Genomic DNA, 72,089 nt, shown 5'->3' with positions numbered 1-72,089 from the left:
CTGACAAAAGAGCCCATATTTCCTTGTCTTCTCCTGTTTATTGAATGCTTGCAGATTCCAGCTTAGTCCAATGCACGTGCACTATTATTATTATCCACATCATTCGGTCGTGCAAGTGAAAGGCAATTATGACGATATATGATGGACTGACTGAGATGTGAAAAGCTGGTATGAACTCGACCTCTCTTGTTTTCGTAAATATGATTAGTTCATCGTTCTTGATTCAGCCTATTATGAATAAACATGTTGGCGATGACAATTAGAGATCATAGTTTCTTATGCCATGCTTAATTAGCTAGGAGCTTATAATAGTTTACCTTGCGTGCCAACATGCTATTAAAATGGTTGTGATGTGGTATGATAGGGTGGTATCTTCTTTTGAATGATTCGAGTGGCTTGACTTGGCATATGGTCACGCATGTAGTTGAAACAAAATCAACATAGCCCCTACGATATTTATGTTCATGGTGCATTATATCCTACTCATGCTTTCATTCGGTGTTGATTAATTTTAATGCATGTTCATGACTGTTGTCGCTCTCTAGCTGGTCACTTCCCGGTCTTTTTCTAGCCTTCACCGGTACTAAGCGGGAATACTGCTTGTGCATCCAATTCCATAAACCCCAAAGTTATTCCATATGAGTGCACCATACCTACCTATATATGGTATCTACCTGCCGTTACAAGTAAATTTGTATGTGCCAAACTCTAAATCTTCAAATAAACATTCGGTTTTGTATGCTCGAATAGCTCATGTATCAACTAGGGTTGTCTGTATCTTCCATGTTAGGCGGGTTATTCTTAAGAGGAGTGGACTCCGCTCCTCACTCACGAGAAAATGACTGGTCACCGAGATGCCCAGTCCCATGCTTTATGCAAATCAAATCAAAATAATTGCAAACAAAACTCCCCCTGGGACTCTTGTTAGTTGGAGGCACTCGTTATTTCGAGCAAGCCATGGATTGATGCTTGTTGGTGGAGGGGGAGCATAAACTTTACCATTCTGTTTGGGAACCGCCTATAATGTGTGTAGCATGGAAGATATCGCCATCTCTTGGTTGTTATGTTGACAATGAAAGTATACCGCTCAAAAAATTATTCACCTCTATTTCAAAACCGAGCTCTGGCACCTCTACAAATCCCTGCTTCCCTCTGCGAAGGGCCTATCTATTTACTTTCATGTTGAGTCATCATCCTCTTATTAAAAAGCACCAGTTGGAGAGTACCGCTGTCATTTGCATTCATTACTGTTAGTATACATTGAGTATGACTTGACTGGATCTCTTTTACCATGAATTACAATGTCTAGTCATTCCTTGATCTTTAAAGGTGCTCTGCATTTATGTTTTGCGGTCTCAGAAAGGGCTAGCGAGATACCATCTTGTTATATCATATTATGATTGTTTTGAGAAAGTGTTGTCGTCCGAGATTTATTATTATAGCTCGCTAGTTGCTTATGCCATTGATATGAGTAAACATGAGACCTATGCATTACTGTGAATATGGTTAGTTTATAATCTTTGCTAAAAACTTGAATGTTGGCTTTACATATTTACAACATTAAGAGCAAACAGAGTTTGTAAAAGTTTTTCTTTATCACTTTCAGTTTATCAACTGAATTGCTTGAGGACAAGCAAAGGTTTAAGCTTGGGGGAGTTGATACGTCTCCATCGTATCTACTTTTCCAAACACGTTTGCCATTGTTTCGGACTCTAACTTGCATGATTTGAATGGAACTAACCCGGACTGACGCTGTTTTCAGCAGAATTGCCATGGTGTTATTTATGTGCAGAAACAAAAGTTCTCGGAATGACCTGAAACTCCACGGAGCGTCTTTTTGGAAATAATAAAAAATACTGGCAAAAAATCAAGACTAGGGGGGCCACACCCTAGCCAAGAGGGTGGGGGTGCGCCCCCTACCTCGTGGGCCCCCTGGAGCTCCTCCGACCTCAACTCCAACTCTATATATTCACTTTCGGGGAGAAAAAATAGAGGAGAAGGATTCATCGCGTTTTACGATACGGAGCCGCCGCCAAGCCCTAAAACCTCTCAGGAGGGCTGATCTGGAGTCCGTTCGGGGCTCCGGAGAGGGGAATTCGTCGCCATCGTCATCATCAACCATCCTCCATCACCAATTTCATGATACTCACCGTCATGCGTGAGTAATTCCATTGTAGGCTTGATGGACTATGATGGGTTGGATGAGATTTATCATGTAATCGAGTTAGTTTTGTTAGGGTTTGATCCCTAGTATCCACTATGTTCTGAGATTGATGTTGTTATGACTTTGCTATGCTTAATGCTTGTCACTAGGGCCCGAGTGCCATGATTTCAGATCTGAACCTATTATGTTTTCATGAATATATGTGACTTCTTGATCCTATCTTGCAAGTCTATAGTCACCTACTATGTGTTATGATCCGGCAACCCTGAAGTGACAATAATCGGGACCACTCCCGATGATGACCGTAGTTTGAGGAGTTCATGTATTCACTATGTGTTAATGCTTTGGTCCGGTACTCTATTAAAAGGAGGCCTTAATATCCCTTAGTTTCCGCTAGGACCCCGCTGCCACGGGAAGATAGGACAAAAGATGTCATGCAAGTTCTTTTCCATAAGCACGTATGACTATATTCGGAATACATGCCTACATTACATTGATGAATTGGAGCTAATTCTGTGTCACCCTAGGTTATGACTGTTACATGATGAACCGCATCCGGCATAATTCTCTATCACCGATCCATTACCTACGAGCTTTCCATATATTGTTCTTCGCTTATTTACTTTTCCGTTGCTATTGTTACAATCACTACAAAATACCAAGAACATTACTTTTGCTACCGTTACCTTTTGCTATCGTTACCACTACTATCATATTACTTTGCTACTAAATACTTTGCTGCAGATATTAAGTTTCCAGGTGTGGTTGAATTGACAACTCAGCTGCTAATACTTGAGAATATTCTTTGGCTCCCCTTGTGTCAAATCAATAAATTTGGGTTGAATAATCTACCCTCGAAAACTTTTGCGATCCCCTATACTTGTGGGTTATCACCTCCCGCACCCCTTCTTTGCACTATAAATTCCCAAATATTTCGAAACCCTTCGGGGTTAACCTATATTAGAAGTTCCACCGCCGCGGGGATCGTAGCCACCAAAAACCAATCTAGACCCGTTCCGGCACCCTGCCGGAGGGGGAATCATCTCTGGTGGCCATATTCATCATCTCGGAGAGGGTTTGTACCAAGCTATGTGTTTAATCTCTCTCTCTCTCATGATCTATATCATGGGCTTTGTTAGCATAGATGGATCATATGATGTTTCTCCCCTCTATACTCTTGTTGTGATGAATTGAATCTTTACCTTTTGAAGTTTTGTTATGTCAGATTGAATGTTCAGATTTGAGAACACATGATGTATGTCATGCGGTATGAATGCTTGAGATGACATTGGGGTATCTTATTGATTCACTTGATATACGTTATGGCACTCAACTTGCGGATTCCTGCGGTGATATTGGGGTAATCTATGCATAGGGGTTGATGCACGTTTTTATTATCTTTTCTCCAATAGAAACTTCTGGGTCTCCTTGTAGTTCTTTGTGTGGATTGCGTATTATGATTATGAATATGCTTTGGTGTTATCCTAGTACGAAATCTAGGATAGATCGAATGGAAAAAATTAGCTTTGTGTTATTTTAGTACGAACTCTTGAATAGATCGAATGGAAAGAATAGCTTTGATGTGGTTTCGTACCCTGCAAACAATTCCTATCTTTTGTTCTCCGCTAATAGGAACTAGGGAGTGATTCTTTGTAACACTTTGAGGGATAATCATATGATCCAACTATGTTAGCATTGTTGAGAGATTGCACTAGCGAAAGTACAGACCCTAGGCCTTGTTTTTAAGCATTGCAACACCGTTTTTGTGCCCGTTAACTATTTTCTACCTTGCTATTTTTATTTATCAAGACTATAAAAATATATTTCTACCATCAGTGTTACACTTTTATTACCATCTCTTCGCCGAACTAGTGCACCTATACAATTTGCCATTGTATTGGGTGTGTTGGGGACACAAGAGATTTCTTGTATTTGGTTGCAGGGTCGTTTGAGAGAGACCATCTTCATCCTACACTTCTCACGAATTGATAAACCTTAGGTCATCTACTTGAGGGAAAATTGCTGCTGTCTGACAGAACTCTGCGCTTGGAGGCCCAACACGTGTCTACAAGAATAAAGTTGTGTAGTAGACATCAGTGCCCCGCACATCTTCCTCCTTCATAGCCTCGAGCTCGCCAGTCCCAACCATGTCAGGCTGGGGTCGCCAGCTCCTGACAAGGATCGGGGCTGCGTTGCGCTGGCGCGGCGCCCATCCTCTTCTCTTCCCACCGCAATACCTGGGATAAGAGGGATAGGGAGAGGAGTTTACGGAGCACTTATCTTTTTTCAATCTTGAACTTGTAGGCAATTGCCAAATTTTAATTCAAATGATGTAACCCTTTCACCCATGTCTGTGTTCTGTAATGCTTGCACTTGTATCTGCATGTCAATGAAAGAAATAAACCTTGCCAAGAACTCGTGCATGTATATGTCCATGCAGAGGTGGAGTGCCTCTTTACTATAATTAAACAAGTTTTCCCCGGCAGGATATCTTGCCGGCACCCTTTTTGTCTATCGGGGAATAGACTGAGGTGCCCACCCCTCGCCCACTCCCTTTTCACCAAGGGCCACTGTGACCATCCAGGTCGAAGCAGTGTTCGAGCCAAGGATGGGAGCACCCTAGTTCCAACAGAGCGGCGAGGTTTCTCTATGCACAAGTTATAGCTTACAGAACACTAATGGACAAGAGGTATACTTATCTGTCTGGCTTGCCGGGGATCACTGTGCCATGCAATCTTCTCGTCCCTTGTCGGAGTCAAGTTCACGGTAGGAACATGCAACTCCACGTAGATGAGAATGAATGCAGGATGCAATCCTATCTATATGCATATGCAAATGCTCATGAAATGCTTATGCAATGATCTGGGTGTGCTCGTGCATGCATGTGATCTCAATCGGGGCCCCCCGTAGCGCTTCTTTATTTTATCTTGCACGGGGTCATCGCCCTGGCTTTGTACAAGGGGTTACATGCAACTGAGGCAAGGCCTGTACAACTGCCCGGCAGCTTCACACCTTATGGGTAGTACTTACGGAGATGCTCAATATTCCATGAGTTTTGCAACTGTGTGCCATCCCCGGTCTCCAGATGGACTTCGCCAGGTCTGGTGACTCGTACCACCCAGTAAGGGCCTTCCCACTTTGGTGACAGCTTTTCTGTACCCTTCGTGGACTAAACACGCCTACGGACAAGGTCACCTTCCTCAAAACACCGGGCATGAACCCTGCGGCTATGATAGCAACGCAGGGCTTGCTGGTAGCGTGCAGCATGTGTAGCAGCATGCGTAGCAGCCCAGAGACGGTTCTCCTCGAGTAGCATAGTGTCGTCACGCTGGTGCTGATCTTGCATTACTTCATCGTTGGCAAGCACTCGAGGGGACCCATAAATGAGTTTTGTGGGGATAACTAGTTCTACCCCGTAGACCAGGGAGAAGGGAGTCTGCCCAGTAGCTCGGTTAGGTGTCGTTCTAAGGGACCAGAGAACTACCAGCAGCTCCTCATTCCACCGCCTGTCGTGCTTCTGCAGCGTACCGAAAGTTCTTGTCTTGAGTCCACAAAGCAATTCAGCGTTCTCCCTCTTAGCTTGTCCATTGCTCCGGGGGTGTGCCACAAAAGCGAATGGGATTTTGCATCCAAGGGTGTGCATGTATTGCATGAAGGCGTGGCACGTGAATTGGGTGTCGTTGTCAATGATGATCATTGCTGGAACTCTGAAACGACACACCGATTCTTTCAAGAACTTGATAGCTAACTGAGCAGTCGCCTTTCTCATGGCAGTCACTTCTGGCCACTTTGTAAACTTGTCGATGGCAATGAACAAGAATTCAAAGCCCCCGATTGCTCGGGGAATGGGCTGAGGATATTGAGCCCCCAGACCGAAAATGGCCATGATAGAGGGATTGTCTAAAGGGCTTGGGCAGGCATGCGTGTTCTCTTGGAATGGAATTGACAGGCTTCATATTTCGTGACGAGCTCAACTGCATCTTGGAGGGCTGTGGGCCAATAGAATCCTTGCCAGAATGCTTTCCCAACTATTGCCCTTGATCCAATGTGTGAGCCGCACATTCCTCTGTGAATCTCAGCCAATAGTTCTTTTCCATCCTCCCGGCAAACACACTCCAATTTCACAATGTTGGGCCTCCTTCTGTATAGAGTGTCATCAACAAACTGATACATACTGGCCCTCCGGGCTACTCTTTTAGCTTCATCCTGATTGCCAGGGAGTTCTCCGGTTTGGAGGAAGTGGACAATGTGCCTTGCCCAAGTTAGAGCCTGGGGCTCGGCAACAAGGACTAGCGGCACCTCCTCTGCTATGGGAGCACCAACCTCGTTCGCGGGGTTCATAGGCCTGGCTGGAGGGGGTGGTCCGGCAGGCTGTGAGGAGTTTTTTCCGGCAGGGTCTCTGCCGGGAGCGGATAGCTCTGCTGGGAGAGGCTTATCGTAGTCCAACTTTCTCCTCTTCCGGGCCATTGTGGCTGCTGATATGGAGGGTTGAGAGAGATGGAGAACAAAATTTCCTGGTTCCACAGGAAGCTTCTGCATAGCACACTTTGACAGGTGGTCAGCTATGATGTTTTCTGCATGGGGTACGTGCTCTGTTTGCAACCTGTCAAAGTGATCCTCCAATCTCCTTACTTCCTCGACGTATGCATCCATCAATGGGCTTTGGTAATCCTTGTTGACTTGTCTCACCACGAGCTGTGAATCTCCTCGAATGATCAGCTTCTTAATTCCCAATTCTACTGTAATCCTGAGCCCCGCAAGGAGCCCTTCATACTCTGATGTATTGTTGGTGGCTTCTTCCCGGACAAAGTGCATATGGACGATGTACTTCAAGTGCTCCCCAAAGGGGGCAACAAGAAGAACGCCAGCCCCTACACCTTGTAGGGGAAAAGCACCATCAAAATGCATAATCCATTCTTGGGGTGATTCCTTGCCGGGGACGACTGTCTTTGTCCTTTCCTCATCAGGGGTTGGCGTCCATTCTACAATAAACTCTGCCAATACCCTGATCTGAATAGTTGAAGTGATCTCAAACTTCAAACCAAAGCTGGATAACTCTAAAGCCCATTCCACTATTCTGCCAGTTGCCTTCACTACAAAAAAAGACACATCCGTGACATTTTGGGCCGAACGAAATTTTTTCTGTCATACTTATGACACTTCTATGACGATAATTGTGACAAAACCCGATATCATCATAGATGTGGTGGGCTCCTACTTCTATGACAAAAAATCATGACAGAAAATGGGCGTTTCTTCCTGGGCGGGCCGGAGATGCAGCTGCATGACATTCTTTGGGCCGTCCATGACGGAAAAAACCATGGTAGAAGCGAGGGCGAGGAAAATATCAGGGTGTTCCCGGTTACGGTGGGTGATCGGGGCCGAGCGATGCATGGAGGTTAGCGTGTTTCTCTCGTGCATGCACGCGCGTGGGTGCGAGGCGTTCGCCGACTGAACCCGAGTGATTGCACTGCAGGCTATGCATTACTGAACCCGAGCGATCGACCGATGGCTGTTAACTAAACCCGATCGAGCGATATAGCCCATTTTTACAAATCGCAAAATTATAGATGTGGCAGAGAACATATAGCCCATTTGCGATTTGTAAGAATGTACAACCCATTTTTTTAATTCTAATGGAATTTACTACAGCCCATTTACAATTTGTTAAAAGTACATCACATTTTCTATCTAGGACAATGATTAATAATTTCAACCATTCCTCAAAAAAGATTAATAATTTCAACCAACCGCTCAAAACAGAATTCAAAAAAATTCCCACATTTTTATGGGATCCGAAATATTTTTATCCGAAATTTCTAGTCAGATTAAATATAATTTCGAAATAAAGTTGTATTACGTTAAAATCCAACAAAATATTGCGCGCGCAACAAGTAATGAAATTAAAATTTTCAAATTCCAAAAATAATATATTTTTTAAACTAATTACGCGTTTGGTGCATTTTTTATGGTTACTGCCCAATTATTATAATTACATCCCATTTATTATTTCTTAAAGTCCATTTTCTTGTTAAACCTAATGCATACCTCCTAGGAAAGTTTGCAGCCCAGCGGGGCGGAGAATAACAAGTTGACCCGGATATTGTGTACAACTGTCGGCCCAGTTACATTGCTGAAGTTGAAAAAAAGGCCTATGTAGTACAGTACAACCTAACATGGCTACTCATCCCACATTCAGCGACGCCGGAAAGGCCCAAACAAGGCTTCTGTACAACTTTTTGAAGTCACTGAGCTCAATTAATAACTTAAGAAAAAAGTTAGATTACAGTGGAACCTAATTAAAAGTTGTCACGAGCAAAGAAATAATTCAACGGGTCCCACTTGTGCGTGTGTGTGTGAGAGAGAGAGAGAGGGAGACCCATCGGTCGATGCTCGTAAATACATTTTCCAGCCATATGCATTGCTGATGCTCAGTAAAAACTTATATAGTTGACACAATCATATAGAACATCATAGCACACTGAACTTGCATACAAAAATTTCACGCAGGCGGCACAATCAGGATGGAAGCTGTGGATCACTACGGGTAGGGCTATGTTGAAACCAATGAACTCGTACATAACGGTTCATCGTCTTTATCAATGACGGGGAAATATCTTGAATGTTGTGCAAAGAAAACAGACAGACAACACAATAAGTTCTACTAGCACATTAAGTTGACGTACAACCCTTTCTAAAAAAAGTTTAGGTACAAAATTAGAACAGGCCACAATCAAATGTACTGGCACATCAGTGCTTCACACCCATAGCTCGTATTTAACTAGTATCTGGCAAGATTCAGTTGTTACCTCAAATTAGAGCACATCTAGGCAGCCAGCCCTGCCTCTTCTCCCAAATAAGCAGTGGCCTCTGCCACGCGGTGGAGTAGGCTCCGTGCCATCCATCATTCTGAGCAACACGGGGAAAGTCTAATGTTGACTCCTGTAATGGATGTCGTCGACGGACCCTGGCACCAGCGGTGGAGGCAGGACTTCGATTGATGGATTAACCACTTCTTCGACATGCACGAACACTTGATACAGGTACATCCCTAACGTGGTCCGCGGTGGCCTTGGTGGCGACGAATAGTCCAACCCCGGTTCTTGCACCGGTATCTACACACCAATCACCTTCGGTATGGTGAACGGCTTCTTCATCCATGCCATAACCGTCAGAGCCCAGCTGTCTGGAGGAACAAACATACTTACGAGCTCACCTCCAAGGTCGTTGATAAGCTCATTCGTGGACTCGCTGTTCCAAGCACGTCGAGGCATGCCGTTGAAGGTTAGCTTTGTTAAAAAATCAAGCTCAGAGGGCACCGAGCCCCATCCTGGGTGCCACCGATCAAAGCTCACCAGCGCGCCATCATAGAACAAACGCCGGGAAGATTCGAACACACGACTGCAGTCGAAAGTTGTCCGGAACCTGATGAAGAAATCAGCCGGTGGCAGACAGACTTCGACGAGCAAGTCACTTATTTGGATGCCATGCGCAATGCCAAGAGATTTGACAAGGTCATCCGACGAGACGGGAGGCCGGTCGCCGTTGATGGTTACCATCAGCACTTTGCCGGCAAACTGGTCGTCAAGCGCCGCCATGCCACTGTTGAACGACAGCACACAGTGACCGAAGGCAAGACGGACCTCAGGATCTCCGGCTCGGAGATCCGCGTTGACCAGTGACATGATAGTGCGCTTGAGTACAGGGAGTACAGGAGGGGATTTGGGGGAACTGGAGTAAGAATCGAGATTCCAGAGGTGGGGGAGAGGCGGGAGATTGGGGATGAAAAGGTAGCATGAATTTCGAACACGCGCCAATATGCTCTCAGCGCGCAAGCGCACGAAAACACCGGTGGCGCCCACATGTCGGCTTAAGAGTCCTTATTCTTTCTTTTTTGGAGAGCCCGGCCTGAGAGTCATAATTGACCAGTTTGGCATTGCGTTACTACTCTGCCCATATTCAACGACACCTCACTGGCCCAAACAAGTGTACATCATCGAAAAGACACTGAGCTCAAATTATATAACTTGAAAAAAGGAGATACACTCTGAACACTGGAGAGTGGTGATGCCCTCATTTAGCCCACCAGTAGTTCGAGACAATAAACAGTTCGAAACAACGATATATACAACATTCAAACACTGACTAGTGACTACTAATGACATAAACATCAAGACATGATAGTTCATAAGAAGTCTTGCTACACCACCAAAACGCACCCATCTGCAGCACTCAAACTCTCATGATCCAGACGAGAATGACATTCTAAACAGAGGCAGCTATTACATAGTAAGAGTAACACAGATGAGGATGACCAAATGACAAGGAATATGCATAACAAAAGAAAGAACTACCCATCCAAAACAAGCAGCAAAGACAACAAAGTCATTCGAAGAGATGATCCAATACCATCATAATTTGCAGCCCCGCTTCAGCGACCAATGATCCGGAGACACCAGTACTCCACCCTTTCGATGCAGCAGCCCAATTACCTATCAACCTGAAGGCTTGAACCACATCACTGCCTGTCATAATTGAGACATCCAAGGATCAAAGTTAATCTGGATGCCTTTGTCGTTCTCACCTTCTTTTGGCTGCAGGCTGTATCGTTGACAATCAGGGGAGTTTGCTCCCGAACTCCTAGGGCTCGCCATGTAGACACAGTTTTCCACAGCAAACAGAGCCTCTCTACCATCAAGGTCCTTGCCAACGGTGATCTCCTGGTTAATCGGATAATTGAGTCCGAGAAACAGAGAGTGTGAACAAAGGTTGTTTACCCGCCTCCAACTAAAAAATCCCGAAGGCCCCAACAAGCTAGTATCCTGCTCATAGATGTAACAGCCACTGTCCGGATACTCACGTATTTCACGGTGCTTGTATATAGTGGGGGGTTTTGCAATATAACTTTTCCGACTCATGTGTCCGAATGATCATCAGTCTTTTGTCATCGTCCGATCGAGCGAGGAACCGCTTGTGCTTCCCTATTTTTGGCAAAGGTGGTGTGATTACAAAGGGCAGTAACTGTAGGGACACTGCATCATATCAAAAAGGACAGTCATTGTTAACGTAAGATCAGCATTGCTCAGAGTATGAATAGGATAATGCAAGAAACAACATTGATATGTCCCTGTTGGAACAGGGAGGAAAATACAGGGAAATGTATACTAGGTTCGAAAATATAGAAGTGCCATGCATGGTTATACTCAGGTTATCTCGCAATCGATTCTTCACAGGAAACTACAATGCCATGCATGTTATGTAATCATGTTCTGTCCTCACAAACAAATCCTTCAAGGTAACTAATAGACCCTGCATTGTTATATACTCGTGTGCTGTGGGCAAAAATTTTGTAAGGATATTATTCTAGCCATTGATTGCTGAAGGGCGAATATAGGTATGTACACATGGTAAGCATTAAAGGATTTCACTACTTCCAAATATAGAGTTCTCCATATGCACATTTACTTCCCTAATGTATGCTAATGTGCTGTACAGCAGCGGTGACAGACTGCACAGTGCATAGGGTGAGGCTGACTTTGGTAACCCGAACACGCCGCCTGGACTAGTGTCAGACGCAGGGTGTTGTCACTTCACTGTGAGGACCGGATGGATAATATTTTGACCATCAAGTGTACCATAGTTGTACTACTACTAGTAGTAGGAACATGAGTACTCCAGTACTGTATAGCGGAAATAGGTCTCACGTGCTAGCATGCCTGTTCACTTCATCCTACAGGCATCATCCATATTGCGAGCAGAACCAAATTCTCGTGCATGCGGAAGCGCAAAGATGGGCCTTTTCTTTTTTGATGAGGATAACCGTGTATTCCTTAACCAGAGAATGTTGTGTCTCCCACGCACGCGCCAATATCCATCTGAACCAGCTACAACACATTTTTTATCTGTTTGCATAGGTCCCACCTATCAGGAAGGATGGGCACGTACACGAACAGGTACGACTCCTCAGTCTACCCGCATAGCCTTTTCGTTTAGTCTACCTAGCCGTCTAATCAACAGCCTGCACGCCACTTCTCCCATTTACTTCTCCATCGGGAACCGATTTTCCTCGGCTTCTTCACCTCCCCTTCGTCTTCATTTGCATCCAAACCCCACTGCGTTCACATTGTTTTAACCTCTTTAAATAATCATCTACTACTTTAGTTAGACTAGCCATCTAATCCTAATTCTCCAAACCATAGCCCTCCGTTCCAGCGGTTCCAAATGGCGAAAGAGATCGAGATGCAGGTTTTTAGCGTCCAACATGTCCTCGTCGAAGGCTCATTGAGCATAGTTTCCACCGTCACCGTCCACCCAAGGGTTGTTCGGAAGTGGATCAACAATGTATCCAACTCCCTCAAAAAGGTAGAGATGAGGGTCATCGGTCTCGATGCAAAGTGCAAGGAGCGTGCCACTGGGAAGATCCAATGCGCCGCCGTCCTTCAGCTGTGCCTCGAAGATGATGTTTTGGTGTACCACATCATACACACGCCCTCCATACCAGGTGAGCTTCATGATTTCTTGTCTCTGGAGGACATATACTTCTGTGGGGTAGCCATCGAAGGGGACAAATAGAAGCTGGAGTCGTACAACCTTGATTTGAAAAGCATCGCTGACCAGCAAACCAGAATCAAAATTCCTGTAGAAGATTGTGATAAACAAACACCATCCCTATTCGACGTAGAAAATTTTGTGCTCGGTACGAATCTTCAGAAGGGTGACGAGATGGTGGCATTAAGGTCGTCTGGATGGGAGAATTATCCCTTGACGTACGAGCGGATAAAATATGCTTCTCTCGATGCCCGTGTGAGTTTCGAGATAGATGCAAGGTCCAAAGAGCTTGTTGCGAAGCCGTCTCCCACAGAAAATGAGAAGAAGATGAAGAAGAAGAAGAAGAAGAAGAAGAAGAAGAAGAAGAAGAAGAAGAAGAAGAAGAAGAAGAAGATAATGTTGCACCACCAGCAGGGCATTATGGATGGATGAACTATTTCCTCTCTTGTACAAAAAAATTATTCCCTTTCGGTGTATATTGATATAGATGGACTATTTCGATGGTGTGCATGTCTTTGGAACAAGTAGTAGCGTGGGTCCGCTTGACTATAAGGAACTATTTATCCGCCTAGCTTTCTCTACTACTCCCTCCAGTGATCGGTATGCAATGCATGTGTCCGTAGACATGACAACTTGTCCATGGAAGTTCAACTACGGCGACCATCATGTTTCATCCACTGCCACTCGCGATTCCCATGACGCCACTCCAGCCCACGGCATCACGTCCCCTGACGTGCGCCTCACCCCTCTCGGCTGCACCGCCCCTCTGCCTTTGTGTGCATGACATGTGGGCCACCTTAAATGCGGTGAGCATCAAGTTTCTACCATAGCCACATGTGATTCCCATGATGCCACACAAACCCATGACACCACACATCCCCCGACCTGCAGCTCACCCCTCTCAGCCCCTCTGCCTTCGGGAGCATTACATGTGGACCAGCCCCCTATCGGGTCCACATGTTATTGACTTAAAGGCATGTGTAGTAAGGCACTGAAGCTCAGTCCTGAGGGCCCTGAGAGGGAAATGTAACTCCTGTGCCAGGCTAGTGCTACCGCTGCATGAACTCATGCCAAACTCGAGATTTGTTTCTTTACTATACATGCACGCAACAATTTAATGGACATTGTAATCTCAACATATGACGGGGAGCTCTAAATTTGAATTTGAAACTTACAAAACGAAAAGATTCAAAACAAATAAACTGGGAGAGAGGGAGTATATCGTAGGATGTGTCCCATACAAAACAAGTCCCCTGGTTTGTCACCGCGAAGATGCGGTTAGAAAGGAGCATAGCGTCTTCGTACTCGTACGGCAACAAATCGGCCACAGACAGCATGGTCCACCTTTCACCGCCATGTGCAAGGTTCATGCTATCTTATTCAATCTCACCATGGTTCCATCGTACCAATTCATGCGGTGGCCCATTGCATGGCTGATCTCAATGTTGGACAAAGGTTCTACGGGAACGGTGTCACTGTTGTAAATGTTGTGCAAATTGATGTTGGTACCCTCCCGTACATATGCAAGCCAATCTCCACTCGCACCGAGCCTAACCTGTGAAACAGTGGGCAGGGTGAGAATTAGGAAATGGACACGGAAGTAGTCTTTAGAATGCATTTACTACGTGATCAAACTCATCTTACCTGCTCATCGGAGGAAATTCGAGTGCCCCTCAACGTCGGCATCTCAAGGGGCGTCAACTTGCAACTACGGCCACACCGCGCTGGAGAGACCCCCAAGGAAACATCCTCCTGCGTTCCGCAGAACATTAAGATGCATTTGTATGAGTAGTTTATCTTGTGAGAGAAAAGGATGAATGAGGGAAGGCCTCTAGAGATAGAGATAGACGCTACTACTACCAATGTGCTGGCATGTGCGTTGCAATGGATCCAAAGTAGTAGAATAATACTTGTTCACGTGCTTGAAATATAAACACTCTAGTTTTGATATACATGTGTCAGTAGATATGATAGCTTGTCCATGGAAGTTGAACCACGTCGACCATCACCTTTCTTGTTTCTACCGCTGCCACACCCACACGTGATTCCCACGACGCCTCTCCAACCCTACCTGTAAGCATGACGTCCCCCGACGTGGACATGGATCCTCTGATGTAGCTATCACCGCCTTACCCTGCCTTTCCTTCGCTGATAGGTGGGACCCACACTCGGGGGTCCCACATGTCAGTGAAAGAATGGTAGGATTGTTCACGTCAGGGGATCCTCATCCCCCCGACGTGCGCCTCATCCCTCTCGGCCCCACCGCTCCTCTGCCTTTGTGTGCATGACATGCTGGCAAGCTGAACTGTGACGACCATCAACTTTCTACCACAGCCACACCCGATTGGACGCAGTTTGCCTGCTCCGCTGTTGTGCTCCAATCCGTACTCCCGCACCATCAAATTTTCATCCAGCGATTGTGACACATTTTGTCCCGGACATCAATCCTCAGCTGGAGTACTTATGTACTACAAGTAGTACCCGCCGGTGTGGCCATCTACGCCTCGTAATGCCCCGACGCCCAGCTGTGGCACCCTCGCCACAGCCATGCCACCACCGGCCGGTTCATCTCGAACGAGTGAGTCACAAACCACACCACCACCATGAGAATGACATGTGGGCCAACCGCATTTAAGGTCCGCATGTCATTGACTCATAGGCCGGGCACTAAGCCACTGAAGTTCGGTCCCGTGGGCCCCGATAAGGAAATGTAACTCCTGCGACAGGCCTTGTGGTGCTCCCGCAGTACGAGCTCGTGCCAAACCCGAAATTTGTTTCTTACTACTACTCCCAACTACTAGTAAGGTACACCTGCATTGCACGCATGGGATTCTGGTGGTTTGTGCATTATGCTTCTACATGTGGAGTCTTCTAGATTCTACATGTGGCAAAATATGGTGGAATGTAGATGATATCCAACGGCCAGTAGTGCTCGGATTTGCCATCTTTGTACCGTCGGATTGGCTTCATCCAATGACCAACTTTCAAAGTTATTCACACACTATATAGGGGTATAGATGTTTGGTTTGCAGCCTAAGGTTGCCACGCCTAAGCTTAGGCATGCCACAAGTGTGTTTGGTTGCGTTCTCGTCTCAGCATAGTTGGTCCCTCTTCATGCATGCTCAACTCAACACCCCTCTTCATGTATGCTCTCTTCATGCATGCTTCTAGTGTATTTGTGATAAGCTAGTGTGGACTCATGCACCCTAAATACACTCTACCAAACACCCAAAAGTGGGTCGAGAAGGGAACTCTTGGGATCATGCACCCTTCATACACCCTACCAAACACACCAGGCATGTGTTTGGTTCATTTCTACACTTGTGGCTTGCCACACTTTTCTAGCTACATGGTCCACATGTCATAGACTCAACTTCTTTCCAAATCTTGCCACACTTGTGGTGGCCATTTTGTTAGCCACACTTTTTGTGGCAGACACACTTTGCCTAAGCTTAGTTCTGGCAAAGTTAGTCATGAATGAAGTTCAACCATGGGGTCTTCTAGATTCTACATGTGGCAGAATCTGGTGGAATGTAGATCATATCCAACGGCCAGTAGTGCTCGGATTTGCCATCTTTGTACCGTCGGATTGGCTTCATCCAACGACCAACTTTCAAAGTTATTCACACACTATATAGGGGATATAGATATAGATGTGCCGGCTCGTTGCAATGGATCCAAAGTATATCTATTTAGTGGAGTGCACTCTAAACACATTATCTATTTATTGTTCTCTAACCTTTCGTAGTCATGCAACCAAGCCACATAAGCTTCATGGGTGCCCCCCATCATATTATTCATACTACATTGACTGAAAAAAAAAGATAAATCACCCAAAACAAGATCTTCCCGTATTTTTGTTCCTATGATGTTGTGTCGTGCACGTACCTACTAGTTGTATAGTGGTAGTACTAGTTGTATAGTACAAACTTGGTACTAGTAGGAGTAGAGTAGTACAGAATGCTCCTACTCTATCAACGAGCCCCATCTGACACCAAATTTATTGGCTTCCATGCTACAACTAGATCTTCCCCATGTTTCTGTTTTCCAACCCCGCGCGGGCAGGGTGCGGTTTGCCAATTGTCGGTTTGCTCAACGGCGGTCCCACATGAAAGTGAAAATGCTAGGCAACACGCCTTCCCTAAGCTATGTGTCGTGCCGAACGGGCCATGGAGTACTCCCGATTCCCGGGCGTGTGGGGGGGGGGAGTGCGACGCGAACATGGCAGGCCTTTTCCTTTTACTAGCAATGTGCCAGTGTGTTGCGACGGATCCAAAGTAGTAGAATAGTAGTACTTGTTCACAAACTTGAAAGAAATCACTCTTGTTTTGATATACCCCTAATATATTACTCCCTCTGTTCCTAAATATTTGTCTTTTTAGGGATTTCAAATGGACTATCACATACAGATTATATAGACATATTTTGAAGTGTAGATTCACTCATTTTGCTCTGTATGTAGTCACTTATTGAAATCTCTAGAAAGACAAATATTTAGGAATGGAGGGAGTACTTTTCACTTAAAATATATTTCTCAGGCTGTTTTGATGAGGTGAGGGAGGGATGTGGTTGCTTTCAACATAGTAAGGGGTTTTCTCCAAATTCAAGCAGAGAAGTGGGCTATTGTTGCAAAAAATCCACAACTTACCTCACAGCCGTTAGATGCAGATCTAATGGTCAGAAACGACGGACGACAGACACACCACCATCACCAACTGAGTCTTTTATAGGAGTAGGAGTAGTGAAACATGTATAAATTGTAACATTTTGGTTCTGCTCCTTGGCATGATCGATAGATAGAAATAACGATTGGAAACAGTAGGGCGGGGCTATTTCCGCCAGATAAGGAGGGTACGTAGTAGCTAGGTTGGCGCATCGTCGATTTGGTCACACGCGGTCCGACATGTTCTAGTTTTTCTAGCAAGATGCACGCGCGTTGCACGAAGTTGATGGAAAAGGTAAGCATAACTTATAAATTGACGGATGGAGTACTAATTACAGTAATGCATATAATTAAGCAAAGGGATCGCACATGTCGGTATTGACTGGAACGAGAATGCAACAGCACAATAAGAATTAAGGCCACGATGATGATGCGGTCGCATTGGTGGTTACAGAAGGCAAGAAGAGAGATGCATCCATCAACGTACGACCTCCTCCTCCTCAACTTAGTGCGTCGGGCCACCGACCGATGGATAAGGAGCAGCGACCCTTGTGGCGAGGTCGAGGTGCTTCTCAGCAAAGTCATCCTAGGCTTCCAGCCGGTTGAGGAAGGCCAACATCATAGCGTCCTCATTGGCCTTGTAGATACCTATGTACATGATTTGCTCGTACATGTCGATGTGTAGGTCGATGAATTCTTGCAAGGCAAGGCGCCTCTCGGCGAGCGCGAACTCCAGGTGGACATTCTTCGTGGCGTCGGCGGGCAGTCGCAGGGCCACCAGTGCTTGAAAGAGGTTCCGGCCATGGAGGCCGATTATGGTGGCAGGCAATGAGGAGCCCGGGCGCGCGGGCTGGAGGAGTACGACGATGTCGTCCGCGAGCTTCTTGAGGATGGTGAACTTGTTGGTGGTGGCAACGATCATCTGGTCCAACTGAGAGTCGTAGTTGGCGTCGACGGCGGCCATCCACCAGCCGGTCTCCAACGCCATCTGGAGACGATCCTCGGCGCCATGCCGCAGGCTGACGTCGTGGACCATCTGGCACAACCGCTGGCCGCTCGCGCGCATCGCCGCCATGGGTCTGTAGTGAGCTCTTTTGCGCTTAGTGTAGGTGCTTAGGAAAATGCTTAGGTGCGTACGATGTGGTAGATGCATTGGAATGGAGGGGCGCCTTTATATGAGGGCAAACTGCATTGCATTCACATCGTGCAGCCTCTTTTCCTGGTCCTCCTCCCATTACTTCCCTCATGCATTAATTGAAGGAGGATGCATTGGCCGTTCAACATTTTGGGAACCGCTACTCCCTCCCTCGTCTGCATTAAAGCCGTATCAGGAACTACACCGCCCACTGTCAAATCGAATAGTACTACGCCGCCCACTGCATGCCCGGCTGAACACGCCTCCTCGCCTCCATTAAACCCACATGCAAACCAAGAAACCTACTCCGGACACACGTTTGTTCATGAGCGGGTCGGAATTAAACGCAACACCGGTCGAGCTCCTACCGTCCGCCCTCAGTTTAAATGAGGCCAGACGCCGGCCAAGCTCCTACTACCCGCCCTCTATTTACATGAGGCCAGACAGATAGCGGGCAAGAATCGCACCCTCCGTCGCTCCCCCATCTCCTCCTTCACCATTTTCTCCACTCTTCCGATGGCTTCCGAGGAGCCGTTCTCCGGCATATTACCCGGCTAGGTAGCCCGCCAAGCCCTCCGGATACGGGCGAGGCCGCTTGGTGCTTCACCAACCTTGCTTGGCCTGACGGAGCCAGTTGCCGCCCCAAGCAGGCGCGTGGTTCAGCAACTTGCCGCTCCAGTTCAGCTCGATGAGGAGTGGCGAGTTGTTCCATGCCGGCACGGCAGCGAGCACACCAGTACGGGCGTCATCGTTACCGCTTCGTGCCGCGCCACCAGTGTCTGTGGGCGCGCCTCCCGTGCCTGCGGCAGCACCATGCAGGCAGAGACAGAAGCCGGGTGCATGGAGAGTGATGAGTCAGTGGCCAGCTTCTCCGTGTCCGCCGCCAACATCGAGGAGAAGTAGAACATGGGAGGCCGCTGCCACTTGGGTCCCATGAAGGCCACCGCCGAGGCGACGACTGCGCATTCAGGTGGTTTCTTTGCTGCTTCGTCTCTTCCGAGGACCTTCGTCGACCCCGCAAGTGTCTTCCGGACATGAGGAAGACAAAGGGATCTGCGGGCGGCCATTTAGATTATGTACTCCCTCTCCAGCTGGCGGGAAATATTTGTTCTAAGAATGGATAAATTGTATGAATCTATAACAAAAATAAGTCTAGATACATCCATTTCTAGGACAAGTATTTCCGGACGAAGGGGGTATTAATTATACCAAGAGAGCCGGATTGGCACCGCTTAGTTCATGTAAATGTAATGAAATCCATCATGTTTATATGAAGATCTGGCTTTTTTATACGAAATACTTCGTGCTTATATGAAATCAGTCTGTGTTTGCACGAATTTCATCTGGTTGGTTAGAGTTGTGAAAATGTATGCCGCTGGCGTTTGATGTCGTCCTCCGTGGAAGGAAGCAGGAGGAAATTTGCCGGCTGCCATTGGAGATGCTCTTATGCTAGAAATAATAGAGTAACATCCAATCCATTTGAGTTAATTGTGTGTATGATTGTCCCTCTATAAAAAGTTAATCGCATGTACAAGGTACACGTGACTTGCAGGGTGGCTACAGCTTCGTACAGAAAGTTAAAAAGAAACAAGTCCATTCGTAATCTTGTATTCTAAGTACTCTGTGGGTTCCACTGTCAGTACAGTAGCAAAAGAAGTATATATTAAATAAGTAATATATAATATAAAAATCTAAAGTTAAAGACAGAATTCGAACTCATGTCATCGCTTTGCGAGCATCCGACGCTAACCAGTCCAGCACATTTTTGTTGTAGACCATGCTGGAGATATATCTCCATGTCCACTCTTATACTCCATCCGTTCCTAAATACTCACTCTGTTCCCAAATATAAGACCTTTTAGGGATTCCACTATAGACTATATACGGAGCAAAATGAGTGAATCTACACTCTAAAGTATGTCTGTATACATCCGTATGTAGTTTATAGTAGAATCTCTAAATGGTCTTATATTTAGGAACGGAGGGAGTATTTGTCTTTCTCAGATTTCAAATGGACTACCACATACGGATGTGTATGTAGACATATTTTAGAGTGTAGATTCACTCGTTTTGCTCCATATGTAGTCATTTGTTGAGATCTCTAAAATGACAGATAATTAGGAACGGAGGGAGTAGAAAACAGAGTTGGTGATGATGGTGTGCGTGCCATCCTGCAATATAGGCCGTCGGATTTATATCTAACGGATAGGAAGGAAACTATGGCAATTTTGCAAAAATATACCCACACCCCTCTCCATGTTCGCAAATACGGCCTTCCCTCATTCATCCTTTTCTCTCACAAGATAAACTACTCATACAAATGCATCTTGATGTTCCATGCAACGCACGGGCATCTAGCTAGTTTCTTTTAGAATAGTTACTGTGATAATTGGGTTGAAGTGATATATTTTATGTCTGCCCCGAATGATTTCAGATTCACTAGTAGTAACAAAGGAAAGGTTGCCTTGTTAATTAACAGAAAACCGGGTGAAAACTATCACATGAGGCCGGTAAAAACGAGGCACACTGGGTTCGGCGTCATCGTCACTCCAGTTGTGTGCGTGCGAGAAGTCTACATATCGAGGGGGCTACTGAGCAAGGCACAGAGATACAATGTTCGAGAGAGACACCAATTGACATATTATGATCAGATCGAGTTGTCACCCTTCTGCTGTCATTGTTGGGGTGGGGGAGGGGGAGGGAGAGAAAGACGTATCGAGAGTGTGCGCGGTAGGCACAGAGGCACAACTAGCGAGTGTGTGTGTGTGTTTGAAAGAGGAGTAGATAGATTACTATCAAGATCAAGGTGCCACCCTACTCCTTTGGTGTCGGGTAGTGTGTGTGTGTGTGTGTGTGTGTGTGTGTGTTTGAGATAGAAGCTAGTCGATAGATTAGTATCAAGGTCGAGGTGTCACCCTACTCCTTCGGTGTTGGGAAGTGTGTGTGTGGGTGTGTGGGTGTGGGTGTGTGTGCCGGGGGGGCAGTGACACTTACATATCTCTACTCTTATAGAAACAAAGTTGGTGATGATGGTGTTCCTGCCATCCTGTAATATAGGCCATCCGATTTATATCCGACGGATATGAAGGAAACTATGGCAATTTTGCAAAAAGATACCCACGCCCCTCTCCGCATTTGCAAATAAGGCATTCCCTCATTCATCCTTTTCTCCCACAAGATAAACTACTCATATAGATGCATATTGATGTTCTGTGCAATGCATGGGCATCTTGCTAGTAGGGAGAAGGAGTTTGTGTGACACATATCTAGCTATATTAAGGGATAGGTAGATAGCATTTGTGCGAGGCATACTTAAAGCATCACGAAGATAAACAAAACGGTGTGCATGAAAATGCAAGCGTGTGTGTGTGTGTGTGAGAGAGAGAGAGAGAGACAGACAGACAGACAGACAGACAGACAGACAGACACACACACAGAGAGAGAGAGCGAAATCTCAAAACAAAAGGTGCTCTGTTGGAATCCCATTGTATGTATTCATATGGTTCCGAAACTCGAGTTAACCTTAGTCATATGTGTGAGAGACATTATTATACTTTGAGACATTAGTGGCTGTGGGTGGGCGGAATTAAAGGGGTGGGCGTGTTTGACAGAGAGAGCGTCTGTGTTTCTGTGTGAGAGACTTGTAGGACGGGGTAGAAAGATGAATTCTAACCTTAATAGAGGGAGATAAATACGTGAAGTGCACGTGTGTGATTCCGATGCCCACAGGGAAATGAGATATGTATGCGTGTGAGAGAGATTGCACAATTCATTCACGTATCATTATCTAGCGATCGTGGACGTGCATCGCTTGAACATAAATCAATATCTACTTTGTATCGTGGCCAAAGGTACAATATAGATTCAATGCTATAAATATTGGACACTCATGTGTCACATTTTTTTCTATTTGAATAAACCTTTTCAGTTGTGCATGCCAAAGTTACAGTGATGTTTCTTCAAACAACCAATGTAGCTATCATGTACACGCACCATTGTTACTCTTGCATTCAAAATCATTAGTCTTGGATGATTTAAGGTTCTATTATAAGTAATATATGTAATATTCATATATGAATTCAACGGGTATGCAATTTATGAAATGGAGGCTATGTAATCATATGAGGTAACACTTTTAAGTAGCGGACTACAATATCCATTTCTTTTTGTGCGCCTCTACACTAACACGTCAATGCATTATGTTTAAAGTAAATAACCAATTGCACTAAATTATGTATTTACACGAGAAATACATAGGCTGAGCGTTTGATCCTTTTTTTGTGAACGCGCCACTACACCCGTACGATTGGCCACACCCGTGTGAACGTCCAAGTTGTTGGCGCATCATCCCGAGTAATTGTCTTTTTTCTGGGGTGGACTTCACACCAGTTATTAACTGCTGATGTGTGCCCCGTGTACACAGTCTCGCATGACCTTCCCACTAGCATGGTCCAAAATTAGTTGAAACTGGATTCAAACGATCCCGCGGGCGGCAAAATCTCCCGCCACCTTCTAAAATTTCCGCCGCCTTAGTCTTTGGCATGTGAAATTCCCCTTTTGTCCTTGGTGCACAAAGACCAATAGTTACAATACCGCCCTCATCTACATAATAGGTCGGGGCTGCTTTGGTAACTTCTGGTTTCCCCCACTACACGGCACCCCCATTTCCTCTCCCCCTCCCGCAAAAACGACTAACTCCACATCACCAGAGCATCTTACATCACGCCATCTGTACTTCATCAGCCTTTCTCCCCTCCCCTCTCAAAACCCTAGACTGCTCATCCACTGGCGTACCAGAGCCAATTCTCTACCAGTGGCGTCCACCTCGCCAGATCTACTTCTGCGGCCGCATCTACCCCTCCCACCTCCCCTAGAAACAAGTAGACTACTCATCCACCATTGTTCCACAGCCCATTATGTGTCGGCCTTGTCCACGGCGCCGGATCTGCTTCGCCGGTACTCTCGTCAACCGCAACACATCTGCAGCGGCTCATTCGTACTCCCCACCGGAGACGCTTCATCCACACCCCCCGGAGCTGCCCCACTGATGCCCCCGTCGACGGCCTCTGATCCTCTTCAACGACACCTTCCTCAACCCTACCGGAGCTGCTTCGCCGACATCATCGTCAACCCCACCGGAGTAGCTTTGCTCTACCATTCTCAACCCTACCGGGGCCACCTTGCCAACTCACAAGTCCACGGCCTCAGATCCGCTTCCTCGCACCCTCATCCAACTTACTGGAGCAGCTTCTGACGCCCCATCCACGGACGCAGATCCGCATCGTCGACACCATCCTTAACCCAACCACCGGAGCAGCTTCACCTATGCCCTCGTCCACGGCCACAGATCCGCTTCGCCCACACCGTAGTCCACCCTACCAGAGCCGCTCCACAAACACCCTACTCGACGGTTCTAGATCTCCTTACCGGACCCCGACAGCCAGCGCAGCGTCATCACCCTTGACGTTTCTAACCTGATTCCCACCGTCTGGCAAGATGCCAAGCACCCTCCATGGCCTAGGTACTTGTCACCTTTAAACCCGTCCAGCATCACCTGCCCGATGTACTTCAAATATACTAACAGGTCGATGTTACCTGTTATGCAGCTGGCAAAAACTACAAGGACGATGTTTCTTCTAGATCTAACAGCTTGGCCAACCAAGATCCTAGACTGAGGCATTGCTATGATCTTGTAAGTGCGTCTCTGTCTCTCTCGCTTGTATTGTTCTGTGCCTGCCAGCGTGCTTTGCTAGGATTTTCGACCAGTAATCCCTTTGTGCAGACAATGATTTCTACTACTGGCTGCTAAATTAGATATGTAGATGTCATACATGATACTACCTCGTACCTCTGTTCCTGAATATAAGTCTTTCTAGAGATTCCACTATAGGCTACATACGAAGCAAAATGAGTGAATCTACACTCAAAAATGCATCTATATACATCTGTATGTGGTCCATACTGGAATCTCTACAAAGACATATATTTAGGAACAGAGGCAGTACATTACACAAAATCGTAGGTGGCATGTAGGAATTCCAGTGCACTACATTAGGCTCCCTTAGAGTGCCTGCTAGTCCAGCACACAGAGTCATGGCTAGTTTATGCTACGCACACAATCATTAATTGGTGGTTTAAATATGCGCAAGGGATATGCAATGTATTATCATGTAGAGATGTCTAAAATTAGCCGTGTCAACTTGCAGATAGGGTTACACAATGAGAAAGTACAAGATGTATGTGGCAATTTCATGGAACATCGCAAAAAAAGGAGAGGCATCGGTGATCCTATACGGTGTGTTATGGTATGTCACTCCTCCATTGCAATCATCGTCACATGTTATTTGTATGTCAGTTCTATTGGCCAAGTTTCTTAGGGACAGTTATTACGAGTTATCCTAAGAACATAAGCACCTATGAATATAAGCTCCATGTAATAAGCCAACCAGTTCTTTTCATTGCGTTTTCAGCTTATCTTTGGTATGATCAGTGAAAAGTCTAGATTGCATTATATTTTTTCATTTTGCTGCCCATATGAAAATTAATTTGACTTGCAAACATCACAAATTGAACCCGATGTAGTAATTAATATGATAGGAAAATAGACCATCACTATTTGCTCAAAATGCAAATACCAAGATACCATCTACTTGGCACAATCTACTTTGTTCAATGTTTTCCATAGAGATCCCATTGCCTAATTTAAACGAAGAATGCATGACCCACATTTAAATGAAAAACAATTATTTATTGAAATTCGATGGTCCCAGTGGCTGGTTATTATCATATGGCAGCACCACCTGAAACCATCATATAGCAACAGCTCATAGCAACGCATCATACAGCAACAGCAGCAGTATGCAATTCATCATATACCAGCAGCAGCTCATAGCAATTCATCATATAGCAGTAGCAGGAGCAACTCATAACAATTCATCATATAGCAGCAGCAGGAGCAGCTCATAGCAATTCATCATATAGCAGGAGTAGGAGCATCTCATGGCAATTCATCATATAGCATCAGCAGGAGCAGCTCATAGCAATTCATCATACAGCAGCAGGAGCATCTTATAGCAACTCATCATATAGCAGCAGCACCTCATAGCAATTCATCATATAGCAGCAGCAGCTCATAGAAATTCATCATATAGCAGCAACAGCTCATAGAAATTCATCATATAGCAGCAGCAGGAGCAGCTCATAGCAATGCATCATATAGCAGCAGCAGGAGCAGCTCATAGCAATTCATCGTATAGTGGATCAGGATGAAAATTTGGCAAAAAATCAGAGGAGATCCTCACCTTGTTGGATGAGCTCATCCTTCAACAGCACCTCAAGGCCACGGCCTGGGAGGTGGGGAGGGGGAATAAGGTGCCTTTTGCCGCAGTGTGGCATCAGCCATAGTTGTGCAGCGCCTGCCTGAGTAGTGCATAGGACGAACCATAGTGGAGCAGCTGCTGGAGACCATGAGAATGAGGGGCGGCGCCAGAGGGAGGAGCAGCCAGGGATATTTGCCCCTACCCGCCGGCCATGTAGCCTAGCTGGACAGAGCATCATAGAGGACCAGGCAAGATGGGACCAGTGGTGAAGGCTCGCTAGAGGAACCCTAGTGCTGCAGGCAGGGGATCAAGGTAGAGGGAAAGGGGAGAGGATATGCAAGCGGGCAGGGCAATGAACACTTGCGTGTTTGTTTTTACTTGAGGGTGAGGTGTGACACGGGCGTCAGCAGTTGCATTTTGAGTGTAATATAGGCAGACAACAGAGTCATTTCACTATTCCCCTTCCCTTCAATTTTTAGTTAGGTTCTACCCGAAACACCCCCCTCTAAAGCGAAATTAGTTAATCCTAAGCCCATAACTCAAAAATGACTTCTTTACATCTTTTATGGCTTATTTTGACAATAAGCCCTGAAAAGGCGGAATAGAACTGGCCCTTAACCTGCAATTCAATTGTGCGTTTAATGATGAATCACTCATGCCTGCTATAGTGTACATTTAGGCATCATCATACATGGCATAACCTAATACACGTGCATTCCATTGTAGAATTTGGAATATGCAATGTCTATGTTAGTTCATACGTTGCACATGATGTCTAAATGCCCCTTAAATCTGGTCAGTCAAGTGATGGTCTTTAAGCCTCCTTCTTTGCTTCTTTTCTTGATATGTAAGATTTGCTCACACATCTGTTCAATTGCTTGTTTGCATCAGCCAGCCATACTAGGACTGTTTGCTTTCATTACTTGTTGTTCTTGACCTAACACTCTAACAAAGCTTGTCAACGATTTAAACACTAAGGGCTGTTGTAATGGGGCCTTTTCTAACTCATAGGTGACATAAAGGTTTGGCTGTACACTAAAGTAGGCTCTCCAAGAGTACCTGGAGATCCAGTTCGAAGGTATGCCTAGTTTTTACATAGTGCAGACATAGTAAATGCTCATTTCATTGTGTGCAAGTGCAAGAGATGCGGCATGTTTCATTATGTGGTGTTGTTTTGTTATAATCTCATCCTTTTGTGTTCACAGACTAGAAAGTATGCATATTTATCTTCCAAGGAGACGAGTAACTAGTTTGTGTCACCTTGCAGAGGGGGTGCAATGAAGATAAGATTGAGGATTTCAAAGTACAAGATGTTAGGAAGGAGCCTTGCAATAGAAGTAGGAGCTGCGCTGAGCCTCTTCAACCTGTTAAGGTAAGTCACTGTATCCAACTCAACGGTTCAATTCCTTGTTTGTTTTAGGCATAGTTAATTTGCTCTTTTCAATTGCTTTATTTGTCCTCGGTTAATGAGATGCCCAAAGAATGATGCCTGATGTTGGGTACTTGTATAACTATTAGTTGACATAATTAAAGGCATTACCATTTAGTTACTCTGCCGAAGTGTGTCTGAAGCTTTGAAGTCTATTAACCAACTATTATTGCATGAGGCTCACAATCTAGTTTATACTAGGCTAATGATTGCATAGTCTTTCTTGTTGTAGTATGTTTGTATGAAACCCTCTGCTTTTCGTTATGCTCCCTAAGACATCAATTGAGCTACAAAATTTCCAAGTGCTTGCTTACTTCTACGCAACATGTTGTCTAAATTTGTAACTTGTCTCTGTTTTGGATTGGGCCCTAACATCATGCTCCTCTGGTGAGCTAAGAGAGATTTCTGTATGCAGGCTGCATATACTACCTTTTTTATAATTTTTAAAATATCACTTGCTTATGCTTCATGACGTGTAACATTATTATTAGTCCTGTTTTGCCATGTACAAAATAGTCTGTCTTGCTCGCTTCACTGTTGTAATTATATTTTTGCCCTAGTCATGTGTACTTACAGAAACATTTCAGGATGAAGTGACATCAACACAAAGATCTGCGAGCAGTGCGGCATGGCCGTTACCGAATGATTATGGATTGGAATTGGAATGTGCTGCTGTTCACAAGCATCAACTAGAGGTGGCAAGACAACGTGTACATGATTCTCAACATACAATCAACAAGTTGAGACTGGACATGCAGGCATTAGATGCAGGAGTCAAAAAATGAAACAAGACACTGAGGTAACAACGAAGGAATTGGAGATTTTGCAGAATGAAATTTGTGCTATCTGAATCCGGCCAATCCTATTTTCTCAAGAGATTATAGTTCAAATGGTAAGTTATGTTGATGTGTGTCCATGATGTAGGAGCTGTATTTTCCCAGTGTATGTAATTTGTTGTTTGTGTATGCTTTATTATCACTGGTGTCGAACCATAATGCCAAGTGGGTATAATCGGTTGTATTTTCTTTATTGTATACTGTAGGATTATTCTACGTTTCTATGCCTTAGTCTCTTTATTGTATAGTGTATGTTTTTTAGAGGTGATAGTATAGAGTACGATAACTCTTTGAATATGCTATATCGCTTAAACGGGGGCCAACTCGCCCAGACGTTGTAGTGACCATGGCCCTCCATAGGCCGTACGATCCATGGGCCATCTACGGGACGGACGATCCATGGCCTTCTATGGCCGTCGGATCTGTGGGCCTTCTATGGGCTGTCGGATCCATGGGACTTCTATCGGCTGTCGGATCCATGGGCCTTCTATGGGCCCTCGGATCCATGGGCCTTCTATGGGCCGTCGGATCAATGGGCCTTCTATGGGTCGTCGGACGAATGGGCCTTCTATGGGTCGTCTCATCTATGGGCCTTGTACGGGCCGTATTAAACGGGCTAGAGTGGAAATCATATGTTTTATGGGCTGACCATAACGGGCTGTTAATAGGCCGTATTTGATGATGTTATGAAAATGGCCCAACAGATTAACGGGCCACAAACGGGCCGACTGTATCCACGGGCTGAATTTGGCCCACAAGCAAAAAAGGCCAGTAACAGGCCGTAAGTAACCGAATGCTGGAAATGAGCCCAAGAATAAATGGGCCCTAAGAAGGCCAAAAGGTAACACGGGCTGGAAACGACCCAATGGAATAATGGGCCGCTAATGGATATAAAGCGATACACTGTTCATTACGGGCCGGTTTCACCATGGGCCGTTAATGGGCCAAGAGTTACAAAGGGACTCATATGGGCCAAAATACGTCATGGGCCATACATGGGCCGGAAGTTACAATGGGATGGAATCATATTGGACGGCCTAGATAACGCTATTGGGCTTAATTTCGGTAGGCCGTAACGGGTCGTGAGTTAGCGGGTTGTAAATGGGCTATATGCGAACTTGCCGTTAACAGGCTTTCCGTGGGCCGGCCTGCCACCTTTTGACTGAGTCAAACGACCGGCCTTTTCACATGAATGGGCCTCTGTTGGGCCGTGCCACGTGTCGACGTATCATAGGCGCCTTGGGTCCAATGAGTGGATGACATCTGTCCCAACGGTGAGCAGACAGTGTTTCCTCCAGCCAATGATGATTTTACACATGGAAAATCCCCATTGGTCGGGGCTGTTAGCGGGTTATCGGATCCAAAACCGGACCCGATAGCTTAACGGCATTCCGCTATGGTGGATGCCATGTGTTGGTCACCCTTGATTAAAGCACTTCTGTGACGCGCGATTTATCATCATGGAAGTGGACACTTCCGTGATGATAATTTTGGTAATGTCATGGAACACTTCTATGACAGCACATGTATGACTATCTTGATTCTGTCATAAAATCGTCATGGATGTACATGCATGACAAAAAACGTGACCTACTGTGACAAACATGTATCATCACGGAAGTGTATTTTTTTGTAGTGCTTAGATTTTCGGAGTAACCTTTGCAACAGGAAACGAGTGACAACCATGATCTCATGAGCTTGGAAGTAGTGGTGCAGTTTCCTTGAGGCCTTAATGAGACCAAAGACAACCTTTTCATGCCAGAGTACCTCGATCTAGCCCCCTGTAACAAGGAGCTGATGAAGTACACTGGGCGCTACACCACTTTCTTCCTTGCCGCGTCCTTTGGGTTGCTCTCGTTGTCGTGCTTATTGTTGTCCTGGCTCTTTTCTAACTTTGCCATGATCTGGCTACTTTCTGCCTTATCCACCTCTTGTTGTGCTACAAGGATGCACTGACCACTTGGTTGGTTGCCGCCAAGTAAAGCAAGAACAACTCTTGGGGTTTGGGTGCAACCAAGCTAGGCACAGGTGATAGGTAGGCTTTCAATTCCTATAAAGCTGCATCTGCTTCCGGGGTGCATTTGATAGGCCTCGCCTTCTTCAAAACATTAAAGAACAGCAGGGCACGCTCGACAGGCTTGGAGATGAACCTACTCAGCACGGCAACACATCCCGTCAAGCGCCTCACATCTTTAACTATCCTTGGCGCTTGGATCTGCTCAATGGCCTTGATTTTGTCGGGGTTGGCTTCGATCCCCCGATGGGACATGAAGAACCCAAGTAGCTTGTCGGAGGGAACACCAAATACAGACTTCTCCGGATTAAGCTTCAGATTGATCTTGCGCAGATTGACAAATGTCTCTTCCAAATCCTGGATTAGGGTGGCCTTATCCTTGGTTTTAACCATGATATCATCCATATAGGCTTTTATATTTCTGTGCAATTGTGGCTCAAAACCGATCTGGACTACCCTTGCAAAAGTGGACCCGACACTCTTTAATCCGAACGGCATGCGGACAAAGCAGTGCGTACCACACGGAGTGATGAATGATGTCTTCTCTTCATCTTCCTTGGACATGAAGATCTGATGATATCCTGAGTATGCATCCAGAAAGGAGAGCAAATGACATCCCGAAGTAGAATCCACGATCCGGTCGATGCGCGGCAATGGAAATGGGTCCTTCGGGCAAGCCTTGTTGAGGTCTCTGAAATCAATGCAAAGCCTCCACTTCCCGTTAGCCTTTCGGACCACTACTAGATTTGCTAACCACGTAGGATGTAGTACTCCTCTGACCAAACCAACTGCCTCTAACTTCTTGATCTCTTCAGCAATGAACTTCTGCCTCTCCAAGGCCTGCTTCCGTACTTTTTTCTTGACGGGTCGGGCATGTGGGCAGACAACAAGGTGGTGCTGAATTACCTCCCTGGGAACACCGGGTATATTAGATCCTTGCCAAGCAAACACATCGATATTCGAATATCTATGGCAATGAGCGCGCTTTCCTATTTGCCGGGACCTTCTTCACTTGGGGTTTAGTAACCTTGGATCTCTTACTATTGGAACACTCCGACACATCGTCAACGGGTGCCGTGCACTTGGAGGGGGCACGCTTCTCGGACTCCTTGCCGGAGGTCCTAGAATCCCTCTTCTTTCCTTTGCTTTCCTTGGCGGGAACTGCTGCTGCCGCAGCCTCCGCTGCGACTGCATCCCGATACATCTTGTCCACATAGATAATTGCATCCTTCTCATCTGACGGTATAGTGAGGACTCCCAATGGCCCATGCATTTTCAGGGTGTTGTAAGCATAGTGGGATGTTGCCATGAACTTGGCCAGGGCTGGTTGTCCAAGAATACCATTGTACGTCAGGGGGAGATCAACCACATCAGACACAATCTTCTCAGTCCGATAGTTCAATTCTCCCCCAAATGTCACCGGCAACGTAATCTTCCTCTTAGGATGACTCCTGCCAGGATTAACTCCTTGAAACGTGTCGGTGGCCTCTAGCTCTTCTTCTCCTTTTTGAAGTTTGCTGATAATTGCTGGGGAAATCAGATTCAACCCGGCCCCGCCATCCAGTAGCATCTTTGTGACCTTGAGGTTGCGAATTGTTGGGGAGACCAACAACGGCAAACACCCCACCGTAGTGGTGCGATCAGGGTGATCCTCTTTGTCAAAAATGATGGGTGTGCGGGACTATTTGAGCGGTTTCCGGGCCTCTAGCGCTGGTTCCACAACATTGACCTCTCGTGCCCATCGCTTGAGTTGGTGATGAGAGGAGTGCAAGGATGCACCCCCATCAATGCATAGGGTGTCAGTGGCCTTCTGAAATTCCTGCTCACTAGTTTCCTCCTCATCCCCTCCATCACTAGCATCATCACAGGTTTCCTTCTCTTGGCCCCTGGCGGGTTTTCCTTGGTTCCGAAAGGGTTTGCCGGGGTGATTTCCTTCACCGCCTCGGCCCTTACCGCTAGCAGCATACTGACCTTTTTCCTTATCACCCTTATCATACTCTATCCTCTGTCTCTTGACAAGCTGCTCAACCTGATAACACTCCTGAAGGTTGTTTCCTTTGGTCCGGTGGATCTTGCAGTACGGCCCATCACCTTTCCCAACTTTTTCCGCGGTAGCGGTTTCCCAGCAGGCAGTGCATGCGGCAGCTTCCTTGCCAAGGGCCTCAGCCTTGGCCTTCTTGCCGGTACTAGGTGTCCCCGAACCTTCTACAGTCATCACTGCCTTATCTCTTGGCTTCTTATTGCGCTTCTTGCCCTTCCTCTGGCTGCTTGATTCATCTTCATCCTCTGAATCAACATTAATGCAATCCTCCTCTCCGGGCAACTTCCTTCCTTCCTCCATCTGAGCACACTTATCCACCAGTGCGTATAGATCCTTCAAAGTCTTGGGCAACCACACGTTCATTTTGGAACAAATGCGGCGGTTGCGCACATTGGACTGGAAAGCTGCTATAACGGTTGTCGGATGGATATTTTTGGAATATTTGTATGAACTTTACTGAATCTCCGCAAATACTTATGGAGGATTTCTCCTTTCTTCTGCTGGAGAAGCTACAGCTCGCTGGGCCTGCCGGGCTCTTGGTGGCCATCGGTGAAGGCACCGATGAACTCGTGGCACAGGTCTGCCCGTGACGAAATGGAGTTCTCCGGCAGGTGCATCAGCCAAGACCTCACATTGGACTTGAGGACCAAAGGAAGTAGTTGGCGAACACCTTCTCATCTCTTCCCCTGGCAGCCTAAACAGCGATGGTGTAGATTCTCAGAAACTCTGTTGGGTTCAGCCTCCCGTCGTACTTCTCGGGTATCTCTGGCTTGAACGTGTGAATGGACGGGCAAAGGACTCACCACAGCTCTCGTGTAAAGGCAGGGCAGCCGACCTCGAAGGGTAGGCACCCGCCAATAGTGAGCGCAGGCTCGTCGACGTTGAGGCCGTCGCACCCGTTGGTCTGGTGGGGTTCGTTGCGGCGCCGTTCGGCGACAATGCGCGCGTCTCCCTACTGCCTGTCTTACGGGGTTCGACGTTGGCCTAGACGTGCTCGAGGGTCAGAAGAGGCCATCAACACATCCTCGGTGTCTTGATTCTGCTGCGCCCTCGCCGGCTGCCGTGGCGGGGACTGAACCATCAGGACAACCCCCTTCGTACGGCTAGCGGCGCGGGCAGTGGCTTTTGCTTGGGGAGGTTGCAGTGGACAAGCTCGTCGTGAGCCCCCAGCTTCAGCGAAACCGAGCAGACTTTGGATGGTGGCACGCCACTCATCCATCTACTCGGCTGCTGACGGGAACCTCAGTAATCACTACACCACACCCCACTATAGCTCACATGCCGTCTGTTGGTAAATCTTTATATAAGCCAACATACTGTGTGTCAGTAAAAATACAAACAAATCCTCTGTTGGTAAGCCACCACATATAAACACACAATGTGTTGGCAAAAGTATAGGCACACGGTGTGTCTGCAAGTATGTACAGCGAGACAGCGTGTGTCACGGCAATAAGGGAAACAGGCAACACAACGTGTGTTGGCAAATATTTAAGGCCCAAATAAAAATCTAGGCGCCCAGTTGAAAATGAAACGAAAATTGAAGCGGGCTTGTTTTCGGCCCAGCAACACATCGTGCGTCGGCAAGGCTCTAGAGAAAATGTACGCGCCCAGTCGAAAACTGAACGAAAATTGAAGCAGGCTCGTTTTCGGCCCAGCAACACATTGTGTCGGGAAGGCTCTAGAGAAAATTAACGCGCCCACTTGAAAACTGAACGAAAATTGAAGCGGGCTAGTTTCCGAGCGAAAATTTGGGCGGGTGTTCTAAGTGGCTATATCCTGATTTTCAAAAAGAAAAGTGGCTATATCCTCTCACCGCCCAACCAGTACCCCCAAAACCTAGGAATTGCAGCGCTCCCAAATCTGCCTCTCACACACACGCCGTTGTCGCCGCCGCTGCCGCCGCTATTCCTCGCCGCCACTGCCGCTGCCGCCGCCGACGTTCATCTCCTTGACCGCCCCCGTCCATGCACATCCACCACGCGATGCCTCGCCACCCTCTGAATCTCACTGTGTGCTCCATCTCGCCGCTCCCCTAGTTCCCTGCATCTGCTCACTGCTCCCCATTGACCCGAAGGCGGCTACCACCACTCATGGCTCTCCTCTCTCAAGGACGTCGCTCCCTATCCACCTAAAGGCCACCAGCATTCATGCCTCCCCCTCCCCCGCCCCTCCCCCGGTTCCCTATTCCTGGTCGCTGCTCCCCATCGACCTGAAGGCCGCCGACCACTCACACATCATCCGGCTGCTGCCCCTCTGTTGTATTGCTGCTCGGACTTACTCCACCTGGTGCCTTGACGAGCGACCTACACTACCGGCCGCCGCTCCTCTGTCGGCTGCTACATACACCGGCCTGCTGCACTGACCAGTGATATCTGCCACGTGACGCAGCTCCCCTGACGTGTTGCTGCTCCCACCCAAGGTTTGCTCTCAATTTTTAGATATCTACATCCCTCCCATGAAACTAGCTGAAGCAAGCTTGTTGAGATATTCTCAATCTCTATTATGCATTTTTGGATTGAGTATCTTTGTTTGTAACTATGAGTTGTGCCCAGGGGCGGAGTCGAATGTACTTACCCTGATGCACATGTATCAGGGCCCAAACATTTTCATAGTACTGCTTAGCACCAATTTAGGCCTAGTGCATCACCGTAATCATGCAATGTGCATCACCCAAACTGCAGCATGCCCGTGAGATAAAAGCACAAGCCAACGTACAGACCACATCTCAACCTACTGATAGTTTTGATACACACGTATTGATATTTGCCATTTGGTCTAAGGCGGCTCACAAACCACACACACGATTTAGGTTCTGCTTTCCTATAGGGTCGACTAGATCGCCACCACCTGTCTGGCATAGGGCATGGCGAGCAGCCGCCACTCATACTCCTCGAGGTATAAATCTCAAGGTATAAATTCTATTGCGGTTAGATTGTAAAAAGCACTATTTAGTACTTTCACCAGATTCATTGAAATTATGTCCTGATCTGCACTAGCCAACAGGTTAATTGAATTGACGCACTGTTGTAGTCTCAAACCAAGATAATTGAATTTGTGGTCATTTGTTACAGTTAACTTAATTGATGCACTGTACAATTTTTGCTTGAAAATTTGGCGTGCATCAGGGTTACATTTTCTCCAGCTCTGCCCCTGGTTGTGCCTGTGTTTAAGTTGAAAACTAAATGTAATCGCCTATGTATGCATTTTCTTTGTATTTCTCATCATAATGTTGCTCACTACAGTTTTATGCTTGTCTGTCACCGCATGTGTACTAGTAATTGCTGAAATTGATGTTTACTACAAGTCAACAATGGATAGAGGATGGATGGACGGGGCTAGGTATCTATACCAAAATTGAATTCTTTTTATGTTAAATATAGTGTTTTTTCTAAAAGTCTAGTAATTGCACATGTAGGACCACACCACCTTATGTACAGGGAGTTAATGGATTTGTAGAGTTTGCATTTGCCCATTCAGGAAAAGGAAATAAGATCTTATGCCCCTGCAAAAAGTGTGGTAATTGTTCTTGGAGAAACAGAAACACTATTTTGAGCATTTGATCTGTAAAGGATTCAAACATGAATACAAATTGTGGTTATTTCATGGGGAGTCATCATCTAGTCATGCACGTCATATTGCTAGTACACATGAAGGGCTAGAACATATTGCAGAAAATCATGATGAGATGGATGAAATGCTTAGACATATTGGTCATGGTTATGGCATAGGTGATATCGGGGGTCCAGATGTGGATGCTGATCTAGGGGATGATGACCCTAGTGTTGATGCTGAAGGAGTTAAAAAAGTCTAATGAAGGGGTTAATGATGCGGGGGTGGCAAATTTTTACAAGTTAGTTGATGATGCTAGTCAAGATCTGTATACTGGGTGCAAAAAAATCTCAAAATTGAATTAAATAGTTCGGTTGCTCCATACTAAATTCCTTGGAGGATGGAGTAACAAAAGCTTTGATATGTTACTAGAGTTGCTTGGAGAGGCTTTCCCTGATGGCTGTACTCTGCCAAAGAAATTCCATGAAGCAAGAAAGTTAGTTAAACATATTGGTCTGGGATACATAACTATCCATGCTTGTGAACATGATTGCATACTGTTTTGGAAGCAGCATCTAAACAAACAGAAGTGCCCAGTTTGTAGTACTTCTAGGTGGAAAGTGGAAAGGACTAGCCTTGACGGGAAACGTGTTAACCGAGTTCCTAGGAAGGTCCTTAGATATTTCCCAATTAAGGAACGTCTCCAAAGGTTGTTCCTCAACCCAGAGAAGGCAGCTAATATGAGGTGGCATGATAATTCCTCAACCCAGAGAAGGCAGCTAATATGAGGTGGCATGATAAAGAGCGCACAAAAGATGGATTGCTTAGGCATCCAGCAGATTCTCCTAACTGGAAACACATTGATAGTGAACATCCTTAATTTAGTGGTGACAGTCGCAATGTTAGATTAGCATTGGCAACCGATGGCTTCAATCCTTTTGGGTCTTTGCATAGTAGCCATAGCACTTTTCTTGTTCTTCTAATTCCATATAACCTCCCACCTTGGATGATAATGAAACAAGACAACTTCATCGTGTCCTCTCTGATTTCTGGTCCAAAATCTCCAGGTAATGATATTGATGTCTATCTAGAGCCATTGATTGAAGATCTGGAACTATTATGGCGCAAGGGCATTTGGACTTATGATGCCTCCCAGCGTGAATAATTCCTAATGAAAGCTGCAATATTATGCATCATCGCTGACTTCCCTGGATTAGGATATGCTCATGGTTGCCCTACCTCGGGAGATGTTGCTTTCCCTGAGTGCCATTCAGAAACTTCTTTTCTAAGACTGAAGAATGGTACAAAAACATGTTATATGGGGCATCACCGGTTCTTAGATGAAAACCATATGTTTAGATTGGATAAAAAATAGTTTGAAGCAGAAGAGGTCAGGGTAGCACCTTCTCCACGGTCTAGAGAGGACATTCTGAAACAAACAGAGAATCTGAATGTTGTTTTTGGTAAGGACCCAAGTGGGAACAAGCCTACAAAAAAACGCAAGAAAGGAGATCCACCAATTCTATGGAAAAAGAAATCTATTTTCTTTAGGCTTCCCTACTGGAAGGATTTACTTCTTCGGCATAATTTGGATGTTATGCATATTGAAAAGAATGTGTGTGATACTATATTTAACACACTTTTAGGAATTGCTGGTAAATCCAAAGATAATCTAAATTCTCGATATGATGTTAGAGATCTAAAAATAAGGAAAGATCTTCATCCTTATGAAGTGGAAGGTAAAATCTATATTCCTCGTGGCCCATACTACTTGACTCCTGAGCAGAAGAAGATATTATGTGAATGGCTCAAAGGTGTTAAGTTTCTTGATGGCTATGCATCAAATATAAGCTGTCGTGTAGATGTTAATGCAAAGAAGTTAGTTGGGCTAAAAAGCCATGATAATCACATCTTGCTGCAGCAATTTCTTCCAATAGCAATTCGAGGAATATTCCCAGAAGGAGTTGTCATAGCACTTACCCGTGTAAGCAATTTCTTCAAGAGAATTTATTCTCCTGTTGTGCGCATAAGTGATATGCAACAGCTTGAGGAAGAAATAGCTAAGACATTGTCCATTTTAGAGACTATATTCCCACCTTCTTTTTTTGATTCTATGGTGCACTTGATGGTTCATCTTCCTAGCCAAGTTCGACTTGGTGGCACAGTGCAGTCCCGCAATATGTACCCAGTGGAGAGGTATAATTTAAAAAAACATCTATATGAAAACATGCATTTAGTCTATGCATAACTTGACATGGTTAATCTGAATCTATTTAGGTTCTTGATGACTTTAAAAAGATATGTTCGAACAACAAGTCATCCTGAGGGCTCAATAGCTGAGGGTTATATATTTGATGAGAGCCTTACATTTTGCTCTAGATACTTAAATGGTTGTGAGACCAGACATAATCGGAAAGCTAGAAATGATGATGGCACCAACCAAGTTGGAAATGATGATGACTCTCAAGATATGTTGTCATACTTCTCCAAGAATGTTGGTAGAGCTTTGGTTGGCAATTGTAATGTGACCTTAGACCACAAAGTTTGGCTTCATGCTCACAACTATGTCTTATATAATTCTAACCATATGGAACCTTTCCTCAAGTAAGTGATTTATCTTATTTCGTTCTAGGCTTACTGCAACCATATGGAACCTTTCCTTAAGTTACTATAATTATATTCACAGAAAGCACTTTGAATACCTTTCCTCTCTTGGACATCAATCTAGACAACGTATACATCATGAAACATTCCATGAGTGGTTGCGAATTCATGTAAGTAGATAATTAAATCTTATTTGCTTCAATAGGCATGGATATCTACAAGATAAACAGTTTGACAATATCATTAACTTATTACAGGTTCTTGGGTTACTTAGAAGTGGTGAACATATTGAGGAAGAAGTAATAGCCCTAGCTGCAGGCTCTTTAATGGTTGCCAAGAAGTATAATAGCTATGCCATAAATGGATATGTTTTCCACACGGAATCATATCATCAGGGTAGACCCAGGCAAAGCTATGGAGTAGCTTTAGTTGGACAAACTGTGAGCATTTCTGGACATACTCAAACTAAGGCATATTATGGTGTTATTACTGAAATCTTAGAAATGACCTATCATCGGAAAGGAAACATTGTGCTTTTGAAATGTGGTTGGTTTGACAACAGAGTACAAGGTAAATGGGTGAAGACTGATAAGTTTGGTGTAACTAGTGTACACATGGCACACATTATCAGCACCGGTGAAAATCACATGGATGAACCTTTCATTTTATCATCGCAAGCATGTCAAGTTTATTATGTTCCTGATAAACAAAATAAAGATTGGTCCGCTGTAAGGGTCTCACCGCCGCGTGACCTTTATGGCATTGATGAAGTGAGAAATCAGCATCTGGAGTATTTATTGCAGGAACCGGTTATTCCTATAAATTTAAATGCAAATTTTAAGGTTCTTGGTGATGATATCTTGGTTAGAAATGATACAACTAAATCAAATGAGAAGAGGAAGTAAGTTTTTTGCAATCATGTATTTGTTGTTATCTGTTTGTTGTTCTTTATTTCTTCCAATTTACTTCTTGTCATTCTATGTTCCTCACAATCATATTAATTCTTGACCTCTATTTTTGTTATCTCTTCCTTGTCATCATCTATAATGTAACATATATGTTTTATGCATTTCAGGGGGAATGTCAAAAGGAGGAAGAGAGGATGAAGTCTATGCCAAACAGTATGAGGACTTGAGGGCTGCAAATATTAGAGATAATCGTAGTAGGATGGAAGATATGGCACTAAGATAAAAAAAGGATGCTGTCAATATAGAATCCATCCTACATGATTGTGCTGCGAAAAAGAGCAAGTCTGCCAGTACTCGTAAGAAAGCTCCTAAGGTGTGTTGACTCATATGCAGTCCTAGTGATTAGCTCAGCTATCGTTTATGCATGCAATAATTATCCATCTTTACCTGTTGTAGACAACACAAACTGATCTAATAATTGAACGTGATATCTGCGGCCTAGGCCATCAAACATTGACACACAAAATCAAGAAGCTATTGCTGATCAGACTGTTGAAGATAATCAAGAAGTGGAAGAAGGTATCATTCTATTATTCATTGTACCATTGCTGAAAGTGTAACCTTATAGTATCAACATTTGACCTTTTTCTGCATAAATCAGATCCTAAAGAAGTTGATGCGGAGAAGACAACGAGGAAGTTTACTAGAAAGGAGATCTTGTGGGCAAGAGCAAATGAAAAACGACCATTGATCAAATTGAAATATAACAAACTAAAACAACCAATTGGACCTGGCTCAAAAGAATTTCCTGCTGCAGTCACAACACTTATAAGAACTAGGTTGTTCCCTGTGGACAAAGCTGATTGGAGAGATGTCCCGGTTGAACATAATGAAAAACTAATTGATGACCTATCTGCAATATATGTGATGGAGTACTGGCTCAAGAATTATTCCTTGCAGACTGCTGCGAAGAAATGGAGAGCTTTCAAAGCTGATATGAAGGAAAAGGCTTTCAAAATTGATGACCCCTTGAAGATTCTCACAAAGGATGAGCTTATTGAACGCTGTGATGATAGAATAGATCCTGAACAATGGAAATGGTTGGTCAATCACTAGTTATCTGAGAAAGGGCTAGAGCGTAGCATATGCGGCAAACAGAATCGTTCTAAGGTGGTAACACCTCATATAACTGGAAGCAAAAGCTTTGCACGTGTTGGAGATGAATGTGTATGCAATTGTTCTTTACTGTTCTCAACTTCTATGTTCTATTATTTGGTGTGTTGTGCATGACTGAACTATTTTTTTATGCAGGCTAAAGAGTATGGTCGTGAGCTAGGTAGGCATGAGTTATTTATGAAGACCCATACTAAAAAAAGATGGGAATGCTCTAGCTAAAGCTCAACCAAAAATTGTAAGTATCTCAACTGATTATGTGCCAGATCCATTGCTGCTACATTAATCTGGTAGTTATAGATTTTGTGTTTTAAGAACATATTCATAGCCTTAAATTTGGATTAAACATCTTGGACCAAACTGCAACTTTGGTGATTTCTATACAATAGTGCATGGGTGTGTTTCATAGATACTTTTGTAATTTACATAACCAATTGAAAAATCAAGTAGTAGAACATATAATAGCCTTCAATTTTCTTTCCATGTTGGAGATTTTGGTTACTCTGTTATTCAAATTTTCTTGTAGGATGAACTTAAGAAACCTGCAATCCTTCATCCTGAATTGCTTGAAAGACCCATAGAGAAATGCGATCTATTTTCCCATGTATTTGGTCGTGAACCAAGGGGATATGTACGTGGAGTTGGTTTAGGACCAACTCCTGCTACTCTGGGCATTGATGGGTACCGCTCATGTGCATCCACAAGTGTATAGATGGCAATCCGTGCTAGCCAGAAAACAGAAGAGCAAAACATATTGTTGAAGGGCGCTCTACATCGACTATTCGATGAGGTCAGAGAACTTAGGGAAATAGTGAAAGGTGGCAAAGGACAGGAAGAGATACTTGATGATGATGCAACAGATCGTGCGTCCTCTCCTACACTGGAACATGGATCTAATCCTTCACCAACCACTCAGATGAGAGGAGTTTCTAGTGATTATGGTGATCATAATGTGCATGAGGACATGATGAACAATCATGATGCTGATGTGGTATGATTTCGACCATGTTAATGATGAATGAATTGATCTATGCAAATGTTAATGAATCGTGACCTGCTGATGAATTATCTCATGCAAATGTAGATGGTTCCTATTAGAGGAAGAGCTCCACTCCAACCCACTAGAGGACACGAGGGGGTATGTAACTCCACCCCCAAGGCTCCACCCTATTCATGGTTGTATAATGTATGATTCTGTAGTGAAGTATAACATCGTTCCATTTCTAGGGTGGGAAAGAGGTTGTTCTACTTTCTGTTGAGAGGCCATGTGGTCAACCCGTGGCTAAGGCTACTCTCCAAACATCTAATCCAGAAGCACGTGTGGGAGGATCTCTTTTAGGTGTTGAGTACCATGAAGTAGTTGTGAATAGTGCGATGAGAGGTGATCATATACTTCCTCGGCAACATGGAAAGCTGAAGATGCTGGCAGATTGCGTTGGGCATTCTATAGGTTGGCCGCACCTAAACGTATACGCTAAACTCTGCTTATTATATTACATGTATGGTTACTGATACACATGATTCATTGCCTCAATATTGTTCGTCCTCTTTCTTTCAGATTGTGAATGAAGAAAGGGCAACAAAAACATCCAAGGTTCAGCATCTTCAGTAAGTTGCTCCTATTCATTGTGAGTAATTGTGCTCCTTGATCAACTTTTGCACCTAGTTTTGCTTCTTGATCTTCAGATTTGGTGCCAGTTCCCATATACACTGCGAGAAAAATCTAACTTGATGGTTTCGTGTGCTCTTTGTTCCCATATAAAATACAAAAAATTGTCGTATACCTATGACTCCTGTAACTTTGTTTTGCTAGGTGAATGGAGACAACCTTAGATATAGTCCAGCATGCAGTTACACATGTATTGATACATATGCTTTAGCTTTTGTTTTACTGAATGGACGAATGGAGTTTTACTAAAACTTGAGATTATAGTTGGATGTGGTACAACCAGTTCTCAGCGTATGGCTTATTGTTTTGTTACACATTGTGGTCCTGCCATGGCGGGTGTTGCTTGTCTTTAGGTTGGTATTCTATACTCATATCCTTCCACATAGTACATGTTTTTCCTGCTGAAAACCTGGAATTATGGACATGAATGGCTTACTATAATTTTACTGTCATGTATATATTTTGTGGTGGCATGCTGTCAAATTTTGTCTAAAATATGTTAAAATGGCGCTGAAATTGACCCTTGTGTATATGTGTCTTTTGCGGACGAGAACCGGAGGAAGAATTTCGACCCTTCGTTGTAGATGCCTGAGCAATGAACATTGGCATGCTTTTGGGAATATGCAATTTAAGTTGTCTCATTTTGTTGTCTGGTTTGTACTGAATTACATGATCTGTATGCTATCAATCAGATTTGTGAGATCTACCATGAATATGTGAGCTTCATTTGATTTATGAATGATGGTTGACTTTGGTGCAAAGAGTGTGTTGTTCTCAGATGTAGATTTAATCATATTTGTGTGCTGAGAATTTTGATCTGAATTAGAATTATTAGTCTGTGAGCACTTAGCTTTTTATACCATACTGTTTGTTGGGAAGTAAATTGTGTTGTGTGTTGGGAAGTAGATTGTGCTGTCAGTTTGTCCGTTGGCAAGTAAATTGTAAAGAGACGACTAATCTGTCGGCATGTGTAATGTTTACCAGCGCAACTGACTGTCCACAAACACAAAATGTACTGATGGCATGTTTGTTGGCAAGCAATATACTTGACGACGGATTAAGTCTGTCAGCAAGCAAGGTTTATGGACACGACAGCTGTTGGGAAGTGAAATACCTATGAGCACACCGTCTGTTGGCAAAAAGAAAATTCGTGGCACACCGTCTGACAGGAAGTAAAAATATGTAGCAATACATGAGCTGTCGGGAAGCGAAATACATAGGGACACACATGCTGTCAGCAAGAAAACAACTTAGTGGCACAAGTGTCTGTTAAGAAGTGGAACACTTACCAACAGATAGACCGACGGTAAGATAGGTGTCTGTTGGCATATCCAACTCTTGACAGCTCAGATGCGGACAGACACTACCCAACATCTAGTGTGTCGGTAAATGTCCATGCAAACACCTTGTTTGTCGGTAAAGCGTGTATTTACCAACACACACGTGTGTTAGCTACAGTGGGGTGTGGTGTAGTGAATAGCTGAGCTCGCGCCATGGCCTCCGTGGCCGTGCTTGGCATGGATGTTGATGACAGCCAAGTTTGAAGGGAGACAACTAGTACAAGCCGTCCTGACAAAAGATGGTCTTCGCCTGCCAAAGGCTCTGGTGGTGACGCTGTTGTGGGCTCTGTGGTGACCTCCGTCCTTCCGTCCTGCTGGTCTTGGTCTTGTTGCACCGATATGGAAACCTTTGCATGATGCCTCGGGACTCCTCGCCTGCGCCTGCCTCTTTAGTACGATAGAGGAAACTGGTACACTGCACATGCTGGCACCCGCTTGGCCTTGGTCGTCATGGCTCACGTCACGTGAACCTCATGAGGTGCCCCTTGCATAGAGATCTCCGCTCTTCGGGAGCCAGCCTAGTGAGGCTGCTCCCGGGGAGGTCTTGGTGTCATCCGCCTCGCGAGGGTCTTGAGTGGTTGCTGCTAAAGATGGGCCATACTAGGCCGTTGGTGGAGCCACGCACTGGCCCGCGGGCAGGCAAGTCTGGGCACCCCTAGTCCCGAAACGCCGACAGTAGCCCCTGGGCCCAAGGCGTGCTCGACCTTGGCTATGAGGTGAAGCCAAAAGTCAAGTGCGGAGCGCCGCGAACCCCAACCGCCTGCGGGCTTAATTGATGTGTGGCGATTGATGGGACGTGGATGCCTCTGCTTCCCCACGCCGCCTCGGCAATCGTTCGATTTGACGAGACCCTACTGCATGTAGGAGGAAAACCATCATTACATGTGATCATGGAGGTCGGTGATTGGCCTCCCTCTGACTATAAATGAGGAGAGGGGCGGAGCCCCCGTTGCTCATCTTCTCCTCCACTCCATTTGCTTCTTCTTCTTCCTCTTTGCTCCGCCGTCTTGCTGCAACACCCATGGCGCTGATAAGGAGATTCTCTGTCGCGGAGAATGGAAAGACCCATCATGAAGAGCAGGGGCCACTTCCGCCGAAGAAGAGATTGGCCCGCCCCTTCGGCGTCATCGTGAGGCAGGAGGTGATGAGGCCCTGGTACGAGCGGCCTCCCCTAGGCTACCCGCTGCCCTTGCATGCCCAAGCGCAAGGCCCTGGAGGAGGAGGCGGCACCCCGTGCCGCTCGCGTCGCGGCCACAGTGGCCAGGTCGTGGTGGCTCGAGCTGTCGACCGACAAACTCATGCCGAGGGCTCATCCTGCGAGTTCGTGATGTGGGCGGCGATGCCACCACGCACATGGATCAGATTCCCGTAGTTCTTCGCTGAAGAGATGCCGCCGAGGGGCCGCTCGAGCTGTGGTTGCAGCACGCCGAATGCAACACCCCGGCAACGGGAGCGGAGGTCGAGGTTGTCTCCGCGGGCAAGATCTTCATGACTCGTGGATGGGGAGAGGTTGCCCATGCCTGCCATGCGGAGGGGGCCCTTGCCATCCATTTTGAGTACGACGGCGCCTCCATGCTGTTCTTCAAGGTCTTCGACAAGGTATGCAGCCGCTTGGAGTGCTGCCCTGGAGGGGGTCGCCAGGACGGTGCAGCGGCAGGTGCTGGGCCCGCCCTCGGCCTTGCTGACAACTCCTCCAGCAGCAGTGACGGCGCCTAGGAGTCCAGCGACTCAGCTGAGCTTGACTAGATTCCGGAGACGAGAGACGACGGCTACGTGCCCCCGAGCTCCTGCCGTGCCCGGAGCACAGCAGCGGTGTCTGCTCGTTGTCGTCATTGATCTGGATGGGGTAGGTGTCGGCCCCTCGTGTCCCACTGTTGATGATGGCGTTGGCGATGACATCTGTAAATATGACTCCTGGAAACCTCCTTTTTGGTCCCCTTCAAGGAATCGAGACGAACCCCGTGGCGGTGTGTAAAGAATCTGTAGTGCTTTTGCATCAACGTTATTCTTATTATGAAATTGGCGATTGCGTCTCTTGCTATGGCATTATCTCCCCTTTTCGTCCTCATGGTAGCTTAGTGCTCTACGCCGACAGGTCCCAGTCCCCAGGCGGGCTTCAGCCGTCACTGGTATGCCAGGTCGTGATGTCGTGGTCAAGGCCAGGAGGTGGGCGGCCCAAGGCCCAGTAAGAGCTCCTGAGGCGCGATACTCAAGAGGTCCCCCTTAGCGTGCAAGTAGCTTCCTAAAGGCAGAAAAGGAAGGCGGCATTGCCGGAGCAAGGCTGTAAGAGCCAAAAATCTCGAGCCGTAGTGCCAAGCCAGCTTGAATGTGTGACTTATCTTAGCGAGCCTGCCGAAGCACGTCAGCACGAGGCACGGGAGGAGAAGCTAAAGGCTTGAGAAGATGCGGTTGCCGGCCGTGACACGGAGCTAAAGCAGCTGGCGCGGGCGCAGGCCGTGGAGCGCCGCTGCCAGGAGGAGCTGGAGAAGAAGGTGTATGCGGAGAAGGCCCAGCTGGAGGCCAATCTAGCTCTACAATTGATTCACCTTCTGTTCTGAGTAAACTTGCGACACCTACACCTGCTATTCATTCTGATATGTCGCATGTTATTGATGATGCCACTTCTGCTTTGCATGATACTTATGATGAAACTACTTCTATGCTTGATACTACTATGCCACTAGGTGAATTTCTTGATGACAACTTGCTAGGGCTAGAGAGAATGAAATTATTGAAACTGATAATATTGATGAAAGTGATGATGAAGATTCTCCCCCTAGATATGAATTGCCAATTGTGCCTGAGGGTTATGTTATGGATGAAGAAACTGCTAGAGACTTTCTTGCTTGCAATGATAGATCTGATCTTAAGAAATTATTAGCTAAGCTTAAAGAAAAGTCTTTGAATGCTAGAATGAAATATGACCCTGCTTTTGCTACTTCACCTATCTTTATTACTGATAAGGATTATGATTTCTCTGTCGACCCTGAGTTAATTACTTTGGTTGAATCTGGTCCTTTTTATGGTTATGAATCTGAAACTGTTGTGGCACATCTTACTAAATTAAATGATATAGCCACCCTGTTTACTCATGATGAGAAAACTCGCTATTACTTTATCCTTAAGTTATTTCCGTTCTCATTAAAGGGTGATGCTAAAACATGGTTTAATTCTCTTGATCTTGGTTGTGTGTGTAGTCCCCAGGATATGATTTATTACTTCTCTGCTAAATATTTCCCCGCTCATAAGAAACAAGTTGCATTAAGGGAAATATATAATTTTGTGCAAATTGAAGAAGAGAGTCTCCCACAAGCTTGGGGGAGGCTTCTCCGTTTACTTAATGCTTTGCATGATCATCCTCTCAAGAAAAATGAAATATTTGATATCTTTATAATGGACTAACCGATACTTCCAGAGACCACCTGGATAGTTGTGCTGGTTGTGTTTTCAGGAAAAGAACTGTTGATCAAGCTTAATTGCTATTGAATAATATGTTGACTAATGAACATAATTGGACACTTCCTGAACCAACTCCTAAGAAAAGGGGTATTCTATTTCTCAGTCTTGAAGATATGCAAGAGGCAAAGAAATCTATGAAAGAAAAAGGCATTAAAGCTGAAGATGTTAAGAATTTACCACCTATTGAAGAAATACATGGTCTTGATAACCCGAACAGGTAGTGAAGGTAAATTCTCTCTATAGATTTGATAAATGTGAAATCCCATTTACTAAATTTGCTAGCCAATGCTTGGATGAGTTTGATGACTTTATAGTTAAACAAGAAAACTTCAATGCTTATGTTGGTAGACAATTGAAACACAATGTAGATATGCTTGAACACTTGAGTGATTATATGTCTAGAGTTAAAGGTGAACTTAAAGCTCAGAATGATTTGCTCAATGAATTAAATAATAAGAAAAATGATAATGATGTTAGAGTTATGACTAGAGGAGGTAAAATGACTCAGGAACCCTTGTATCCTGTGGGCCACCCTAAGAGAATTGAGCAAGATTCTCAGAGAACTAATGTTGATACACCTAGTCCTTCTAAGAGGAAGAAAAAGAAAAATGATAGGACTTTGCATGCTTCTAGTGAACCTGTTGTTGACACACCTGAGAATCCCAATGATATTTCTATTTCTGATGCCGAAACACAATTTGGTAATGAACATGAACCTAGTGATAATGTTAATGATGATGTTCATGTTGATTCTTAACCTAGCAATAATAATGATGTAGAAATTGAACCTGTTGTTGATCTTGATAACCCACAATCAAAGAATCAACGTTATGATAAGAGAGACTTTGTTGCTAGGAAGCACGGTAAAGAAAGAGAACCATGGGTTCAGAAACCCATGCCTTTTCCTCCTAAACCATCCAAGAAAAAGGATGATGAGGATTTCGAGCGCTTTGCTGAAATGATTAGACCTATCTTTTTGCGTGTGCGTTTGACTGATATGCTTAAAATGAACCCTTATGCTAAATACATGAAAGATATTGTTACAAATAAAAAAAAGATACCGGAAGCTGAGATTTCCACCATGCTTGCTAATTACACTTTCAAGGGTGGAATACCAAAGAAACTTGGAGATCCAGGAGTACCGACTATACCATGCTCCACTAAAAGAAACTATGTTAAAACGGCTTTATGTGATCTTGGAGCCGGTGTTAGTGTTATGCCTCTCTATTTATATCGTAGACTTGATTTGAATAAGTTGACACCTACTGAAATATCTTTGCAAATGGCTGTTAAATCAACTGTTATACATGTCGGTATTTGTGAGGATGTGCCTGTTGTGGTTGCAAACGTTACTATTTTAACGGACTTTGTTTTTATTGATATTCCCGAGGACGATAGTATGTCGATTATCCTTGGTAGACCCCTTTTGAATACTACAGGGGCTGTTATTGATTGCAACAAAGGCAATGTCACTTTTCATGTTAATGGTAATGAGCATATGGTACACTTTCCCAGGAAACAACCTCAAGTCTATAGTATCAATTCTATTGGAAAAATTTCAATCATTACTATTGGAGGTTTTGAATTTCCTCTTCCTACTATTAAGAAGAAATATGATATTCTTATTATTGGGGATGTGCATATCCCGGTTGAGGTAACCTAGTGTTATTCAAAATTTCTCCGGTTTCATGCGATTCGGAATGAGTTTGTTAACAAGACTTGATCAACCTTGTTATTGGATTCCTTTTGATGAGCATGAGATGGATGAAGTTAGAAAACACAACTCTCTGTACCCTCTTTTTACTTTCTGTTATTTAGATTAAATAAAGTAAAAATAGTATTTTCTGTCTGTTTTTTGAATTATCCATGCAATAAAAAATACCCCAAAAATAAAAGTTCTCCAAATGCCCTGAAAATGAAATATAATTTTTTCTAGAATATTTGAGGATTTTAGGCACTGAGAACACAACAGGGGGAGCAGCCACGTGCCCATGAGGGTGGAGGGCGTGCCCGCCCCCCTGGGCGCGCCCCCTGCCTCGTGGACCCCACGTGGGTCCCCTCCATTTATCCTTGCACCCACACACTTCTTCTTGCTCCAGAAAAAATCACTAGCCAGCTCAAACCCGAGTTCTTGCTCATTTGCTGCCATTTTCGATCTCCCTGCTCAAAGCTCCTCTCACAAAACTTCTTTGGGGGATTGTTCTTTGGTATGTGACTCCTCTAATAGTCCAATTAGTTTTTGTTCTAGTTCTTTATTCATTGCAATTTTTTGCTGCTTAGGTGACCCTGTTCTTGAGCTTGAATGTCAAATTTATGTGGTCAAAAGTAGTTTTAATGCATGATATAGCCTCTAGGCACTTGTAGGAGTAGTTGCTATCAATTTTGTTGAGTTTGGTTCACTTTTATTTTAAGTTACTAAAAATTTCAAAAAAATTCAGAGGAAGAAATATGTTTAGGAAAATGTACCAAGGTGGTTCCTCAAGGAAACAAGGACCCAGGCCCGCAGTACGCGAGTCGGACAATGAACTACTAAGGGAGGCTCAAGTGCGGCCTTGTGAATGGCCGTCAGAGGGCTTCATGGTTCGAGCAGGAATCAAGGAGGAATTTGACGCATATGTGCATAATGCTGATCTTGAGAGCTTCGAGGCAGATAAGTGTCGTCAGTACTACTACCTCACTGATTCCCTTGTGAGAAGGTTTGAATTTACATCATCACGCAATTCTCAAACTGTCCTGTTTGATCTTTATGATAAATCTTATACCATGGACTTAGAAGATTTTAATACTGCTTGTAAACTCCCAAAGTGGGGTAATGTTAGTGAACCTCGTAAATCTGAATATAAGGATTTTCTTGCTAGTATCACCGTGGGGGAATCTAGGGAAATCACGCAAGCTATCATAGGGAGCATTCATTTTCCTGCTATACATTATTTTGCTCTCTTTATAGGTAGATGCATAAATGGTAAGGATGAGGCATGTCACATGTGTGTGCCAGATCTTAGTGTTCCCAAGAGTGATGTATTAGGAGATAGACAATATAACTTGGGGGCCATTGTTGCATGTAGGTTGCATAATAACAAAATTAATGGAGATTTCTTTGGTGGAATTATGCAACCCGTTTAGCTGATTTTCTTGAGATACCCATTCATGGATATGATATTGAGTTGCCTCCTGCTTATTTAGATTATGATGCTATGGTTCGTCATCAGTTCGTTGAGAGGAACAATCAGTCCCTCCAGTACCGAGTAATCTTTGACAGATGACGCACCTATCACATCGCTCTCCCTGCTCCTACTTTATTTGACTTTTAGGCAAAAAGGAGATATGTTATAACCAGGGAGGAGGCGGATGAGTACGAGAGGAGGACGGAGGCAGCCTGCCTCCAAGCTGCAGCTCTTCAGGCAATAGCTGAAGCATCTCAGTACGACCACAACTTCAATTTCGGCTATCCACCAGGCCATCCATGGGCATAGACCAACTTAGGCCAAAAGTCTAAGCTTGGGGGAGTATGTATTTCTCACCGACGTTACATTCATGTTCACACACTCATGCCCATTGTCGGTGCTCATACTTTTTCATTGTATCATCCATGCTAGTTTAATTTCTTTTTAAGCTTTCTTCTTGTGTGTTTGAAAAACCTTAAGAAAAAACCAAAAAAATTTAGTTGTAGCTTTTAGTTAGTTTACTTTCCATGCCTGTAGTAGTAGTAATTAAAAATAAAAACCAAAAATATTTCTCGTTCTTCTTTTGCTTGTTGGGAGCTTTCCCGTATAAATAGTTTTTTTTATTTCTTTTCTTTGGGGTTGAGAGGAGAAGACCATAATGAAAATGTTGAGTGGCTCTTATATGCATTATTGTTGATCTAACAGAGAACCCGTATTACCTTGTCTTATCTCTTGAATTGAATGCTTGCAGATTCTAGCTTAGTCCAATGCACATGCAATATTATTATTATCCACACTATTTGGTCGTGCAAGTGAAAGGCAATAATGATGATAAATGATGAACTGATTGAGATGTGAAAAGCTGGTATGAGCTCGACCTCTCTTGTTTTTGTAAATATGATTAGTTCATCGTTCCTGATTCAGCCTATTATGAAAGAAACATGTTTGCGATGACAATTAGAGATTGTAGTTGCTTATGCCATGCTTAATTAGCTAGGAGTTTATAATGGTTTGCCTTGCGTGCCAACATGCTATTAAAATGGTTATGATGTGGTATGATAGGGTGGTATCCTCCTTTGAACGATTCGAGTGGCTTGACTTGGCACATGTTCACGCATGTAGTTGAAACAAAATCAACATAGCCTCTACGATATTTATGTTCATGGTGCATTATATCCTACTCATGCTTGCATTCGATGTTGATTAATTTTAATGCATGTTCATGACTGTTGTTGCTCTCTAGCTGGCCGCTTCCCAGTCTTTTTCTAGACTTCACTTGTACTAAGCGGGAATACTGCTTGTGCATCCAATTCCATAAACCCCAAAGTTATTCCATATGAGTCCACCATACCTTCCTATTTACGGTATCTACCTGCCATTCCAAGTAAATTTGTATGTGCCAAACTCTAAACCTTCAAATAAACATTCTGCTTTGTATGCTCGAATAGTTCATGTATCAACTAGGGATGTCTGTATCCTCCATGCTAGGCGGGTTATTCTCAAGAGGAGTGGACTCTACTCCTCATTCACGAGAAAATGGCTAGTCACCGGATGCCCAGTCCCATGCTCAAATCAAATGAAAATAATTGCAAACTAAACTCCCCCAAGATTGTTGTTAGTTGGAGGCACCCGTTGTTTCGGGCAAGCCATGGATTGATGCTTGTTGGTGGTGGGGGAGTATAAACTTTACCATTCTACTTGGGAACCGCCTATAATGTGTGTAGCATGGAAAATATCGAGATCTCTCGGTTGTTATGTTGACAATGAAAGTATACCGCTCAAAATATTATTCATCTCTATTTCAAAATCGAGCTCTAGCACCTCTACAAATCCCTGCTTCCCTCTGTGAAGGGCTTATCCACTTACTTTTATGTTGAGTCATCATCCTCTTATTAAAAAGCACCAGTTGGAGAGCACCGCTGTCATTTGCATGTATTACTGTTAGTTTACATTAAGTATGACTTGACTGGATCTCTTTTACCTTGAATTACAATGTCTAGTCAGTCCTTGATCTTTAAAGGTGCTCTGCATTTATGTTTATCGGTCTCGGAAAGGGCTAGCGAGATACCATCTTGTTATATCATATTATGATTGTTTTGAGAAAGTGTTGTCATCCGAGATTTATTATTATTTCTCGCTAGTTGATTATGCCATTGATATGAGTAAACATGAGACCTAAATATTATTGTGAATATGGTTAGTTCATAATCTTTGCTGAAAACTTGAATGCTGGCTTTACATATTTACAACAACAAGAGCAAACAAAGTTTGTAAAAGTTTTTCTTTATCATTTTCAGTTTGTCAACTGAATTTCTGAGGACAAGCAAAGGTTTAAGCTTGGGGGAGTTGATATGTCTCCGTCGTATCTACTTTTCCAAACACTTTTGTCCTTGTTTTGGACTCTAACTTGCATGATTTGAATGGAACTAATCCCGACTGACGCTGTTTTCAGCAGAATTGCCATGATGTTATTTTTGTGCAGAAATAAAAGTTCTCGGAATGACCTGAAATATCAACGAAGATTATTTTTGGAATATATAAAAAATACTGGAAGAAGAATCCACGTCAGGGGCCCACACCCTGTCCATGAGGGTGGGGGCGCGCCTACCCCCCTGGGCGCGCCCCCCTGCCTCGTGGGCCCCCTGACGCTCCATCAACCTCAACTCCAACTCCATATATTCGTGTTTGGGGAGAAAAAAATCAAAGAGAAGGATTCATCGCGTTTTACGATATGGAGCCGCTGCCAAGCCCTAAACTCTCTCGGGAGGGCTGATCTGGAGTCCCTTTGGGGCTCCGGAGAGGGGAATCCGTCGCCATCGTCATCATCAACCTTCCTCCATCACCAATTTCATGATTCTCACCGCTGTGCATGAGTAATTCCATCGTAGGCTTGCTGGACGGTGATGGGTTGGATGAGATTTATCATGTAATCGAGTTAGTTTTGTTAGGGTTTGATCCCTAGTATCCACTATGTTCTGAGATTGATGTTGCTATGACTTTGCTATGCTTAATGCTTGTCACTAGGGCCCGAGTGCCATGATTTTAGATCAGAACCAATTATGTTTTCATGAATATATGTGAGTTCTTGATCCTATCTTGCAAGTCTATATTCACCTATTATGTGTTATGATCCGTTAACCCCGAAGTGACAATAATCGGGACCATTACCGGTGATGACCGTAGTTTGAGGAGTTCATGTATTCACTATGTGTTACTGCTTTGGTCTGGTACTCTATTAAAAGGAGGCCTTAATATCCCTTAGTTTCCAATAGGACCCCGCTGCCACGGGAGGGTAGGACAAAAGATGTCATGCAAGTTCTTTTCCATAAGCACGTATGACTATATTCAGAATACATGCCTACATTACATTGATGAACTGGAGCTAGTTTTGTGTCATCCTATGTTATAACTGTTGCATGATTGATCGCATCCGACATAATTATCCATCACTGATCCAATGCCTACGAGCTTTTCATATATTGTTCTTTGCTTATTTACTTTTCCGTTGCCAATGTTACAATCACTATAAAACCAAAAATATTACTTTTGCTACCGTTACCACTACTATCATATTACTTTGCTACTAAATACTTTGCTGCAGATATTAAGTTTCCGGGTGTGGTTGAATTGACAACTCAACTGCTAATACTTGAGAATATTCGTTGACTCCCCTTGTGCCGAATCAATAAATTTGGGTTGAATACTCTACCCTCGAAAACTGTTGTGATCCCGTATACTTGTGGGTTATCACTACGCGCGTATGGGGTGTGAGTTATCCAACCTTGTAACCCTGTCTATGGTTGTCATGGGCCTCCTTCTATAGATCAAGGGGTCACCATAATGGCAAAGTAGCTAGTATGCACTGATAAGATAGCAAGCAGTGCTATCATACCTAACTCTGCGGGCTGATAGGGCGCATTAAATGCATCGCTCAACATCACATCATTGGTTTCCCATCAAGGCTTGTCGGGTGATCTTGCCAGCTCCACGCCTGCTCGCTTGACACGTCGCTGGACGGGTGTCATCTGTGGGTTTTTCCTGTAGAGAGAGGCTACCATGTGGCAAATGGCTGCCACTTGGTCACTCTATGGCTTGACACCGCACTGATCGACGACGTGGGTCATGGTGGAGTGGTTGGTGAGGTGGTCTTGTCTTTGTGAGTCTCGGCAGGCCCTGCCGGGGCACCTTGGTTGTCTCCTTCTGGGCGTGGCCTCACCCTTTTCCGGGCTCACCTGCCCGGCGAAGGAGGCCTTTCTATTGATGGTATCTTGCTTCTCTCGCTCGACCCTGGTCCTCTTGGTCTGTATGTTGCTCCTTCGAATCTCTAAGTCCCTTGAACTCCGACTTGGGTTGGTGCCTCAATCTTGTTCCTGTGCCTGTGCACAGTCTAGGCAACAGACCCAGGGTTTGTTGCACCGACACCGGGTCTATTTTCCATCATATATTTTTAGATCTATAAACCAAAAAACCTAGAAATAACTTGCTACAATTTATTTAGTTTTACGTTTTAGTAATCTTTTATACCTATCTCTATCAGATCTCACCATTGCAATTGACCGTGAAGGGATTAAGAACCCCTTTATCGCGTTGGGTGCAAGTGTTTGATTGTTTGTGCAGGTGCATAGATTGGAGACTTGCTTGTACCTCCTACTAGATTGATACCTTGGTTCTCTAACTGAGGGAAATACTTATCTCTACTTTGTTGCATCACACTTTCCTCTTTAAGGGAAAAATCAATGCAAGCTCAAGAAGTAGCAATGGTGATGGTCTCGATTTCCCCCTCCGAGGGGGAAGTTCCCCCGGCGGAATCGCTTCACCGGAGGGAAAAAGTGCTCCTGCCCAAGTTCCGCCCCAAGACGGCGGCACTCCGTCCCAAAAGTCCTCTCTTTATTATTTTTCTAGGTCAAAAGACCTTATATACCAGAAGATGGGCACTAGAGGTGGGCTAGGCTGCCCACCACCCACCAGGGCGTGCCTGGGGGGGCTGGCGCGCCTTGGTGTCTTCTGGGCACCAAGGAGCCCCCCTCTGGTAGCTCTTTCCTCTAGTATTTTTTGTTTACTCCGAAATAATTCTCCATAAAATTCCAGCTCATTTGGAGATGCGCAAAATAGGTATCTTTGACATAGCTTTTTCATGTCCAGAATTCCAGCTGTCGATATTCTCCCTCTTTGTATAAACCTTGCATATTATGAGAGAAAAGGCACTAGAATTACTCCATAAAGTGTTATAATGCATTAAACACACTGTAGATAATAGTAGGAAAACATGATGCAAAATGGACTTATCATTTATTCACTTGCCATTGCACGAGAGAGGCTGATAATTGGGATGCCTAGTCCTATAATCAAAATGAAAAAAAAACTCCCCTGCAAAGTTGTTGGTATGGAGGGCACCCGTGAATTCGGCTAGCCATGGCTTGTGATTGTTGGTTGAGGGGGAGTTAAATTTACCTTTTCGCTTGGGAACCGCCAATAATGTGTTTAGCATGGAAGATAATGAAAATCCTCGGTCATAATGTTGACAAGAAAAATACACCTCTCAAAATTATATTCATCTATGTTTTAAGCTTCGGGCTTTGGTACCACTTCAAATCCATGCTTCCCTCTGCGGAGGGCCTGTCTATTTACCTTTATGTTATTTACTTTTATTGTTGAGTCATCACCTTCACATTCAAGCACCAATTGGAGAGCACTATTGTCATTCTTATGCATTGGGTACAGTTAATGTTGAGTGTGACATGACTGGGTCTCTTCTACCATGAATTACAATTTTTAGTAGTTGCTTGAACTTCAGAGGTGCTCTGCATTTATGTTTTGCTGTCTTAGAAATGGCTAGCGAGATACCATGTTATCATATTATATCATGATTGTTTTGACAAATTGTTGGCATCCGAGATATCTTATTATCGCTCGCTAGTTGGTTACGTTATTGGTATAAATAAATGTGAGACCTAAGTGTTAGCATGCACATGGTTGGTTCATAATCCTTGCTGAAAACTTGAATATTAGTTAAACATATATATATATCAACAAGAACAAAAAGAGTTTGTAGAAGTTTTTCTTTATCACTTTCAGTTTGCCAACTGAATTGCTCGAGGACAAGCAATGAGTTAAGCTTGGGGGAGTTGATACATCTCGAACGTATCCACTTTTCCAAACACTTTTGCTCTTGTTTTGGACTCTAATTTGCATAATTTGAATGGGACTAACCCGAACTAACGTTGTTTTCAGTAGGGTGTTATTTTTGTGCAAAAAGAAAAGTTCTCGGATCAGGCTAAAAATTTATGGAGATTATTTCTGTAATATATATATATATATATATATATATATATATATATATATATAATTGGGGATCTCGCGGAGTCCAACTCCATAAGTACCATCTCGCGGAGAGAAAAAAATCTGAGAGGAGGAATCATTGCGTTTTACGATACAGAGCCATCCCCGCCTCCTATTCTTCATCGGGAGGGCTGTTCTGGAGTCCGCTCGGGGCTCTGGAGGGTGGAAATCATCATCGTCGTCATCATCAACCCTTCTCCATCAACAATTCTATGATGCTCACCACCGTAAGTGAGTAATTCCTTCATAGGCTTGCTAGACAATGATGGGGTTGGATGAGATTTGTCATGTAATAGAGTCAATTTGTTAGGGTTTGATCCCTAGTATCCACTATGTTCCGAGATTGATGTTGTTATGACTTTGCTCTGCTTAATGCTTGTCACTAGGTCCCAAGTGCCATGATTTCATATTTGAACCCTCTATGTTTTCATGAATATGTTTGAGTTCTTGATCCTATCTTGCAAGTTGTATGCACCTATTACGTGTTATGATCCGCATACCCAGGGTGACAGTAATTGCGATTCTTTCCTGTGATGACCTTTGTTTGAGGAGTTCGTGTATTCACTATGTGTTAATGCTTTGTTCTGGTTCTCTATTAAAAAGAGGCCTTAATATCCCTTAGATTTCCTTATGGACCCCGCTACCATGCACTGGTGTGCGTCAGTCCTAAACAAACAGTTTTTAACCCCTTTCCACGACGACATTTGGAACCATCGCCAAGTAAGTGTGGGCGATAGGGGGGTCCTTCCCACACGACCCAGAAACTGTTGGGGATAGGGACCCTACAGTACTCCTACTCGTTTCTGCTCGCATTGCCATCGCAGTCGGTATTCTGTGGTGCTACGTTTACGATGCGCGGCCCATCACAAATGGCTCACTATTATAGAACATGTATGATGCTCGGCCCATCACAAACGGTTCGCTATTAAGAAGATTAGCTAATCATCGTACAAGTGTCGTACAGGATTATGAAATGTCAGACCGCCGTAACATCGTTGTACACGACAACTATCGCACACACTATTCTGTGATGCAACGTTTACGATGCACACTTCATCAGAAACAGTTCATGGTTGTGAATCGTGTACGATAAGGCAACTAACACAAACGTTTAGTTTGCCCGCACCGTTTGTGATATTGTCTGACATCGCCCACGCTTTGGAAATGGCAACTGTGTGCATGCTTGCACACGTTTCCTCTCTGTGAACCGTCTCGGATTATGGTGTATATCGCAAACGTTTGTGTTTTACCAACCGTGTGTGCCATAACAACCTGGAGAGCGTAATTTCACCATAATTTAATTGCTTCTATTTCCAATTGTACCGGATTTGAATTTGAATTTGAATGTATGCTACAGCTTTATTCATATCAATCAGGTTCAAACAACCAATGCATTATTCGATTCATAGGTACATATGTTCAAGAATTACATAAGAACCAAGTAAAGAATGATGAACCACAGTTGTATACTTGTACTATTAAAGACGGTAAAGAAAGAGGCGAAATATATTCTGGTTGTTGAACAAGGTGAAGCGGAATGCCCATATTGTGCCCTCCTCCATGAAGAAGGCACGCACGACTCTAGTCCAACCCCTTGTGATGGCCGACCACACATCCTTCACGGTCTTCATGAAAACATCTAGATAATCATCGTGTTCTGGTAGAAATACTTTAACCTTTGCATGCCCACCAATCATGTAGTTTGAGAGGTAATCTTGAGTAAACTGCTTTAGCAACCACTGCAAAGGAAAAAGATTCAGACATTGTCATCCAACACAACTCATTATGGTCAGTAAAAAGAAGGCTGCAGAGTTCTTACTTACCATCCTGCAGTTCGCTATTGTCTTGGATAAAGTGTAAAAAAATAGTTTAATTACCATCTTTGGACCCATTTTACTAACAATCTTTATCAGCTTCCTCACTTGATGTTGGTTCATCGATATCTCATTGCCCCATACGCAGAAAGGGTCGAAGTGCGGATCTTTACCAATGACATGTGTACCTAAAAGCACCAAGTTAATATTAGACGCTGAACAACAATTGCACAATGATGTAGTACAACACTCTTTTATAATATGTCTATATACATCCGTATGTGGTAGTCCATTTGAAATATTTAAAAATACAAATATTTCGGAACGGAGGGAGTATCTTATAACATCCAATATACTCACATATTAGATGAATTAACATCTTATATTATGGGCCAGAAGGAGTTTAGTGCATTCTTACAAATTATTGGCTGATTAACTGCTGTTGTATCCATGGGTTACAGTTAGTTTGAGCTAGTTTGGGCTCAAAAAGCCCTAAAGTATATCTAAACATGAGGGCTAGTTTGAGCTAGTTGCATCTATAACCCACCCAAAAATATATCCAACCCAAGAGGTGCTAATTGGAGCTAGTTCTCCTAGTGCATTTATTGTCAATCTAACCCTGCCATCCAAACAACTCTTTGGATGGAGTTAGTTCAGGATTAGTAATGAGCTAGAAACTAACTCTAACCTCTAGCTAAGTTGAGTATCCAAACAGGGTTGTGTTGTTGTTGTTGTTGTTGCTGCTGCTCTTCTACGTATATCTAGACATCATTAGAACATTAATGTAACACTCTTCCTTGTTGCTATGTAGCCTAGGATTGCATATTTAGATATTAAGTACAGTGCATGTTGCTATGTAGCCTCGGATATAATACATATGACCCTAGTTAACCTAACGATAAATGGGTTGCAGATATATTCAATTAAAAGTACGATTCACCGATTAGTCCTTTATCAGCCGTCGGCCTATATGGTACCAGCTACCGATATCCTAAATAGTGAGCAGATATAAGCCATGTGATGAAACTAACCTCGATGGAAAACAGCAGTCGTTCCCAAAATTGTCATGTGTAGGTACATCGAGAAGCATGTTAAGCACAACAGTTCATACTTGCACATATAGAACATCGCGTTGTGAATAACTGGAATAAACAAGGCATTTAAAACAAAACAGAAGCTAGCCAACTCGCTCCCAGAATGCTCCCCCGATTGCAAGCTTCGTCGGCCGTCGGATCTGCCCCTCTGGCTCGCTGCACCGTTGGATCTTCACTTGCAGTTAAATTGTTTTTCACCTCCCAGTCATTTTCCTTGCCCAATGACGAGTGGGCTCGTCTCAAGCTTGCATTGGCTGTCTCAGCAGCGGGTCATCTTCGGGCGGGTGAACCTTTCCTCGCGCGCCGCGCGTTTCGTGGTTGGGGCGAGGAGCCCATTGGACATAACCGCACCAAACCCTAGCCCCCCGTCCACAGCCACCCGCTCCTTCTCACAGCCGCCGCACCATTCCTCCCTTCCGCCCCCTCCTCCTTCCCAGATCCCCACCACGGCGCCGACCTGCAGGCAAAGGGCGACAGCGGTGGCACTTAGTTAGATCTGTAGGAGAAAGAAGATGAGAGGGAGAGAGAGGAGGGAGAAAGAGAGGAAGAGGAGAGGAGGCATGGTGTCGGATGGGAGAGTGGCCAACTCGGCTCGCGTCGGCTGGGGTCGCACCCCTCCCCGAAGGGCGGCGATGATGGAGGGAGCCGCAGGCACCATCCAGGCTCCCGACCGACGGACTCGCTGGGTCGCCGCCCCTCCCGTGCGGCAGGGACATCCACGGCGGCGCGGGCTGTGGACCAAGCGGCAGGGACCGTGATGCGTTCCGGTCGAGGGATTGGTCGGGCCGGCGCGGGATCTTAGCCGCCGTCGATGGATTACTCGCTGCTTGGCTACCTGTTGCTTTGGATCCGGTATGATCCCCATCTCTCTCTCTCTCCAAGAAAAAGCTCTTTATTTGAATGACCAAGAATCCATGGTGTGCTCCTGAACTGCAAGGAACACTCCACTATGAAACTCACTTAAGCAGGCTGATAGATGATACCTTGTCTTGAGCCTATTTTCTCAAAATAATGAGAGGCTGAATGATTCAGACACAGGCTGAACCATCTTTCTCACCTCATCATTTTGTTACATTTGATTGCAACCCAAACCCTATGTTGAATCAGGCGAGCTCTCGTTGCCGGATCACTGGCCAATCGTCGGGTTGGCGACCACGTCAGTTCCGCACCGCTGCCAGCGAGCGCTATTCTGTTGCCTTGGATTCGGGTGTGGCGTTGGCTGGGAACCGTATGGTGTTTGTCTGATGTGTCGTCCGCATCGTGGGGGTTTGGTCGGTTGACTCCAGGTATGAGCAGCTCCTGAGCTTGATGGCTGGATGTGTGCACACATGTAACGGGGTATCATGGTCATGTTGCTTGGTGTGCAGAGGCAACCTCATTTTTGGACCAAAAAGAGGGGCGATGACGACGATGACTGGCTGAAACAATCATGTCTTGAGCAATCAAGACAGCCTTGGCTTGTGGGACTAAACAGAGCTGAAAAAGTCGGTGTCACCGTTGGAGTTGCCCTTAGAGCCTACCCTTACCTCTGTTGTAGCCTGCTCAATTTTATTTCCGATGTTGGATGATTTGTGCCTTGGACGGTCGCTCAGATGAGTGATACTCTGGGACCAGGTCTATTTCGCCACACACGAACCCATTGACCTCCCATGTTCCTGGGGAGCGTTGCATGTCGGAAAAGTTAGGGTTTGTGTCACACAAAGTTCTGCATTGACACTTAGAAAGCAAGTGAAAAGCGATATGCCATTTTTTGAGGCTACCTACAATCCCGTTAAAAGGCAACTGCTAAACACTGAAGGGCAATGGAACTCAATTTGTCGGTATCGCAGTTTGATAAATTGTATTAGTGGTATTTCTTGGATTTATATAAGAAAAACAAAAATAGCTACCTTTGTGTGAATTACAGTGCTAATGATGAGTTCTTTGTATCAGACATGAATGGACAGATTCAAGATTTCCTTTCACCTAGGCTTGGTTAGTTGGCCACTTTAATTCCCACTTTCTGTCATGTAATCTTGATGTCGATACTTTGACATTACATACATAATACGATGCATAATGTAGAAGTTACTAATGGTCAAAAAAAATCTGGATACGACACCTGCTTACTCCTATTCACATTATGTAGAAGTTGCATAAGGCAGAACAAGACTAAGAACATTTGTCAGTTTTTTCATGTGCAGGTTCAGCAGCGGGCAATGCTCAAGACAGAGTTGGGCGCACATCATATATATACATATGTTGTCGTGTATTAATAAATGGAGATGAGCAGAAGTAGAGATGAGATATCTATCCGACTGTCATCCTTCCAAGACTTGGGTTTGTCATCTCTGTCAGCGTCCGCCTCCGCTTCCTTCGTTGGTTGTCGTTTCTTTGTACACTGCTGTAGTTTAGAGATCATAATATATTTTCCATGGATACAATTGAATACGACACCCAATTTGCTATATAATTGTTCAGCTCTCTATCATAGCGATTCATACAAAATATCATGCATAGTGGTCCCAGCTTAAGTAGAATATAACCATTGGATTGTTCAAACTTTGCTCGTGTTTCGCAGGGCACCATAACTCTAATCCGACATGAGTAGTGCAACCACGACAGTGAGCAGTGGAACCGCAAGATAGAGATAGATACAAGTAGAATATAACTGATCATATTTCTAAAATGATCACACTACTTATGGTGCCGGAAGAGAAGGCATCAGTGATAGTGGGCTTGGTGATGAGGGCATCAATACGAAGAGATTAATTCACAACTTTGTTCTTGATAGGTTGTACAAATATACAAGGTACTATTGTTTCCTTTTATGTTTAAATAGCTTTGTGAGTACAATTATATGAAAATTCTGCGATTCATGGTGCGGAAGCGGGCATCTTTGTTTTCCTGACCAAAAATACTTAGCTTCATGCCTCCATGGTATAATTTAGAGGCACAGTCCAATGAGAGATTCCCACTTAGCTAGCTAATATATAACATTTGACGGTACTGTCTTGTCTTGTAAATACAAAATATGCTACATGAGCATTACTTTTATTTTGAATTTAATTTTGTGTTTGAGCCTCTTTTACATATTAAGTGTAATATCACAGACTTTCTTCTTTCAGGGTTAACTGGCCATGCAAAAACTGTTGTGAGGCATTAAATGGTACTCCCTCTGTAAACTAATATAAGAGCGTTTAGATCACTATTTTAGTATTCTAAACACTCTTATATTAGTTTACAGAGGTAGTACTATATGTTTTTGGCTTGCTTTTGTTCACTTTTGTCCTTTCCAAAGTGGAATAAGAAAAGAAAGTCAAAACAGGCTCAACCATGACTACTCTGCTCTTGTGATCACCAATTTCTGCTCCATTGCGCACAAGAAAGTAGTGACTATTTATTTGCTTAAACAATATGTCCAGCGCTGCCTGTCCTGCTAATATTCCTTTATGGATGTATCGCACAAATTTCAGTTATTGGATATGAAATGTACGTTCTCTACTCAGAGCTTGGTCCAATGGTCAATGTAGCTCTATGTTGTGCTATCTTGCTATTGGGCTCTTTTTCATTACTTAAAATGGTCAGATATCTCTGATGTTAAATTCGTGGTTGATTGCTTATATCCAAAATAACTATGTTAGTACACTGAAGCCAATTTCTACATTGTTAGTGAAGTTGGCCAAATTTAGTCCAACATTTGCAGTATGTATCTTCTTCTGCTATCAATGTTAATTCTGCCATAAGCATATTACTCTCCTAGCATTTTTTTCTTTCGATGAAAAACAGACACTTGTTCAGTTTTTTACTACATAGAAAAAGATAAGTTCAATTTGGTTTCTAATGTTCATGTCGGCCTTTGCCTAAGCAAAAAAAGGTAACCAGTTTATATTGTAATGTGGTTTTTAGTTTCTCTTTGATTCAACCTTTTTTGTGTGTGATGTCTAACTGTTAGATTGTCTGGAACATCTCGGAACAACCTTTCGTGTCCCTGATATTATCTCGTTTCCTGCACAATATTATTTTATTTGCTTTATCTGCCACCATGAATTCCTAGACTTCCTTTCTCTCCTTCCAATTGACATTCTTAGATGTGATTCTATTAGAAATTTTGTGCCATGACAAAAGTAATGGTTGATTGCTCTGGTTTAGCCTTTATGTCAGTTGTTGCTGAGGGTCCAGTTTCTCATTTTTCAGAATTTGTAGTAGCAGGGATGTGTATAATATGGATAACTAAACTGGTGTTTAGGGGTTTCAATGCAGGACTGCTACTTGCTCGATTAGTTATATCAACTGGTGTTTGGAGATTTCAATGCGAGTGATGTTCCAGTTTCGATTGCATGGGCTTCAAGATGCACCATGAGGATTGAAACAAGTCTTATATAGGGATGCTAAATTATTATGCTTTTGGTCTTTTCTGAATTTAGTTGGCATAAATACTTCCACAATACCTCTTATAATATGGAAGTCTGTTGGTAACAACACTGATTTTGCCAGTTTGGGGAACATGCTTCATTTTTGTAGGTAAAAGAAGGAAGAGAACATTGGAGAAAAAGGCAGCATGACGGATTCTCTAAGCTTTCTCAAATGTTTGAACAATTAGAAGATAGTTACAATCATTTTTCTCTTGCCTTATTACATCTTGATGTTAATAGGCTTTGGAAGGTACTATGCGCCCCGTTCAAGGTTTACAGAATTTGCACCATCCTATTACAGTTTGTTCTGATGACATAATTGACCAGTTCTTCCTTGAGTAAATTAATATTGTGGCAGCTACTCCTTTGTGCATTGTTACATAGAGTTATATAATTGTGAAGGTGTGTACACATCAACATATAATTCCCACGATCCTATTATAGTTTGTTCTGACGACAATATTGAGCAGCTCTTACTTGAGTAAATTGTGCAGCTCTTCCTTGAGTAATTTAGTATTGCAGTTACTAAGCCTTTGTGCATTCCGATACAGCTCTACTAAAATACTACTTTCTTATGCCCATTTTAAACCGAGACCCGACTTTACATCATTTCTATTCTCATCCATTCTCCTGAATTTTAGTCCGCTTCAGCAATGCTATGACCTGACACTTCATGTATATATATGAAAAAATGACCGCAATTTTGTTGTTGTGATTTGGTCAATCCTCAAAGTTTCGATTCCTACCAAACTATCCTTTGTTTGGCAAGTGATGCTACCCGAAGGGCTGCAAGCCCAAGACAACATCGGTAATATCCTTCACATATTTGGAAGGAGCGGAACAATATCATTTCAACTTAGTCAGGTGCTGGCCCAAGGATGTTATTTCTCGCTGATGTTTTATTTAATTATTTTGAAACGAGGCAAAAGACTTCCATTTTCATTAGCTTAGAAGATAGTGAGAATTGCCTGGTTAATTGAGGAAAATCGGGCTAAAACCAATACAACTCAACCCACACAACATGGGTACCACCAGCCAACCTGGCCACATGCTAACAGATGGCTACACACGCGAAAAATTGACAACTCCGACTTTGAAGATGAGCTTCGCAAGGGAAATATGCAAGATTTGCGCTGATCATGCAATCCGCAAATGACCACCGATTGTCTATCATCATCGCCACCTGGACTCCCTCAGAAATCAACGCCCCCGAAACGGCTGCCTCGGCGAACCACATCATTCACATAAATTGTAGACAACTTTGTTGCTGATGTGAATATCTCTGGATGTGATGTCCGTCATTCACATCTTATAGAATATATAACTCTGTGCTACCAAATTAGAATTTGTATATACATCTCATTATAGACAACAAAATATACCATGTTTTTCCTACTAAAGAGGATTAGATTTGTTACATACATTTTGTTTCAAACAGAACTCTATGTTACCAAATTTAATTGTGTATATACATCTGATTGTTGATAACAAGCCCTGTTTTTTCATATAAGAAAGATTAAATTTGTTGTCGTATGTGCATACCCGTAACTATATCAACTAAACCATGGATTTCTTTTCGTCACTAACATGGAATCAGCAGGTCTCTGCGCCATTTGGCGCAACGGATGGTTTAGTTGAAGGTTCTTGCAGCATGAAACTATTTTCATCGACAACATGTCTTCAGCGGGTCTCTGTGCCATTTGGCGCAACGGGTCAACTAGTACTACAAACAACCAAAGATAGCATCTGAAACTGGACATATGCTAACTACAAACAACCAAACAATCAAAAAACTTTAAAAGAGGCATATGCTAGCTATAATAGGCTTAAAAACAAGCAAATATATGCATTCCTATCGGTATGTTTAAAACTGGATTGATGAAATGTACTGCACAGTAAATAATTGCACATATGGAGCATCACATTGTGAACAACTGAAATAAACAAGGCATACTGCAAACAACCAGATATAGCAATTAAAACTAGACATATTCTCACTACACTACAAAAGGGACTCGACAAAACAAATCATGGGTTTCCCCCTGTGAAGAGGCATAGCAAAACAAATCATGGGTTTCCTCACTTGTCACAGATGAGCTCGTTCCCGTGGGAAGAGCACGGACCCTGGATGCGCTCCATGTTGTTGCAGATGGGCTCCTTCCCCTTGGAAGAGCACGGCTGTAGGGTGCCCTCCCTGATGTCGCCGACGGGCGCATTCCCCTTGGAAGAGCCGGAGAGGATGCCCTCCTCGTGGTGACTTTTGATGAGGTCTGACTTGGAAGCTGTGGATCCCAAGCCAGCGTCGCAAAACGTGTCCTTCAGAAATGACAAAAGGGGCTTGATGGCGATGTAGAATGGCAAATTGTTGATAGCGAGCCAGAGTGATCAGCGGCGGGGCCATGGATGAGATCGACGGTGGTCGAACCCGAGGGGTTGGGGGTGGACCACTTAACCTGTGACATAGCCCACCTCAGGCCGTCGCTGTTGATGACCTCGATGTCATAGCCGGCGGCCGAGACATGCCCGCATACTCTAGCCTGCTGCTTGAGTGCCTGCCGCTAGTAATGGTCGTTAGCTTCCTCGGCAACGTCGAGCGAAGAGACCGCTATACACCTCTTTTGGGCCAGTCGCTCCTCGAGCTCCATGGGAAGCGTAGCCGGTCTTAGGCTGCGATGCTCTAGGGTGGGGGATGGGGATGGGATGGGGATCTGTGGGAAAGGGGGCATTTGGCAGGCGTCATCTAAGAAACTCAGGGTGGCCTGGGTATGGAGATCGGTGGGTAAGGTGCACGGGAAAACCGGCAGATGTTGACAATGGAGGCCTTGCGGCGGCGGCGGCGGGGACCTTGCTAGGGTTTCGAGCGAGCGAGGGTGTGTGTGTGTGAGCGCACGCCCGAGGAGGTTTTGGTGTGTGTGTGTGTGTATGTGTGTGTCGAAGGGGGTGTTTGAGGAAATGACGCGGGTACTGAAAATTTTACTACGCAGGAATGAAATGATGGGCTATTGAAAATTTTCATGATTGTGCATCGCACATGGTCCGGAGATAACAACTGTGTGTTATGAAACAGAAAAACCCTCGAGGTGGGCAGATATTTTCTAGGGATGCAGGCGGGATTGGGAACAAGAAACATCGCACACGGTCCGGAAATAACAACCGTGTGTTATGAAACAGAAAAACCCTCGAGGCACACAGATATTTTTGGGAGGGGAGCCTTGTGGAGCCCAATGTACTATGCGGATGTGTGCGTGACAGAGGCACCAGCGTGGCACACGGTTAGTTTGAGTGAACCGTGTCTGTTGCGTCATCTGACTTGTCTAATGTTCATAAATTTGGCGAAAAATGACGCGGGAGAGGGTCAGAACACGAACACACTTGCATGTGGACAAATTTATGTATCAAAAGGGTGGTTTGATTTTCAAATACCAAATGCAACTTCGATGTGGCACCTCTCTCGCAAAGTGCACGTTATTGCTTGCCCCCACCCCCCTCGTGTTGGCATGAATTGGGAATCCTAAGCTATGCATGCATGCCCCCTCCCCCCAACCGAGGTTCACCTAGCAAAGTGCGAAGTAGCTAGCAGCCCCCTCCTCCCTCGTGTCAGCACGGCGGAAATCCTAGCTATGAATGCATGCCCCCCCAACCGAGGTTCATTCACCTAGTGATGTAGACACAGGCCTAGGGTAGGGTAATAGGCCTGACCTATACGTCCCACCTAAAGTCTTGTCCTAAGAACTAAGAAGTTCAAGAATCAGAAGCAGAGGACCCGCAAAGGTGTCGAGCGAAGTCCACTCGACCTATCAATCACTCGGAGACCTCTCTTATCCAGGTCACTCGACCACCAAACCACTCGACATATCAGAAGACCTAAAGTCGCTCTGTGCAGCAACGGTCAAGCATTCATTCACATACTTAATGATCATTTGTAGCACTTTAATATAGGCGTTACCTATAACGCCTCTTCTTAATGCATATTGAACCCTGTGTAACGGAGGGGAGCTGGGGTCCTGGCGTACTCTATATAAGCCACCCCCTCCTCTGGGACAAGGGTTCGCACCCCCTGTAACTCACACACGCATAATCCAGTCGACCGCCTCTGGGCTCCGAGACGTAGGGCTATTACTTCCTCCGAGAAGGGCCTGAACTCGTAAACCTTGTGTGTACAACTCCTCCATAGCTAATATCTTGCCTCTCCATTCCTACCCCCATATTCTACTGTCAGACTTAGAACCACGACAGTTGGCGCCCACCTTGGGGCAGGTGTCTTAGCGACTTGTTGGAGAAGTTGCGATTTTTCCGATCCCCTTCATCATGGTTTCAGGCGGAGTTTTGGTGGAGGGCCGCGAGATCCATCTCGGCGCGCTCACGTTCATCGCCGACGACTCCGCTTGGCTTTAGGAGGCTCCGCTCGATGTCGATGCGCTCCCTGTCCGCGGGGCAACGCACTTTCGCGCGTGCGTCCGCGCCGTCCTCTTGCGGCAGCCGTCGACCCAGTATCGGTCGGCCCCTGTGTCGTCCTCCCTCCTTGTTTCCCGCCGGCGCAAGCGCTTCGGTTGGTCAAGACTTCAGCGGTGGGTGAGACACACGGTGGCTCGCCAGTCGGCCACCCCCGAAGTCACAGTGATCGAGCCTGACGAATCTCTCTACGGCCTGTTCGACTGGCTCCGCAGAGACTGCATACGAGTGCGACAACAGTGATCCAGCGGCGGAGGTTCTGATGGTCGATGAACCACGCAGTCCTCCCGGCTTTCCCCGCACCGACGGAGGCGATCCGGTGCATGCCCATGAAGACTATCTCCCCGAGCCCCTCACTTCGCTACAGAGAGAAGAACTTCGTCGTCGGAACATGGATGCATTGCACACTCCTATCGTTGGAGAAACCCCCGAGGCCCGTGCCTTAGAGGACGCGCGCTTGGCCAACTTGGCTGAGCGCACTCGATTGGAGAACCTCCAGCGAGTACTCGACGGGCGTGCGCGACAACGGATTCCAACATCCAGTCGACGTCAGCTCTTTCCGCCACCGACTCAGGTATATCGAACTCCGATTCAGAATTTAGCAGCTATAGCCCGTATAGCAGAGTCGATTTAGCCTTCTCAGTCAGAGGCTGGCAGAGGCTTGTTACAGATCAGAGCATTGCTCCGGGCGGCAGGAGATCAAAATTCAGCTGTATCACAGTCGCAAAATAGGATCCATAGCAGATCCGTCGCTGCAGATACAGTCCAGTCGGCCCACAGCCCAAGATCGCCCCTGAGGCGTGAGGGGCATGGGGACTGGCGTGATCAGAACAAGAACCGTGAGCAGTATGATCACCGACTCGATCGAGATGATTGACGTCGAGTGCCCACCCCTCCCCCAAGGAGTGGATCATACATGCCTCGACAGCAGGATGACAGACGCCCTCACGGTGTTGGGCGAAGGATTCCAGTCGACCCCAGGGAACCAGGCTTTGATGCGAGATCCATTCTTGTTCAGGGTTTGGTCGACAGGAACAGAGCCCACCGAGAAGGTCATGACAGAGACGTACCCACCAGCAGCAGAGTACACGTCTCAGGACCAGAGTGCTTCAGCAGAGCCATCAGAGCCGCGGTGATTCCTCCCAACTTCAGGTTGGCGACTGGAGTTAGTAAGTTCACTGGTGAGTCCAAGCCTGATACTTGGCTTGAGGACTACCGAGTGGCTGTTCAGATTGGCGGCGGTAACGATGAAGTGGCAATGAAACACCTGCCTCTTATGTTGGAAGGTTCGGCCAGAGCATGGCTGAATCAGTTAGCACCCAGCAGCATTTACACTTGGGAAGATCTTGCCCGAGTGTTTGTCAGAACATTTGAAGGAACTTGCAAGCGACCAACAGGGTTGATAGAGCTGCAGTCTTGCGTGCAGAAGCCGAATGAAACTTTGAGGGCCTACATCCAGAGATGGATCACATTGCATCACACAGTAGAGAACATATCTGATCACCAAGCAGTCTGTGCCTTCAAGGAAGGAATTAAGTACAGAGAACTGAACCTGAAATTCGGTCGAACCGGAGACATGTCTTTGAGTCGAATGATGGAGATTGCCACCAAGTGTGCCAATGGTGAAGAAGAGGATCGGCTCCGGAGTGGCAAGCACAAGTCAGTCGCCCACGAAACCGGAGGAGGGAACTCCAGTCGGAAGTAGAAGCGGAAAGCCGAGCCAGCTACTCCTGGAGAAGCCTTGGCCGTGACTCAAGGAAAGTTCAAGGGGAAGCCCAAAGGGCCTTGGAACCCCAAGAAGGTGAAAGACCAAGACAGAAATGATGTGTTGGATCTGCCATGTCACATTCACACAAAGAAAGATGAAGAGGGTAAACTCATTTATCCGAAACATACCACTCGACAGTGTCGGCTCTTGATCCAGCAGTTCCAAGGGAAACAGCCCAAAGATAAGGAAAAGGAGTCGGACAAAGTTGAGGACAAGGAATATAGTGATGATGGGTACCCCCAGGTCAATTGTACCCTGATGATTTTTGCTGATGTTGAAAGCAAAAGTCGATTGAAAGTTATCAACCGAGAAGTGAATATGGTCGCTCCGGTGACACCCAGTTATTTGAAATGGTCTCAGACTGCCATCACATTCGACCAGTCCGATCACCCGACGCACATAGCCACCCCTGGGAGGCAAGCTTTGGTGGTCGACCCAATTGTTGAAGGCAATCGACTGACCAAAGTTTTGATGGATGGAGGCAGTGGCCTGAATATACTGTATGCAGAGACGTTGAACGGGATGGGCATTCCGATGTCTAGACTCAGTACCAGCAACATGAGTTTCCATGGAGTAATTCCTGGAAAGAAGGCTGAGTCACTCGGCCAAATTGCTCTTGATGTGGTTTTCGGTGATTCCAAAAATTACCGCAAAGAAAAGTTGACATTTGAAGTTGTGGATTTCCAGAGCGCTTATCACGCTATTTTGGGAAGGCCAACTTATGCACGATTCATGGCTCGACCATGTTATGTGTACCTCAAATTGAAGATGCCTGGTCCCAGAGGTGTGGTCACTATTACCGGCAATCGGAAGAAGGCGAAAGAGTGCTTTCAGAAAGGCTCAAAGATCGCCGATGCTCAGATGGCAGTGGTAGAGATGTAGGAATACCAGAAAACTACAGACCCGAGTGATTTGTTGCGAGCCAAGAAGCCCGCTACAGAATCAGCGTTTCAGTCGTCCGGTGAGACAAAGTCGATTCACATTCACCCGGCCGACCCCAATGCTGCTCCGACTCATATCTCTACGACACTCGACTCCAAATAGGAAGAAGCGCTCATCCAGTTCCTCCGTGAGAACTGGGACATCTTCGCATGGAAGCCTTCTGACATGTCGGGTGTTCCCAGGGGGCTGGCTGAGCACCGTCTACGAGTCGACTCAAAAGTGAAACCTGTCAAAGAACATCTTCGACGGTCCGCCGTCCAGAAGAGAAAGGCCATTGGCGAGGAGGTGGCTCGACTCTTAGCAGCAGAGTTCGTCCGAGAGATTTACCACTCCGAGTGGCTTGCCAATGTTATCATGGTCCCCAAGAAGGACAAGTCACTTCGCATGTGCATTGACTTCAAACATATCAATCGGGCCTGCCCGAAAGATCATTTTCCTCTCCCCCGCATCGACCAGATAGTCGACTCGAATGCGGGATGTGAGCGCCTGTCTTTTTTAGACGCCTATTCCGGTTACCATCAGATCCGTCTGTATGGTCCCGACGAGATCAAAACAGCTTTCATCACTCCATTCGGGTGCTTATGTTATGTTACCATGCCATTCGGCCTCAAAAATGCCGGAGCCATGTTCATGAGGATGATTCAGAAGTGTTTGCTCACTCAAATCAGTCGGAGTGTGGAAGCATACATGGATGATATTGTGGTCAAGTCACGGAAAGGTTCCGACCTGCTGACTGACCTTGCTGAGACATTTGCCAACCTCAGGAGGTATGATATCAAGCTTAACCCATCAAAGTGCACATTCGGAGTTCCTAGCGAAAAGTTACTCGGTTTTCTCGTTTCCGAACGAGGAATCGACGCCAAACCAGAAAAAGTTGGTACTATACTCCGAATGAAGCGCCTTGTGCGCGTGCACGATGTCCAGAAGCTTACTGGTTGCTTGGCCGCTTTAAGTCTATTCATTTCTCGTCTCGGTGAAAAGGCATTGCCTCTTTACCGACTGATGAAGAAGTCAGACAAGTTCGAGTGGACTCCTGAAGCTGATGCAGCGTTTGTAGAGCTAAAAGCCCTGCTCTCCACCCAGCCGGTGCTTGCTGCCTCAATCAGCAAAGAGCCTTTGCTGCTTTACATTGTAGCCATGAGACAAGTCGTCAGTTCAGTACTTACGGTCGAGCGGGAATAAGAAATAAAAACCTTTAAAGTTCAGCGCCCAGTATATTATGTTTCTGAAGTTTTGACCCCATCAAAGCAAAGATATCCTCATTATCAGAA

The 72,089-nt window shown here is 44.9% G+C and overlaps 1 protein-coding gene and 1 long non-coding RNA gene across 7 annotated transcripts; both read left to right on the top strand.

The window, feature by feature from the left end:
- The first annotated feature begins 33,992 nt into the window (after positions 1–33,992).
- LOC119266724 lies at positions 33,993–42,758 on the top strand. 6 transcript variants are annotated; one of them, XR_005132114.1, is made up of 10 exons: positions 33,993–34,568; positions 39,378–39,583; positions 39,667–39,789; positions 39,872–40,437; positions 40,522–40,621; positions 40,910–41,374; positions 41,468–41,521; positions 41,611–41,850; positions 41,942–42,011; positions 42,197–42,758. XR_005132114.1 is itself a non-coding variant. In XM_037547993.1 (4 exons), exons 1-4 carry the CDS (start codon positions 41,096–41,098, stop codon positions 41,993–41,995), a joined length of 627 nt encoding a protein of 208 aa, XP_037403890.1. In that variant the 5' UTR covers positions 40,629–41,095; the 3' UTR covers positions 41,996–42,758. The 6 variants fall into 6 exon arrangements, 1 of the variants encoding a protein (XP_037403890.1); XR_005132108.1 differs by adding an exon at positions 38,560–39,203 and having other exon boundaries at positions 41,942–42,758; XR_005132115.1 differs by having other exon boundaries at positions 39,713–39,789; positions 41,942–42,758.
- Positions 42,759–61,122: 18,364 nt separating this feature from the next.
- LOC119278017 lies at positions 61,123–62,513 on the top strand. Its single transcript, XR_005137465.1, has 3 exons — positions 61,123–61,236; positions 61,446–62,053; positions 62,370–62,513. It is a non-coding gene; the product is annotated as an uncharacterized LOC119278017 (long non-coding RNA).
- Positions 62,514–72,089: the final 9,576 nt, after the last annotated feature.

Source organism: Triticum dicoccoides, chromosome 1A (assembly GCF_002162155.2).
Source record: "Triticum dicoccoides isolate Atlit2015 ecotype Zavitan chromosome 1A, WEW_v2.0, whole genome shotgun sequence".
Classification (NCBI taxonomy): domain Eukaryota; kingdom Viridiplantae; phylum Streptophyta; class Magnoliopsida; order Poales; family Poaceae; genus Triticum; species Triticum dicoccoides.
Note: the sequence above shows the minus strand (reverse complement) of the source record. Positions and strands in the feature narration are given on the sequence as shown.

Excerpts from the sequence above, each read along its gene's own strand:
- LOC119266724 (XM_037547993.1), top strand. The coding sequence starts at position 41,096 with ATGGCAATCCGTGCTAGCCAGAAAACAGAAGAGCAAAACATATTGTTG. Across the intron at positions 41,375-41,467 it reads ACAATCATGATGCTGATGTG|ATGGTTCCTATTAGAGGAAG; the intron begins GTATGATTTCGA and ends ATGCAAATGTAG. Across the intron at positions 41,851-41,941 it reads TAGGTTGGCCGCACCTAAAC|ATTGTGAATGAAGAAAGGGC; the intron begins GTATACGCTAAA and ends TCTTTCTTTCAG.